Genomic DNA, 72,089 nt, shown 5'->3' on the forward strand with positions numbered 1-72,089 from the left:
CTCTCTTAAATACCAACCCTAAAAATCCAGCCGTTGCTGCGTTTTCAGCCCCGCGGCGGTACAACCGGTCCTTGTCCTGGTACAACCGGGACTCACGGTGTAGTTGCAGAACCCTACCAGGTGGTACAACCGGGCCACTAGGCGGTGGTACCGGTTAAGAGAATGACCGGACCAACCGCCCAGCCACCGCACAACTACCGCCTCGAAATAGAGACGAGACCGGTACTTGAGCGGTGCAAGACCGGAACAACCGCATGGCCTTGAGCTCTTGGACGGCGAAGTTCTGAGCGGAAGAACCGCTCAAACCACCGGTGGTACCAGTCATCGAGGATCGACCGGATCAACCGGGCCACCACCGCCCGAGAACTGCATCAAAACAGAGCCTTGAGCGGTACTTGAGCGGTGCACGGCCGGAACCACCGCCCTAGCCTTTGTTGAGCAAGGTGGCGGTACCACCGCCCGGAGGCAGCGGTACAACCGCTCGGTCAAAGCTGGAGAGCGTCAAGGTCCAGCGGTACAACCGCTCCAGGGAGCGGTACAACCGCTGGGAAGAGCAGAAACACGAAGGAAAGACAGGGGGAACACTCTCTCTCACAACTGAGGAAGACAAAGGAGGGGTGAGGAAAGTGTACGTGAACTGATTCCCCCAGAGCTTCCTAATGAGGATTCCCTCTTGATAGTACAGGTACTCTACGACCAAAGATAGTAAAAGCGTAGAGGACACGTCTTCGATCTTTTCCTACGAGAGGCAATAGCAATCCGATGTAAGCCTAAGCATCGAGAACCTGAAACATATAGCACACGATTAGACCACAAAGGGTTGTCATCATCATCCAAAACATAAAGTAGGGAAATTCCCTTTCATATGGTTTATAAACTATTTTACTAGCCATAGATTCATCAAAATAAGCAAACAACACATAGAAAACAGAACCTGTCAAAAACAGAACAGTCTGTAGTAATATGGATCAAACGTATACTTATGGAACTCATAAAATTCTCAAATAAATTTCTGGACCTGAGAAATTTATCTATTAATCATCTGCAAAAAGAATTAACTAAATATCACTCTCCAAATAAAAATGGCATCAATTCTCATGAGCGCTAAAGTTTCTGTTTTTTTACAGCATGATCATAAAGACTTCACCCAAGTCTTCCCAAAGGTTCTACTTGGCACAAACACTAATTAAAAGCATAAAACCACATCTAAACAGAGTCTATATGAATTATTTATTACTAAAAAGGAACAAAAATCAAGGAACAAAAATAAAGTTGGGTTGCCTCCCAACAAGCGCTATCGTTTAACGCCCCTAGCTAGGCATGATGATTTCAACGATGCTCACATAAATGATAAGAGTTGTAACATAAAGAGAGCATCATGAAGAATATGACTAGCACATTTAAGTCTAACCCACTTCCTCTGCGTAGGGATTTTGTGAGCAAACAACTTGTGGGAACAACAATCAACTAGCATAAGAAGGTAAAACAAGCATAACTTCAAAATTTTAAGCACATAGAGAGGAAACTTGATATTATTGCAATTCCTACAAGCATATATTCCTCCCTCATAATAATTTTCAGTAGCATCATGAATGAATTCAACAATATAACCAGCACCTAAAGCATTATTTTCATGATCTATAAGCATAGAAATTTTATTACTCTCCACATAAGCAAAATTCTTCTCAATCGGAATAGTGGGAGTATCATAAGAGACTCGAATACTATAAATTGTTTCCACATTAAAAGAGTAATGTACAGAGAAGGGGTAATCATAATCATGACAAGTTTTATAAATATAATCACTACTTTTTATAGCATAAGTATCATCACAATAATCATCATAGGTAGGAGGCATGCTATCATCATTATAAATTTGCATATCAAAACTTGGGAGACTAAAAATATCATCTTCATTAAACGTAGCATCCCCAAGCTTGGGACAGACATTAATTGCAGCAAATTTATTCTCAAAAACATCATCTTCATCAAACATAGCATCCCCAAGCTTGGCCCTTTTCATATCATAAGCATAATCACTCTCATAATTAATAGTATGGATAGCACCAATAGTATAGCAATTATCATATTCTTCCAAGCAAGTGCCAAAAAGATTTTCAAGATCATAAGAGGTGTCGTTATCTTCCACCATTATATTTTCATGAGGCACAATAGTAATAGGAGCAGCACTATTTGGGAGAGAGATATTTTTTCCTCTCTTCCTTTTTCTTTTCTTCTTCTTCACCACATCATGTGTGGGTTCAATCCTCTTTTTGGAGCTCCTTATTAATAAGATTGGTTGAATAGGAGGCTCCTCCTCATTACCTGATTCATCATAAGAAATAATAGGAGGATATTGGGAAGTCTCTTCCCTTTAATTAGTATTCTCTTCATTTTCTGTTTGTTTTCTTTTCTTTATGTAGTTGGCAATATGAGGATTTTCAATGCAATTCACCGCACAATACATATAAATTTCTTGTAGATCAAAATCAAGAAGTTTATAACGGTCAAATTCTGGAAGATGCTTAGTTATACGTTTCATTTCTTAGTAACCCATAAGCAAACTAAGTTCATTATGATGTGCAAGGGAAATCAAGTCATCACAATTTTTGGACACGATACGATCATGAAACAATTTGCATTGGGTATTGAAATGATCGTGTTCATTACAAAGCTCACAAGTATGGCCAATATAATTTAAATTTTCAGCACACTCATCTAGCCTGTCTTGCAACAATTTAGTTTCTAAGTACTTATGCCTCTTGCAATATCTATCTTCCATATTTGTTGTGTTCGTACAAACCCAATGTACTCCACAAAAATTAACATGTTTATAGGAGACATTTTCATCATAACTAGTACAATCATCATTATTATCATGGACATTCAAAGAATTTGTACTAACAACATTGCAATCATGCTCATCATTCGCATATTTAGTGCCAAACATTTTATAGATTTCTTCTTCTAGAACTTGAGCACAATTTTCCTTTCCATCATACTTATGAAAGATATTAAAAAGGTGAAGCGTATGAGACAAACTCAATTCCATTTTTTATAGTTTTCTTTTATAAACTAAACTAGTGATAAAACAAGAAACTAAAAGACTCGATTGCAAGATCTAAAGATATACCTTCAAGCGCTAACCTCCCCGGTAACGGCGCCAAAAAAGAGCTTGATGTCTACTACACAACCTTCTTCTTGTAGACGTTGTTGGGCCTCCAAGTGCAGAGGTTTGTAGGACAGTAGCAAATTTCCCTCAAGTGGATGACCTAAGGTTTATCAATCTGTAGGAGGCGTAGGATGAAGATGGTCTCTCTCAAACAACCCTGCAACCAAATAACAAAGAGTCTCTTAACAAAGTAGAAGAGGTACCTCCCCACCATGCCACCCACCCACCCTCCCCATCCACGGCCTAGGTTTTCTGGCGATCTACACTTCTAGCCTGTGAATTGTGGATTTTCTCCGCTCATCTTCTCCGGCGTGTTTGGATCTATACGTCTATACCCATCTTCCATGGGTGGTTCAACGTTGGATTTGGATTTCTCGGTGGGCTCCATCTTTGCTGATAAGGTTTTCTTTTCTTGTGGGAGATCTGTTCATCCCTCGAATGACACAAGCCATTTCATTATGGTTGTGTCCTTTAGCCGACATGATTTTCGTCTTAATGAGGATTCTGTGGCGGCTGCATTGGAATCAGTGATTGCAGGATCGGCCATTTATTTGTCGGTTCAGCTCATTAAGGGCAAGGTATTTTCTTTCATTGTCTCCTGCAAGCAAGTTGGTCTTTACATTCTCAGTTGAGATCATATGCATGCACGCATTTCAAATGTCATTTTCATCTTTGGGGGAATGGTGGTCCAAATTGGAAACTTGAGTTAGAGATCTGGAGAAAGGAATGTGACGCTGAGTTGATTCTGGTTAGTCCCTCCAAAAAGCGTGCTACTTTGGGTTTGATTGCTATGCATCAACCACCATTAAAATCTTCTCTTAGATCGGGTTCTTTGACAAGGAAGAAAATCTCTTTCGCCACGTTCCAGCAATATCCTGCTTGTAAGGGATATAGATATCCAGCTACTCAGCTATGTGTTGACACAATTACCGAGGCAGGCTATGAACTTCAGCCTACTGAGAAGGTGATCTTGCCATCACCGCCGGCGAGCAATCTCCAGTGGACGGTGGCGACGCCACCCATCTCTTTCGGAACGATCAACGTCCCTGCCAAGAATACTGCTGTCATTTCCGGAACTGCAACGACCTCTTTAGGAAATGAGTTGTAGTTGACGCACGATGTCGTGTCACCCGGTTGCGTTGCACCGGAACCTCTGGCCCAACATGGCTCATCGGCCCAACATGGATCACCGGCCCCACATGATTCTCTGGCCCACAGTGAGGCTTCTAAGGCCCAGTCAACGCCCCAACCATCAGTGTCTATATTGGATAATGAGGTTTCTCCTGCGGTTTCTGCTACGGTTAATGACATTATTGATGATATTGTTTTTCACATTTGGAAGTGTCAGAATTGTTTATCAATGTTCCACCATACCGGCTCGTGCACCAAACAGGTCTGTTGTCGTCGATGCTTTCAATTGGGACACAGAGCAAAGGGATGGTACAACTCTGCACCTTCCCCGACTTACAAGTGGGTCCCACGAGCCACTTCTCCGGAACGGTCAGAGGAGATATATTCGCCCGACGCCTCGATTTTCCCTCTGGGGTCTCTACCCAGTCTTATCAAGTTTGCCACCCCATCGCTTCCGCCATTGCCTGCAGAGCCACCGCCCATCACACCGCCACCACCTACCTCGCCGCCATCGCCCAACACGCCGCCACCAGCCACCTCGCCATCACTGCCTATCTCATCTGCGGCTCCCTCTACACCAACAGCGCTAGCACTGCATCCAACAATGGCCACCTTCCCTCTCGACCCCATGCCATTCGTCCCGCAGGGGTTTGAGATCATCGATGGTGGCGCGCGGCGGCTCCCGCGCACCTTCTACTCTCCGGCTGTGGCTCCTAGTCGCCAGCATGAAGACTACGCCATTGCCATCGTTCAGCCGGCTCCTTTGCCTGAAGAAGTGCTCATCTTCAGAAATATGGTCAGTAATTTTGTCGTTCACAATTGTCGGCGTTCTGGGAACGGGGGTCCCCAGACTTGCCTCCCTGCGGCCTGCGGCGTGGCTCAAAGGGGGCCCAACACGGCCCATCTTCATCAACACAGACCCAAGACCCTCGCGAGGGGCCAAGCCTCGCGGGGCGGACGACACGGAGCTTCCTCAGGCACGGCCTCACCAGGCTGGCTCGCGAGGAGGCGGAGAGATCAAGGCGGGGTACCTCACGAGGTGCCCGTGACGCAAGCCATGACGACCAAGGGCGCCAGGCGGGCGCCAGCCCGCGCAGTGTCCTCCTTTCCCCTTTGGTGCAAAGGGGGCAAGCACAGCCGCGGAGTACCAAGGCATCAGGCAAAGGTTGCCATTTCGGTGCAACAAGACCAAGACCAGGAGGACTACAAGATGGAGGTCATCATGGAGCCCAAGACGGCATCACCACCAGAGCTTTGTGCAGGCGAGGACCAACTTTAGTCAGGATAAGTGTACCAGATGTTCCCCTTCAAAATGGCCAATTGTTGGCGCCCTTCTCGCTCAATATTTGGGAAGAGGCCCAGGGCCTTTGCCCATAAATAGGACTAGCCACCCCCAGGGTAGGGGGGATCCAGAATCGGCCAACCCGGAAACTAGCTGGGGTCGCAATCGAGAAGAGAGAGAGAGAGAAGGGTGACTGAACTCCTCCTAGCAGTTCATCCCCACAGCCAAGAACAGACTCTCGCGAGGCTGTTCTTCCTTGTATTGGTCGTCATCATCAGCCCAAGAGACAATCCACCACACCACACACTGGAGTAGGGTATTACACCACAACGGTGGCCCGAACCAGTATAAATCCTGTGTTTCTTGTGCTGTTCTTTCCTTAGCTTAGATCTTAGTGAGGCGGAGGGGTGCGGGTAGGTAGGAGGCGAAATATCCGCGCGCACCCCAATGTTCGAACCTCAAGGGTCTGCCGGAACCCGAAATCCGACATTTGGCGCGCCAGGTAGGGGTGCGCCGGAATCCACCTTCTACCACTTCGTGCCCCGCCGCGTCGTCATCACCATGTCCGGCGACCAGGCGGGCAACCCAGATCCATGGGCGGCGTGGCCCGCCCGTGCAGAGCCGCTCACCTCAGGCGACCCCGTGCCCCAGGCAGCTCGTGGTCCGCAGGGCGCTGCGGGTCGCGGGCGACGCGGACAGGCTTCGACAGCTCTCACACTGTGGCAAGCGCGGTCGGCAGCAAGGGCCTCCAATCACGCCGCGACCACGACACCGTACACCCGCCGGGAACAGGCGAACTCGAGGGCCGCGCTCACGGTGGCCCGAGAGCTGCTGCAGTGCAGGCTGCTGAAGGGCGGCCGCGACGTGCTGCTGGAGCGGGTGGCAGAGCTCCTGGGCTTCGCCGCCTCGGGGGCTCACCCCTTCTGCACCCAGCTCCCACCTCAAGCCCAGGGCGGCCCACGTGGGGGCTCCGTGCGCGCCCGCGGGCTCCAAGGCTACTCCAACGCCAGCGAAGCTGTCGGCACCGGACCGGTGGCGGCGCTGCCCCCGCTCCCGGTCCGCGAAGAAGAAGGACTCGACGCGACCCACGGCCCCAGTGGACGGCCGCGCTACCACCCCACGGTGAGCGCGTCAAGCAGAGCTGCGTGGCACGCGGAGCACTACGGCATGGCCCTCGGGATGATGGCGCCGGAAGAATATGTGCCCCTCATGATGGACCAAGGACACCCTCACCAGGGCGAACAAGGCTCGCTCCTCAGCCCGAGCTGGGGGGATGAGGCGCCAGCAGCTGAGCCCTCCCAGGAGCCCCGGGACGGTCCCACTGGTCACGCTGGAGGCAACGATTATCGGGTACCGCTAATTCCTCAAGAGCAAGCATACGCTAATCATCGATCGCAGGAGGTGCAGGTCGCCACAGCGAGCAGCACCCCCGCTCCCACAGTCTCCTACCCCTCGGGAGGAGGGCGCAGGGGGCTGTAGGAGAGGGGCCGAGATCCGACATCACCACCGCGGCGTTCGGAGCAAGGTGTTCTCAGGAGGTAGGCCCTCTGCTGGGGAGGTGCCTCAGGGCCTGCCCCTGGCGGAGGACCCATGGTCGTCGGGGGAACCGCTGGCGACCGCTCTACCCCATCGGCGGCGTCCTGGTTTCCGGTCGTCGTTGATGGCACTAGAGTGTGGCGCAAGGCGGGGCCCTCGTCTGGCGATATGAAGCAAGGCCGGTTCCTGTGAAGAAGGCCCGGTGTCTGTGAAGCTCGCCGCCCCGTGACACTCTCACGTAATAATGAGTGGGGCTGTACACGCCCCGGAGTCTCAGGGGTGCCGGCCTCAGGCCCTGGGGCTCCCTCCCACGCCTAGTGGCAGCACTTAGCTCCGCGCTGGTGAGAAGACGTCCAAGACTAGATTAGGTGCCGGACGCGTCCTTTTGTCTGCTTTTCCCTTTGGTTGTCGCTTTCCCCCGCTGGATTTAAGTTGGATTCGAATTTGAGATTTGCGTGTGTTCGGGGAAGGGGTGCTTAGTCTCGTTCGAGCAATTTCTCGCGTTTTGGTTACCACTTCGCCTCAGCTGCCTCCCCTCGTGAGCCCCTCACGAGCCGGGTCAGGCCTAGCTTGCGCGCAGCCCAGACTGCCGCCGCCGCGTCCTCTCAGGAGGATTTTTTACTGCAGATCCTACGGATTCGATCAGGGAGTACTCCGGACACCACAGCCTCCCACAGGCTACCTCAGGGCCCGCACGGGACAAAGGTAAACTAGCCGACCAGCGCGTCGCTTAAGCCAACCACTTGGCGCGGGCGCATGGGCAATGTAACGTCTACTAATACGATGAACACAAGTTTTACATGAGGGGCTCCCCCTCCAAAATGCTCTCACAGCCATCAGGCCAAAACCTGAGTTCTATTCATGCAGGGTAAGGCAACAGGAACGATGCATGATCAGTCGGATAAATCCCCCAATGCGTCCTCAGGAGCACCACCCGAACCGTTGCTGGCGTCGCTGAACTCGCCATCACTGTCTGCGTCGCCGCCAGCGGCGCCAGGGCCGTTCACCACACTGCCCTGAAGTGAAGGTCCTGACAAGAGCATCCACATTGCCTTCCACCCAGTGCGCCAGGTCGTCTCGGATGGCCTGAGGGACTGGGGCGATGGCGGCGTCGAAGTCGAAGTGGGGATCCATGTTCTGGAGATGGCTGAAGATGCGAGAAAAGGCGCGCCCGAGCAGGGCACGGTTCCTCTCCTCCACCAACCTGTCGGCCCTGAACGACCGCGCCTCCAGCTGCGTCACCACGTCGGTGAAGAACTGAAGGTTGCCGGCGTAGTTGACTGCGTGCGGCTCGCCAACAGCCACCTCGCAGAGGTTGCCCAAGGCTGTGTTGGCTCTCTCCCGGAGCGTGGTGAGCATGGGGCCGTGCTCATGCTCCAGGATCCGCCGCTGACGTGTCTCGTCCGCATTCTGGAGCGCGACGACCTCGGCCTCCTCCACCCGCTGGCAAAGAAGGAGCACATCGGCCTGGGAGGTGGTTGACTCCCCTTGCGCTACCTCAAGGGCGGCCCGAAAAGCATCGGCCCGCCGCGTCGCTTCCTCCAGCTTGGCCCTCAAGGCAGCAGTCCTACCTTCAGCCTTGGCCCGGATCAACTCCAGCCTCTCCTCGAACTCGTGCTCGAGGCTCAAGCGCGCCATCGCCACCCGACGTCCGACCTCCTCCGGGACACAGGCTTCTCGTGCAGCGACATCATCCTCCGCCTGCGTCACCAAGCGCTCCCTCGTCTCCAGGCGCTCGTACTCGCGGATACGTTCGGCGGCTTCCAGCGTCAGCGCCTCGTCGCGCTTCTGGAGCTCTGCTGGGTCGTCAGAGGCCACCTTCATCGACGCGAGGGCTGCCTCTTGCAGCTCCACTTGCTCCTCCAGTGAGTGGCACCAGGCTAGGAGCTCCCGAGCCCGCTCCTCCGCCGCCTCTCGCCACCGGTCGGCTTCCCGGGCCTCCTCAGCGGCCCGAGATCGGGCCTCCCGAGAGGCCACCAGCGACGCCTTGGCCTCTGCGTCGTCAAGATCACGCTGACGGCGCGCAAGGGCGATGGCGCCCTCCAGCTCGCGCCTCTCTGCAGCCAGGAGCAGGCCCTCGGCCTCAAGGCGCGCGTCTTCATTAGCAAGCTCCTCACCAAGCAGGCTCACCGCGTCAGCCGCCCTTCGAAGGAATCCTTGGCGAAGAGCGCGACGCTCCCGGACGCGCTCGAGCACGTCTTCCACACCACCATCTGCCCCGAGCAAGCGCCGGGGGCCATGAATCAGCACTCCCCCTCCGGGCAGGGGGCTGGGGGCTGGCACCCTTGTGACGGCCGGGCACGTCATGCCAGAAGCCCGGCCTGGAGCCAGCCCGTCCCCAGATGAAGAGCGCAGGAAGCGCCTCAGCCAATCGCAGTCCACGATTAGGCGAGAAGCCCACGGCAGGCTGGCTATGCCATGAGAAGGCCCGCGAAGGAGGGTCGCGAGGTGCGCAGGGCCACAATGCGCCTCGGGACGCTTCGCCTCTCCGATCGCCCTCACCACAAGGGCTCTGCTGCTCGGAGCGCTTGAGGACGATGGAGGGGGCGGAGCCAAGGGGGACGGCACCTCAGCCATCTCCGCGAGCTCGGCTGGAAGGGGCCTGCGGAGCAAGGATCAGTAAAAGCAACAGAAGGATCGGGAGCTAGGAAAGGAGAAGGCTTACTCATTAGTGGCGAAGTACTTCCTACGCTTTAGCAGGCGACAAGGGTAATCGTCACCCAGGGCCTCCCTTCTCTTCCGGAGGGCCTCAAAGTCCACGCGGAAGCGGCCCAAGAGTTGAGCGCAGGGATCAACCTGCGACGAAGACGGAGCGTTGAGGCGATCCGCGTCAGGGGCGCATGCCTGATGCGCGCAACCGATCGCCTCGCCAAGAGAAGTGGCTGGAGCCTCAGGGGCCTCTGTCACAGGCGCTGAGGGCAGCTGCTTGCCACCCTCAGCCTCAGCGGCACGGGCCCCAAGAGCTGCTCCCTCATGAGCATCGCCCGGCGCTGTCACCCCGCCGGGAGCCCCCTCGGCCTCTGACGCCTCATGCCTCCCTGCTCCGCCACTTGAGGAAGAGCCTCCTTGGCCGACTGGAAGGGCAGTCACCATCACTGGGTTCTCGCGAGGCCCCTGGAGGCCGGTGGGGCGCGGCCCCCACTCATCAAAGATAGGCATCTGGTTCACAAAATCGCCCCTGTTCTAGCAGAGGTACAACAAGGCCCCTCCCTGCTGGATGCTGCCGGGGTTGGGGTCTCCAGTCAGGATCAAGAGCATTGTCCTCAGCACTTCAGGCGTCAGGTCCTCTTCCTGGAGCCTCATACGATCATCACGCCCGCTGAAGGCCCACATCCGGCGGGAGTGGCATTGGAGAGGAGCAATGCGGCGAAGCAGGAACTCCTTCACCACCTTGGGCGCTGTCACGCCAAGCGACCTCAAGAACGCGAAGCGATGCCCGACGAAGACGAGCCGGGGGCTCTCAAGCGTCTCCTGGCCCCAGCCCGAATTGGGGACAGCAGGCGAAGTTGGCTCCGATAGAAGAGGGCTGGGTACCCCTGCATCCACATACAGCCACCGCTCGCGGAACCCAGCCGCGGGCGGAGGGAGCCTGAAGTCAATCCCTGAGGCCGCTGTCTCAGACGCGGCAACGAAGCTCACACACGCCCAGCATTGGGTAGGGTCGACAAGGCACAGAGAGAAGAAGTGGCGCAGCAAGGCAACCGAAGGAAGGATGCCCATCATTGCCTCGCAAACAAAGGCGAAGACCGAAAGGAGGGTGATGGATTCAGGACCCAGATGCACCATGTGGATCTGATAGTGGGAAAGCACGACATTGAAGAAATCAGAAAAGGGGGAACCAGACCCGCCCACAGGGCGTCGGCAAAATACGGGACCTCGGTGGCTATCCTGTCGATGGAGAAGTGGGACGCGGGCCAGGCCGTTGTCCTCCCGCATTCATTGAAGATAGTAGCCAGAGCCAAGCTGACCTTGCCCAAGCCCTCGGCGGGGGCCGCCAACGGCGGCGAGCAAGGCAGAGGCACGGGTTTCTTCCCTCTTCCCTTCTTCGTCGGAGCCATGGCGATAGGAAGGGGGGGAAGGTTCGAGATTGGGTTGAAGACGGAAGCTAGAGTTCGAGCAGAGGAAGGACAGAGGGCGCTTGAGAAACAGAAAGGGGAGCGGCTGTGTACGACTACGAGTCCGTCTAGCAAGGCGCCAAATAAGGGGGCGTGGGGGAACAGTGCCGCCCACGCCCAATCAACCGCCACGCGGCGCCCAAGGCCGTAGGCTGTTAGGGCCCGTGGCGCTTCACCCTTGTCCTTTCGCCTCCCTGCACGGCCAAGTCCGGGCGCGCCTTGGGCCCGGGGGCTACTGTCGGCGTTCGGGGAACGGGGGTCCCCAGACTTGCCTGCCTGCGGCCTGCGGCGTGGCTCAAAGGGGGCCCAGCACGGCCCATCTTCATCAACACAGACCCAAGACCCTCGCGAGGGGCCAAGCCTCGCGGGGCGGACGACACGGAGCTTCCTCAGGCACGGCCTCACCAGGCTGGCTCGCAAGGAGGCGGAGAGATCAAGGCGGGGGACCTCACGAGGTGCCCGTGACGCAAGCCATGACGACCAAGGGCGCCAGGCGGGCGCCAGCCCGCGCAGTGTCCTCCTTTCCCCTTTGGTGCAAAGGGGGCAAGCGCAGCCACAGAGTACCGAGGCATTAGGCAAAGGTTGCCATTTCGGTGCAACAAGACCAAGACCAGGAGGACTACAAGACGGAGGTCATCGTGGAGTCCAAGACGGCGTCACCACCAGAGCTTTGTGCAGGCGAGGACCAACTTTAGTCAAGATAAGTGTACCAGATGTTCCCCTTCAAAATGGCCAATTGTTGGCGCCCTTCCCGCTCAATATTTGGGAAGAGGCCCAGGGCCTTGGCCTATAAATAGGACTAGCCACCCCCAGGGTAGGCGGGATCCAGAATCGGCCAACCCGGAAACTAGCTGGGGTCGCAATCGAGAAGAGAGAGAGAGAAGGGTGACTGAACTCCTCCTAGCAGTTCATCCCCACAGCCAAGAACAGACCCTCGCGAGGCTGTTCTTCCTTGTATTGTTCGTCATCATCAGCCCAAGAGGCAATCCACCACACCACACACTGGAGTAGGGTATTACACCACAACGGTGGCCCGAACCAGTATAAATCCTGTGTTTCTTGTGCTGTTCTTTCCTTAGCTTAGATCTTAGCGAGGCGGAGGGGTGCAGGTAGGTAGGAGGCGAAATCTCCACGCGCACCCCAGTGTTCGAACCTCAAGGGTCTGCCAGAACCCGAAATCCGACAACAATCTTGTCCGCGCTGTTCTTGATGCTCAACCTTGGATTCAAGGAGTTGGCCTCTTTCGTTTCAATAGCCCGTTTGCTCGGCAAGCTCACGTAGATCATCCTCCGTTTGATCTTGGCAATGATAGATTTGTTCGGTTTGTGCCACACGATGAGGGTATTAACTACAGAGCTAGCCAAGGATTTCGTTGGGGCTGGGTTATGATTGTTGGAATACCCCTAGATTATAGGCGCACGCAGTATATTGCAAATGCAATCAACACTTTTGGTTGTTTTCATCATTGGCATCAGGATGATCCTCTGCTCGTTCATACTCTAGCATATGTTTCTTTTCCAGCGACTACCTTAGTGCCATGAGATGTAGCATATCGGGAGTTTGCTGACTTTGGTGGTACTCGCATATCTTGGACTGCTCCAATATACATCTTCTCTGCAGACTTTGCTGATATTTTGCCAGCTGATGAAGATCCTATGCCTTTCGATGGCAACCCACATCCACTCCCTGGGCATCTGCAATTTAATAACCACAACTGGGTTATGCCTGAATTTCCTGAGATTGGTTGGGATGAGCTAACACCACCGGAACACAATCAGGCACCTCCTCAGGATGATCCACATAATGATGTGCAACAGGAACTTGTGGATGAGAATCAAGTTGTTGCAGAGCAGTCGTAGGAGTCGATTGTCATGCAAGTTTCGGATGACTCTGTTAATGATCACCCAGTGAATGATATGGTGGTTTTTCAGCAACCCTCGGTGCCCATGCAGCCTCCTCTTCATATTGGGTGAGTACTCACTGTGTTTGGCCCTGTTCTGCCACCTGCTATGCAATGGCAGCGCACCTTTCAGAAGTGCTTACCAGTTTTTTCCTCTGCTGAAATCCCAAAGTTTGTGTTTAAGGCTGAATTTGGGTCCATACTGCTGCCTAAGTGCTCCTGGGACATTAGTTGCAATGGTGCAGACATCAGTTTCCCTCTGCAGCCGCAGCCAGCTCCTTCCTACAGCTTTCCATGCCATACTTCTCCAGTTAGGAGACCTGTTGCCAGAGCTCTCTGTTTTGATGACCATCAAGACCTCTCTGCACCCATCACCGAGTCGTTCGAGTTCTCTGTTGTCCCTGAGGTGACCACCAAGTGTGGTCGCAAGCCAAGGTCTTCTAAAATCTTGGTGGATACGGAGGTTCGCCGCAGTGCATGTTTAAGTGCGTTACGGGATGGCTTTCATAGAGCTCCAAGCAGTGGCTCTCAGCAGAGCAAGGCACAGAAGACATTCAAGAAGAGGAAAACCAGCTCTTCACAGTCTGAGGAGAATCCGTCAGTGCCTCCTCCAACGTCTATTGCCGATCTTCAGCGTATCGGGGCTCGCCCACGCATTGCTTCTGGGAAGATTTCCAAGGATAAGCTTGAGGCTGATCCTGCTACCTCCTCCAACAGCAAGAGTTCTGATGAATAGTTACATCGGGCAGTTTCATGGTCCATGGCGTGCCAATACAAACACCATCTATCTTTATTTATGTTTTCATATTTGGTACTCTATATCATTGCTATGCTTAGCTGGACAGTGTAGGTCATTGTGTGGCCTACTTTTGCTGCTTTATATTTTGGTTTGTAATGAATCAGTCCGGGTTTAAAGACTGGAAGGTATTATGTTGGAACGTGTGTGGTCTTAATTCAGAAGCGCTTCAGTTAGAGGTTAAACAAAAGATTGATGAAAGTGGGTGCTCAGTGGTCTGTCTCCAAGAAACGAAGTGTATGCACATCGATCAAAGGCTTATTAGGAGGTTTTGTCTGAGAAGATTCGATAATTTCTCGTACGTGCCTTCGGTGGGTGCCTCGGCTGGGATGGTTATCATTTGGAACTCCTCTTTCTTTGAGGGTAAATTAATTGAGGCAAGGCCTTATGGTATTATTTTGGAGTTTCGCTCTAAACATACGTCTGAAGTTTGGACCCTAGTGTCAGTTTATGGCCCTTGCCAGGGTCCGGCCCATAATGACTTCGTGCAATGGTTATACAATCTTGACATTAACGCTGATGATAATTGGCTGCTTTTGGGTGATTTCAATTTTATGCGGTCTTTGGAAAATCATAACCTACCCGGGGGCAATGTCAATGATATCTTTTTATTTAATGAAGTGATCGGACACTTAGGGCTTGTTGAGATACCAATTAAAGGACGGCAATTCACTTGGTCAAATATGCAAACTGAGCCCCTTCTTGAGCAGATCGACTGGTTTTTTACTTCAGTTGCATGGACCTCAAATCATCCCAACACGATAGTCTTGCCGCTTGCACGTACGGCCTCCGATCATGTTCCGTGTGTGGTCTCAATCGCCATGACTATTCCCAAGGCTAAAGTTTTTCGCTTTGAAAATTATTGGGTTGAATTACCTGGTTTTAATGAGTGTGTTGCTCAAGTGTGGAACAGGCCAGTTATCAGATCTTCTGCTGCCTCAACTATCTCCTCCAAATTCAAGGCCCTTCGATATGCCCTAAAGAAATGGCATCTTAATCTGTCCAAAGTTAAGGCGCTCATTTCAGACTGCAACAAAGTGATTTTATATTTTGATGCAATGGAGGAAATTAGGCCTTTGACTAGGCCAGAGTTTAATTTCAGTAGAATTTTCAAATTGCACCTGGAGGATATCTTGCATTGGCAATTTGTTTATTGGAAGCAGCACTGTACGATACAAAGCATTAAAGTTGGTGAGGAGAACTCCAAAAAATTTCATGCCATGGCAACTGAAAGGTTTCGGAGAAACACAATTTCTTCCATTAAAAATTCAGCAGGTGATGTGGTCTCAGATCACCAGCAACTAGCCGGCATGTTTTGGTCTGATCTTAATCAGCGTATGGGCAATGCAAAAGGCATCCGCATGGGATTTGATTTGGACACTTTAATTGCGCGTGTTGATGGCCTGGAAGATTTATCCCAGCCCTTTACAGACTCAGAGGTTGATTCTATCATTAAGAACATGCCAACGAATCGGGCTCCTGGTCCCTATGGCTTCACTGGGCTGTTCTTAAAGAAGTGTTGGCCAATCCTAAAGGAGGATTTCATGCAACTAGTTAAGGAATTCTATGAGGGGAGATGTAATCTGGAATGTCTTAACACTTCGTTAATTACTCTAATCCCCAAAAAGCTGAGCCCTGAAGTTGTAGGTGACTTTTGCCCCATCTCTTTGACTAACACGTGTTTGAAGTTTTTGACTAAGCTGCTGGCTAACCGTCTTCGGAAAGTGATCCTCAAATGCATTCACCGCAATCAATATGGCTTTCTTCGGTGTTGTTCTATTCAAGATTGTCTGGCCTGGTGTTTTGAGTATATACACCAATGCAAAGCCTCGAAGCGCCCCATCGTCCTACTTAAGCTGGATTTCATGAAGGCCGTCGATACAGTTGAGCATGAGGTTATCCTCAGAATGTTTCAATGCAAGGGTTTTGACTCCCGATGGACTGGATGGATTAATAGCATATTATCTACAGGATCTTCTTCTGTGCTTCTCAATGGTGTGCCGGGTAAGCATTTTGTTTGCAAAAACGGAGTGCGTCAAGGTGATCCCCTTTCACCATTGTTGTTTGTAATCGCGGTTGATTTATTACAATCTGTCGTCAATGAGATGTGCTCCAGAAACATCCTTTCACTGCCAATCCCAACCAGCTCCAGTGATTACCCGATAGTACAGTATGCCGATGATACCTTAATTCTCCTGCCTGTGATCGATGACCAGCTTATTGCCTTCAAAGAGATGCTTGACACTTTTGCGGCGTCCACAGGATTACGTGTCAACTTCAGTAAATCCTCACTCATCCCAATCAATATGAGTGATGAGGAAGGTGTTAGGGTGGCTTCCTTGCTTGGATGCGACGTTGGGACCATGCCATTCACGTATCTAGGTTTGCCCATGGGAACTTCTAGACCTACAATCTATGATCTACTGCCCCTGGTCGATCGCGTCGAGCGACGTTTATATGCCTCCTCATGCTTACTAAATCAAGGAAGCCGATTGCAACTTTTACAATCGGTGTTGTGCTCTATGCCAATATATATTTTTGTACATTATCTCTTCCCAAGGGCATTTTGCAGCAATTGGAGCGAATCATGAGACAATGTCTTTGGAGAGGCAACACGGATAATCCACGCCAATCATTGGCCGCTTGGGATTTGGTCTGTGGCCCTAAGAAATACGGGGGATTGGGTGTCCTTAATTTGGGAATTCAAAATGAGGCTCTTCTATTAAAGCATCTCTTCAAGTTCTTTTAATAAGGCTGACGTGCCTTGGGTCACTTTAATTTGGGATACTTATTACGCTTCTTCACCACCCCAAAGCACCCAGACCTGTGGCTCCTTTTGGTGGCGTGATGTCATGCGCTTGTATCCCAATTTCTCCAAGCTCGCAGTTCCACAAGTTCATAGTGGAGACACAGTGCTATTTTGGCTTGATCATTGGCAGCTGGGAAATCGTGTTGTCCTGTTACATGACTACTTCCCAAGGCTTCATTCATTTGTAATTGATGATGTAATCACTGTCAAGGAGTTTTCTGAACTACCTGATGCCTTGGACCATTTCCATTTGCCTCTGTCACAGGAGGCTTATGATGAACTCTCACAGCTCCTGGCCCTGCTGCCTTCCATCAACCTGGACGAGGAGAGAAATGACATCTGGATAGGGACTTCGAAGTCTGGTACCTTTATGTCAAAGATATACTATGACTCATGCTTCTCTCACCTAGTTGTCGATCCTATCTTCAAATGGATTTGGAAGAGTGCATGCACGCTCAAGTTCAAGGTGTTTGGCTGGCTTCTTTTAATGGATCGTTTGAACACTCGGGATATGATGCAACGCCGACATTGGAACATCCAGGATGCAACATGTGTGCTATGCAACTGTACACAACATGAGGATCGAGCTCACCTCTTCTTTGCTTGCAACTTTAGTCAAAGGGTTTGGAATTACCTTGGGATCTCTTGGTCTGTTCAACCGAACCAAACCACATATGAGATGGCTCAATCAGTCAGGAGGGATTTTAGCCATGCTTTCTTCACTGAGGTTGTCTTCACTGCTTCTTGGAATATTTTGACACAAAGGAATGGGAAGATTTTCAGGAATGAGCAACCTTCTTTTAGAGCTTGGAGCAGAAACTTCATTCATGATATTTCTCTTCTCTCTCATTGAATTAGATGTAGATATAAAGATAGCTTATTGTCTTGGATAGCTAACCTTTCATAATTTTTTGTAAGTTCCCCTTCTCTTTCCTTGTACACTTGTAAATTTGTAAACTTATAATTTCCTTTTCTTTTAATAAAGGACTATGAGGTTGTTGCCTTGCAGTATATAGTCAAAAAAAACAAAGAGTCTCTTGTGTCCCCAACACACCCAATACAATGGTAAATTGTATAGGTGCACTAGTTCGGCGAAGAGATGGTGATACAAGTGCAATATGGATAGTAGATAAAGGTATTTGTAATCTGAAATTATAAAAACAGCAAGGTAACTAATGATAAAAGTGAGCGTAAACGGAATTGCAATGTGTTGAAACAAGGCCTAGGGTTCATACTTTCGCTAGTGCAAGTTCCCTCAACAATAATAACATAATTGGATCATATAACTATCCCTCAACATGCAACAAAGAGTCACTCCAAAGTCACTAATAGCGGAGAACAAACGAAGAGATTATGGTAGGGTACGAAACCACCTCAAAGTTATTCTTTCCAATCAACCCGTTGGGATATTCCTATAAGTGTCACAAACAGCCCTAGAGTTCATACTAGAATAACACCTTAAGACACAAATCAACCAAAACCCTAATGTCACCTAGATACTCCAATGTCACCTCAAGTATCCGTGGGTATGATTACACAATATGCATCACACAATCTCAGATTCATCTTACTCAACCAACACAAAGGACCTCAAAGAGTGCCCCAAAGTTCTACCGGAGAATCACAACGAAAACATGTGCCAACCCCTATGCATAGGTTCATGGGTGGAACCCGCAAGTTGATCACCAAAACATACATCAAGTGAATCACGTGGTATCCCATTGTCACCACAGATACGCACGGCAAGACATACATCAAGTGTTCTCAAATCTTTAAAGACTCAATCCGATAAGATTACTTCAAGGGGAAAACTCAATCCATTACAAGAGAGTAGAGGGGGAGGAGAAACATAAGATCCAACTATAATAGCAAAGCTCGCGATACATCAAGATCGTGCCAAATCAAGAACACGAAAGAGAGAGAGAGAGAGAGAGAGAGAGAGAGAGAGATCAAACACATAGCTACTGGTACATACCCTCAGCCCCGAGGGAGAACTACTCCCTCCTCGTCATGGAGAGCACCGGGATGATGAAGATGGCCACCGGAGAGGGATTCCCCCTCCGGCAGGGTGCCGGAACGGGTCTAGATTGGCTTTCGGTGGCTACGGAGGCTTCTGGCGGCGGAACTCCCGATCTATTGTGCTCTCTGGAAGTTTTAGGGTATATGAAGATATATAGGCGGAAGAAGTTCGTCAGGGGGGGCACGAGGGGCCCACGAGGGTGGAGGGCGCGCCCTAGGGGGGTGGGCGCGCCCCCCTACCTCGTGGCCTCCTCGAAGCTTCCCTTACGTGCACTTCAAGTCTTCTGGGCTTCTTTCCTTCCAAAAATGAGTTCCGTGAAGTTTCAGGTCAATTGGACTCCGTTTGATTTTCCTTTTCTTCAAAACCCTAAAACAAGGTAAAAACAGAAACTGGCACTGGGCTCTAGGTTAATAGGTTAATCCCAAAAATGATATAAAAGTGTATAACAAAGCCCATAAACATCCAAAACAGTAGATAATATAGCATGGAGCAATCAAAAAATATAGATACGTTGGAGACGTATCAAGGGATTGACAACCCCTTTATTGCATTGGTTGCGAGGATTTTATTTGTTTGTGTAGGTGCGAGGGACTCGTGTGTGGCCTCCTACTGGATTGATACCTTGGTTCTCAAAAAATGAGGGAAATACTTACGCTACTTTGCTGCATCACCCTTTCCTCTTCAAGGGAAAACCAACGCAATGCTCAAGAGGTAGCACCCCCCGGGAAGTATATGGGCCTTATTGGGCCATAGTGGGAGAGGGGAGAAGGGAGCCTAGGAGGTCCCCCCCTTTCCTTCCACCTCTCTCCCCCTTCATTCCTCTCCTAATCCAACTAGGGAAGGGGGGAATCCTACTCCCGATAGGAGTAGGACTCCCCTTGGGCGCGCCATAGAGGGGTCGGCCCTCCCCCTCCTCCACTCCTTTATATACGGGGGAGGAGGGCACCCCATAGACACACAAGTTGATTGTTTAGCCATGTGCGGTGCCCCCCTCCACAGTTTTCCACCTCGGTCATATCGTTGCAGTGCTTAGGCGAAGCCCTGCGTCGGTAGCTTCATCATCACTGTCATCACACCGTCGTGCTGACGAAACTCTCTCTCGACACTCAGCTGGATCTAGAGTTTGCGGGACGTCACCGAGCCGAACGTGTGCAGATCGCGGAGGTGCCGTATCTTCGGTGCTAGGATCGGTCGGATTGTGAAGACGTACGGCTACATCAACCATGTTATCATAATGCTTCCGCTTACGGTCTACGAGGGTACGTATACAACACTCTTCCCCTCTCGTTGCTATGCATCACCTAGATGGATCTTGCGTGTGCGTAGGAATTTTTTTGAAATTACCATGTTCCCCAACAGATTAAGGGGTCCCCGGGCCGCCGGCCCATTGCTTATGGGCCCGACTAATGGGCTACTGTGGAGCCAAGCTAGAGCGCGGATCCGTGGCCGGATAGAAGATCCTCGGAACCGTGGTGTGTCCTCCAAGTCAAGATTAGGCATGATCTTTCCTTTATTGTAACCGATCGTATGTAACCCTAACCCTACTGGTGTCTATATAAACCGAAGGGTTTTAGTCTTTAGGGCCAGAGCAACATCAACACCCCATCAACCTAGAGTTTATCTCGCCTAATCTCGAGGAAGATCGACTGTGTAATCATACCATACACATCAAATACAATCAAGCGGGACGCAGGGTTTTACCTCTTAGAGAGTGCCGAACCTGGGAAACACCGTGTTCTTCGTCCCTTGTTCCACATTGATCGTAGATCCACAGCTCGGGACCCCCTACCTGAGATCCTCCGGTTTTGACACCGATAGGTGGGTCTTCTCGGGAACACGAGCAACCCCTAGGAGGAAACGGGCATCGCTTAATAAACCAGACCTAGGGTTTCGCCAAACGGACACATTTCAACTAATAACTATGTCCAAAATTAGAAATAAAATGTGCTTTGAAAAGCCAACTCAGGGTGGGTCGAGGCATCAAAACAACAACAAAAATGATGAACATATACTAAAAATGAAGCAAGTTTTTATAGAAAAACAGAACACGTCACACAATTTCCAATCACACGTTAAAAATCTAATTATGTCCAATCTAACATTTATTTAGTTGTACATAGTGTTACGAAATTTAGACAGGGAATCCTTTTTGATCTTTTTCTAAATGCAGATGTTCACATGCACACACATGCACTCACTCCTATAAGATACGCATACATACCTTACCACTATGAGACCTTCGGGAGTCTAAGTCGTCAAACCTTGAGATTGACCAAGTCAACACAAGCCTCATATTTGACACAAACATCGTCTCTCACTAAGCCAACGTCATAAAATCTTATTCTTCATGTGTAGAATACATCACAAAGAGGTGTATTGATTTCATAGAAGAAGAGCCACATGGTTGATACAACCCTAATCCAGAGGGTTGGCAATCGCACCCACCACAACTGTATCCAACTACAAGCCATGAATGACGAAGAGGTGGGACACAAAGTATCAAAGTTATGTCATGACCGATGCCAAACACTTCGGAAGCACGACCATGACTTTAGATGAGTCTAGCTTAACGCACCCTCCACCTTTGCGCCTACGAAGAACTGTCTAGTGGGTAACATGACTCAATGTGGACCCTAGGAAGACAATGTCGAAGAGGCGACAGCGTACAAGCTCCATTAAGGCTCATGCCCATGGCAGCAACCAACACTATAGCAATAGCAATACACCGCCCTAAGCCTTGCTGCTGAGAACATCGATGGCACCGACTCCAACTTCCACTCTGGTGGGTCTCCAGGGGAACACGAGCAGCCCCTAGAAGGAAACGGCCATCGCTCGGTGAACCAGACCTAGGGTTTCGCCAAACGAACACATTTTAACTAACAACTATGTCCAAAAATAGAAATAAACATGTGCTTTCAAAAGCCAACTCAGGGTGGGTTGAGGCGTCAAAACAACAATAAAAATGATAAACATATACTAAGAATAAAGCAAGTTTTTATAGAAATACATAACACATCACACCATCTCCAATCACATGTTAAAATCTAATTTTGTCCAATCTAACCTTTAGTTAGTTGTACATAGTGTTATGAAATTTATATAGAGAATCATTTCCGATATTTTTCTGAATGCACACACATGCACTCACTCCTATGAAGATACTCATACATACCTTACCACTATGAGACCTCCTCCAATGCAAAGGTGCTTAGATGAGGTGCTAAATGCATTAAATACCTTAGCAACTCAACTCCCCAAAGCATAGGTGCTTAACTTGTTGTTGCTAAGCACAATTTATTTAATGAGTTAGCACCTAAAGTCTTTCATCCATTGGTCAAGTTGTTTCATTTAAGTGGTTTGCCTAGGTTCACGCGCTTGGCATTGGTTCTTCCTGGGGTCACCAAAGTGCTCTCTCTCCTCCTTAATTGTTGTGCCATGTTATTTTTTCGCTTATGTGGCATGCTTAGCACCTGTCCACCGTGGAGTACTGGGAAGGGCCTGAGACATTTGGGAGTCTGAGTCGTCAAACCTTGGGATTAACAAAGTCAACACAAGCTCATATTCAACGCGAACGTCGTCTCCCACTAAGTAAACATCAAAAAATCTTATTCTTCATGTCTAGAATACATCACGAAGAGGTGTATCAATTTCATAGAAGAAGAGCCAGATGGTTGATACAACCCTAATCCAGAGGGTTAGTGATCGCACCCACCACAATCGTATCCAACTACAAGCCATGAATGACGAAGAGGTGGGACACAGAGTACCAAAGTTATGTCATGACCAATACCAAACACTTCGGAAGCACGACCATGACTTTAGGTGAGTCTAGGTTAACGCACCCTCCATCCTTTGTGCCTACGAAGAATCGTCTAGTGGGTAACATGACTCGGTGTGGACCCTAGGTAGACGATGTCGAAGAGGCAGTAGCAGCACGTACAAGCACCTCAAAGGCTCATCCCCATGGCAGAAACCAACACCATATCAATAGCAATATACCGCCCTAAGCCTTGTTGCTGAGACCGGCCAATGGCACCGACTCCAACTTCCACTCTGGTGGGTCTCCACGGGAACACGAGCAGACCCTAGAAGGAAACGACCATCACTCGGTGAACCATACCTAGGGTTTCGCCAAACGAACGCATTTCAAATAACAACTATGTCCAAAATTAAAATAAACATGTGCTTTCAAAAGCCAACTCAGGGTGGGTCGAGGCATTAAAACAACATCAAAAATGATAAACATGTACTAAGAATGATGCAAGTTTTTATAGAAAAACATAACACATTACACCATTTACGATCACACGTTAAAATCTAATTTTGTCCAATCTAACCTTTATTTAGTTGTACATAGGGCCCGTTCGAAGGCTCTCCACGAGCGAGCTTCACCGTCTCCCGCGTGAAGCCAGCTCGAGCGCGCCAGCATCTGGAAGCCTGCTTCGCGGAGCCTGTCCCCTCGCAGTGTAATTTCCTGGAGCAGACGAAGCATAGCTCCTAAAAAATGGAAGGTGGAGTTGCTGCAATTTACATGAGAATGCCACCGCCAAGTCAATCCTTGCATACCGATTTGCCCGACGCGCTTTCCTGTCGCCCAACTTCTCTTCACCCCTCGTCCCCTTTCTACCCCATCTGTAACCCTAGGAGGGCGCCCCCACACTGCCGCCGGCCCGCCGCCACCCATTCGATGCGGCGCCGATGCTCCGCCTCGTCCCCGCAGGCTTCCCATCCCATCGCTCGTCGCCGGCACCCAGTCGACCTGCTCTGTCGAGCTTGCCGTCGGATCCACACCAGAGAGCTCACTTCTCCTAGCTCCCTTCCCCACGCTGGCTTCCTGTTCCTGGGCTATTTCGAGTTTGTACATTGTCTGGAGCTGCTCTATGCTGCCAAACGAATCTCTGCTCCCATCAGAAGCTGGCTGCAGGTGGCTCCGCGAGAAGCAGGCTATTTCGAGAAGCTAGAGAGGATCTGAATGGGCCCATAGTGTTATGAAATTTAGGTAGAGAATCCTTTTCGATCTTTTTCTAAATGCAGACGTTTACATGCACACACGTGCACTCACCCCTATGAAGATACGCATACATACCTTACCACGATGAGACCTTCGGGAATCTAAGTCGTCAAACCTTGAGATTGACAAAGTCAACACAAGCCTCATATTCGACGCGAATGTCGTCTCTCACTAAGCAAACATCAGAAAATCTTATTCTTCCTGTCTAGAATACATCACGAAGAGGTGTATCGATTTCATAGAAGAAGAGCCAGACGGTTGATGCAACCTTAATCCAGCAGGTTAGCAATCGCACCAACCACAATTGTATTCAACTACAAGCCATGAATGACAAAGAGGTGGGAGACGGAGTACCAAAGTCTGATGTCAAACACTTCGGAAGCACAACCATGACTTTCGGTGAGTCTAGGTTAATGCACCATCCATCCTTTGCTCCTACGAAGAATCGTCTAGTGGGTAGCATGACTCGGTGTGGACCATAGGAAGACGATGTCGAAGAGGCGGCAGCAACACGTATAAGCGCCTCAAAGGCTCATGCCCATGGCAGCAACCAACACTATAGCAATAGCAATACACCGCCCTAAGCCTTGTTGCTGAGAACGGCCGATGGCACCGACTCCAACTTCCACTCTGGTGGGTCTCCACGGGAACACAAGCAGCCCCTAGAAGGAAACGACCATCGCTCGGTGAACCAGACCCAGGGTTTCGCCAAACGAACACATTTCAACTAACAACTATGTCCAAAATTAGAAATAAACATGTGCTTTGAAAAGCCAACCCAGGGTGGGTCGAGGCGTCAAAACAACAACAAAAATGATAAACATATATTAAGAATGAAGCAAGTTTCTATAGAAAAAACAGAATACATCACACCATTCCAATCACATGTTAAAATCTAATTTTGTCCAACCTTACCTTTTATTTAGTTGTACATGGTGTATGAATTTTAGACAGAGAATCATTTTTTATCTTTTTCTAAATGCGGACGTTTACATGCACGCACGTGCACTCACTTCTATGAAGATACACATACATACCCTACCGCTATGAGACCTCCGGGGGTATGAGTCGTCAATCCTTGAGATTGACGAAGTCAGCACAAGCCTCATATTCGACGTGAATGTCGTCTCCCATTAAGAAAACGTCAGAAAATCTTATTTTTCCTGTTTAGAATACAACACGAAGAGGCGTATCGATTTCATAGAAGAAGAGCCAGACGATTGATACAACCCTAATTCAGGGGGTTAGCGATCACACCCACCATAATTGTATCCAACTGCAAGCCATGAATGACGAAGAGGTGGGACACAGAGTACCAAAGTTGTGTCATGACCGATGCCAAACACTTCGGAAGCACGACCATGACTTTAGGTGAGTCTAGGCTAACGCACTCTCCACCCTTTATGCCTAAGAATATTCGTCTAGTGAGTAACATGACTCGGTGTGGACCCTAGGAAGACGATGTCCAAGAGGCGGCAGCGAGAGCATACAAGCGCCTCAAAGGCCCATGTCCATGGAAGCAACCAACACCATAGCAATAGCAAATACACCGCCCTACGCCTTGCTGCCGAGGCCTGTCGATGGCACCGACTCCAACTTCCACTCTGGCAGGTCACCACATGAACCCAAGCATCGCCTTCAGAGGAAAATGGCTTCACGCCGTCATCATCGCTCGATGAACCGGACCTAGGGTTTTGCCAAATGGATACTACATTTCAACCAACAACCACGTCCAAAAATAGAAATAATCAGGTGCTTCAAAGAGCCAACTTATGATGAGTCGAGACACCAAAACAACAGATAAACGATAAACAAATACCAAAAATGGCACAAGCTTTTATAGAAAAATAGAACACACCACACCTTTTCCGCCAAAACATTGCAAAACATAGGAGGCAACTCAAACTCCGTGCAAAAAAAGGAAGCAACTCAAATGCAAAACAGGCCTTAAATCACCCCAAAAAATATATTAAAACCAGCTGTAAACACCAACAAACAGCCCCAGGCCTCACCCAATTCAAGAGTCAAACTATGGAAACACATCACAAACAAAACTAAATTAACACGAGTAGATATGATATGGTGACGATAGATTCCATAAAGGCAAAAGATATGATGGCCAGTGGCCAGAGAGCCACTTTGTTGTTGCTGCAAGTGCAAGCCCAAAAGGCACCGCCGGGGCTCAAATCCTCCCGGAAACGAACGCAATTCTCTCCTTCCCAAATAAAAACCTCACCACTCCTGCGGACTGCGAGCCTGCGGCCCTGTCTCTCTCTCTGTGTCCTCCACCTCCTCGTGCTCTCGCCTCCCTCCAACACCCTTCTCGCCGCCGCCGCCGCCCCCTCGCCGGAACCCTAAATGGACGCCGGCACCGGCGCCGGCGCTGGCGCGCCCTACGCCTCCCGCACGGCGGAGGAGGTCTTCCGCGACTTCCGCGGCCGCCGCGCCGGCATGATCAAGGCCCTCACCCAAGGTATCCGCGCCCCTCCCTCGCCCCTCTCCATCCGCTCCTGCTCGCTGCCGGATTTGCCCGCCGGCCCGCTCCCGTGTCGCTGACGTGCCCTTTTTTGTTTGCTTGGTTGGTGGCTTTTTTGCAGAAGTGGACAAGTTCTACCAGCTCTGCGACCCCGGTGAGTCCGCTCGATCTCTCCCGGTGTAGGGTTTGGCGGCGCCCAAGCTACCGCCGCCGCTAGGTATTGGTCGCTTGGTTGCCCCGCTGGGAATTCCGGAGCTAACCTTGTTGAATTATGCGCGTACGGAGCTCTGCGGCGGTGGTGGCTCCGCAGCTTTCGTCAATGCGGTGATGAACTGGGGCGTCGCGTGGGATTGGAAGTGTAGACCGGAGGGTGATATGGTTTATTGGTTTCTTATATGGTGCTTGGAACCTTCGAATTTGTGATACTTCGTGTTTTTTTTTGCTTGGTCGTTAGCTCTCGAGAATTTGACGGTAGCCAGAGTTGCAGGGCGGAGGAATTTGAAAAGAGAAGAAAAATGGTGCCGCGAAGTTCTGAATTAGTGATGTATATGTGGTGTATTATCTCTTTGTCAGATTGCTCGTTTCGCGCCTTTTTCCTCCATAAATGCAGTCTAGGTTCATGGGTTCATAGCCTGTATCAAATATGGTTTATTAACTTCCTATGTTGCTTGGAATGTGATACTTTGTGCTTTTTGCTTGGTTGATAGCTCTTTGAGAATTTGATGGTAGCCATCATTGCAGGGTGGAGGAATTTGAAAAAAAAAATGGTGCTGGGAATTTCTGAAATTAGTGATGCCTCTGTGGTGTATTGCCTCGTTGTCGGTTTGCGCGTTTTGTGGCTTGTTTCCTCCATAAATGCAGTCCAGGTTCATTGGTTATTAGCCTGTATAAATATGGTTTATTAAGTTCTTATGTTGCTTGGAACCTTCGAATTTGTGATACTTTTTTTTTTGCTTGGTTGTTGTTAGCTCTTTGAGAAATTTGATGGTAGCCATCATTGCAGGGCGGAAGAATTTGAATAAAAAAGTACTGGGAATTTCTGAAATTAGTGATGCCTGTGTGGTGTATTGCCTCGTTGTCGGTTTGCTTGTTTCGTGGCTTGTTTCCTCCACAAATGCAGTCCAGGTTCATTGATTAATAGCCTGTATCAAATATGGTTTATTAAGTTCTTATGTTGCTTGGAATCTTTGAATTTGTGATACTTTTTTATTTTGGCTTGGTTGTTGTTAGCTCTTTGAGAAATTTGATGGTAGCCATCATTGCAGGCGGAGGAATTTGAATAAAGAAGTGCTGTGATTTCTGAAATTAGTGATGCCTGTGTACTGTATTGCCTCGTTGTCGGTTTGCTCGTTTTGTGGCTTGTTTCCTCCATAAATGCAGGACAGGTTCATTGGTTAATAGCTGTATCAAATATGGTTTATTAAGTTCTTATGCTGCTTGGAATCTTCGAATTTGTGATAGTACTTTTTTGTTTTCGCTTGGCTGTTGTTAGCTCTTCAAGAAATTTGATAGTAGCCATCATTGCAGGGCAGAGGAATTTGAATAGAAAAGTGCTGGGAATTTCTGAATTAGTGATGTCTGTGGTGTACTGTCTCTTCGTCGGTTTGCTTGTTTCACGGCTTTTCCTCCGTAAATAAATACAGTAAAGGTTCATGGGTTCATAGTCTGTATGCTATCATTAGCTCATATGTTTTGGTGAAATTGGAAGTTTTTAGGGGCCATTGCACCTTGGGGGTGGGGTTAGAAGTGCAAGGCTGCTTCATTTGTGTTCTCTAATAGTTCGTTCTTCCCTTTCTTGCTTGCATAACAAAATTCTTGTGTATTTTCTAATTATGTTTATCCGTACAGAAAAGGAGAACTTGTGCCTTTATGGGTACCCTAATGAAACATGGGAAGTGACGTTGCCAGCTGAGGAAGTCCCCCCAGAGATTCCTGAACCAGCACTTGGAATCAACTTTGCTAGGGATGGCATGAACGAGAAGGATTGGTTGGCACTAGTTGCTGTTCACAGTGATTCCTGGTTGTTGGCTGTTTCATTCTACTTCGCGGCACGGTTTGGATTTGACAAAGAGGCAAGGTAATGATTCCATCAAACTTTCTGTTTCCTTAAACAAGCATATATGCATCCTTAGCTCATGTCCTCCATTTTCCATTTGCCAAATATTTTTAACGGATTCATCTACAGTTTGGTTAGTTCAACGTCTCCCTGATCAAGGGGTACGCAACAGTCACTAAACAAATCCCTCATTGCTAGCTTTTGATTTTTCATCTTAAGCTATTGTGATTCTTCTTTATTAAATTTTCTTCTTACTTTGTTTAGATGCCCTCTCTTGAATATCTCTCTCCACACTTTTTTTTTTTGATTTGAGATCTTGGTTTAATCGTTTCTTCCATGTGCTCGTTTTTCAAGTCTGAAAAAAGGAATTGATTGCATGCCCAGATGCTCATAATGGTCCCAAATAGAATGTGTCCTTCAGAATTATTAACATTACACCACATTGGGGAACACTGGAACTATTTACAAGTTAAAGTTAGCATGTAGTCTGACTTATGGTCATCCTTAAGTTCTTGTGTAGGACTACAATTTTATCCCATCGTTTTGAGGTTATTACCAGTAGTTCTGTTTTGAAATAGCCTGAAGAACAAGTATTAAAAATGTCAACATACAAGCACCCTGGAGACTGCCATTTCTAGAATATCATACATTATAAACGGAGAAAGTAATTTACTATATCTTCTTTTGTCCTTTACATTATAAACGGAGTAAGGGCGTGTTCGGTAGCTCTCCACAGCCTCAAAATCCTCAACAACATAGCCCAAAACCAGCAGCCAGCTTCGCAGTTAAAATCCCGGAGTTACAAATCGTTCGGTAGGGTAGCTCCTCGTTCTGGTTGTTGAAACAGGCCGCCAGCCACCTAGCTATGAGAAATAGCAGCTCGGGAGGGCCCAACTAGGTGTGACAGCCCATCTAGGCGTGGGAAGCCTGCTCTGGCAAACGAACGAACCGGTAACTGCCTTGGCGGTGGCACATACTTGTAATATTTGCTACAAACGAATGAACCGGTAACTCACTTGGCGGTGGCACTCACATGTAATTCTTGGCAACTCCTGCTTCGCTGTTTTGGAGGAGCTCGAGTTTGCCAGCTCCGCGACTCCGCGAAAATTGCACTGCAAGTTTCGCCAGCTTCTCTCGCTCATAACCAGGATTTGGATCGTTCGGCTGCACTCCTCACGTGGAGTTGAGAAGCGGGAGGGCTTCCGAACACGCCCTAAGTAGTCATGCAAGGCAGTTATTGTATCCTCCCAAGAGTCCCAACCCTTGCTTAATATACGCGCCAGCATGAGCAAAACACTAGAAGTTGCATTCACATTCAGTCCCAGGAGATTTTGTATTGCACATTCTAAATCACATTCACCACTAAAATTTAGAGGAAACAAGTTTGGCAAAAGTTTATTTCATCTGTATGGTTTCTATTCGTGGCTTAGCAATTAGTAACACTTCCTAAATGACTTGAGAACTACTGGCATGCAAATTGCTACCTGCTGGTGAAGTTCAAAACAAAATTAAGTTAAAGTCACTGAATTATAGCACAAATTGTATACAGAGGGCAGACTGACCCTGTTTAGACTAGATCAAATGAAATTAGTCCTCGGCGCAAGTATTTATCCAGTAGCACAAATTGTGCTCTATATTATCACCCTGAAGCATCTTTTCCTGGGCCTGTAGCTTGATGCTTTAAAACAACTTGGAGGCTTCTGACTCATCCTAGTTGCTCGAAACCTTCTTTAGTGCGATAACTTATTATTTTTAGGTGGGTTAACTTTGTTCCAGGTCGTGCAAGATTAAGTAATAATTAGACTAACATGCTAATTGACAGCCATCTCAAAATTATTGAACTTGAACATCCTGATGGATCTTGGACTGGTTTTTGTTTGATAGTGAAAACAACTCGATAGAGTTTGAACTTTTCCCACCATCTTCATGAAGAATTATGATTGTTTGATCCTATCTTCAGATGGCAATTGATAAGTGAGCGAAGAAGCCTCGACGGTATTGAAATTTCTGCACATAACACTTAGGGATGACTTAGTATTTATCTGAAAATCATCACAATTTCGAAGTTTCAGGGACAACCTAGTGGACTTACGTATTTGTAGTGGTAATAACTTGGTAGATAAATGAGTGCTCTAACAGGGAGTACTATGTTGGATCTAAACATTAATAGAAGTTAGAAAAGCACCATGCAAGCTGGTACTTAGCTTATGTATTGCGGTATTCATATTGGAGCTAGGATTTTCTAGTTAAGTATTCAAGATGAGTGATATAATCATATAATTTCAAATTGAATCATGTAGTTAAGACTAGGTGCTACAGTTATTTCGTGGATGTGTAGCATCAGTTGTAAATGCTCAGAATGACTTGATGATATAGTAGCTGAATACATTTGTCAACATGATTTTGGAACTTAGGAAATTTATAGTTGGGAAAATGTTTTGAGTTCGAAAAATAGAACCAAAGGTTCAGAACAAACACATGTTGTTAGCAAATAAGATTTGAGATGCAAGCAGCAAATGCTACAATCAATTCAAATATCTCAAGAAAATTTAGATCATGAAGTTGACTCCTTCGTCAGGTTATCCTGCATAGCTGATGAGTGTTTAGTGCAATGGACCTTTAACATCACGACATCTATAGAAAAGCCTCTTGATTTTGCTTCGAGATACTAGGGAAGTTATCAGATTAACACCAGAAATTACTGCATAATACGGATAATACGTGCACTTAATGGCTGGGCGGCTGCAGATATTATGGGGAAGCTTCAGATGTATGCCAAGCATAACTGCAAATTTTAGATGGTATGAAAGAATGCATCTAAGGCCTAGAGCCCTGGATAAGTTCCCAAGCCGGCTTCAAGGCGTAATGTACTGTGGTGAATTTGGACTGCTAGAGTAGTCGAGAGCCCTCATTCATGAGTGTGTTCATTGTTCTTCTCCTTTGTAGTTTGCGATGGCTTAGCATATGATAAAATTAGCCGGGTGCAAATTTGAGTATCTTCATTATTTGTTGAAGTTCAAGAGTTCTGTGTCAAAAGGCAAAGGTGGTAATCAAATCCAACTATCCAAGGCTGATTGAACTGCATTTCAGCAGCCGAAGTAGGAGCAAATTTTGATGCCAGTAGTATAAATTTTCTAACTAATACTCTTGGGTGGCTTCTGTTTGATTTTGGTGTGTTCCACCTCATGGGCAAAGCTATGTGAGGCCAGCACAGGCCTTAGCCCCACAACCCAGAAGAAACAACTAGTTAACAGCTAATATGTAGGCCAATTTGTCACAGAATTACTTACCCTGCTTTTTCTGATGTCCATGAATTGCCATTTGATGTCTTCCCTACCCATCGAAAGAAGCCAAAAAAACCGTGTGCAATAGCTTGAATCCATAGTGCGTCCTACTTTCGATAGGACCGATTGACAATTGAGCAAATTTTCCCATTATTTAACTATGCAGTTCACCTGTCCAATGTGCAACAGTCTAAACTTGACCGGGTTTATTTTTCTTACTATTATTTAACTATGCAGTTTCATTTAGCATTTCGATAGGACCGATTGACAATTGAGCAAATTTTCCCATTATTTAACTATGCAGTTTCATTTAGCATTTCGATAGTTTGAATTTTCATTTGGCCTCTCATCTCAAAGCTCAGCCACTGTTCCACCTGATAACTTGTTCACCTGTTTTTGCATGAGATAGCAATCATTTTTTATGGGTGGATGTTAGGAGGTTACAAGAGCTAGTGTGTGGGTGTTTTTCTTACTACAGACGCTATGACTTAATGGTAGTTTGATTTAGCATTTCGATAGTTTGAATTTTCATTTGGCCTCTCATCTCAAAGCTTAGCTGCTGTTCCACCCGATATCTTGTTCGCCTGTTTTTGCAATGGATAACAATCATTTTTTTGGGGGGGGGGGGGGGGGGGGGGGGGATGTTAGGAGGTTACAAGAGCTAGTGCGTGGTATTTTTGTGCAATTCATGGAGTTTAAATTGAATTCTTAATCAGAGATACATGAAGCTTTGCTGCAACTTACCTTTGGCATAATGTTCCATGGTCATACTGAAATATGGTCAGTTGAGTAAAACCCAGTTTTCTGCTGCCATGTGTGTTTAACAACCTATGCTGTGTTTTGTGTCTCACACAGGAGGCGACTCTTCAACATGATAAATAACCTGCCTACAATATTTGAAGTCGTGACCGGGGCTGCAAAGAAGCAGATCAAGGAGAAGGCCCCCAACAGTACGCACAAGAGCAATAATAAGCCAAGCATGAAAACTGTAAGTGAAGATACTATTTATGCCGCCTTGCAGTATAAGATGTCACCAATAACTTATCCTCCGTTTTATAGTATTCAAAGCCTGAGTCCCAGTCAAAGGCCCCAAAGATAGCGGCACCCCCAAAGGATGAAGACGAGAGCGGCGAGGACTATGGAGAAGAAGAGGAGGAAGAGCGCGACAACACCTTGTGTGGTACCTGTGGAACAAACGACGGCAAGGACGAGTTCTGGATCTGCTGCGACAACTGCGAGCGGTGGTACCATGGGAAATGCGTCAAGATCACGCCTGCTCGAGCCGAGCACATCAAGCACTACAAGTGCCCAGACTGCAGCAACAAGAGGGCGAGGGCGTAACAGCGACAAACAGCACCAGCAGGGCGGCAGGACTCGGAATGGAACCAGCGCCGGCACCAAATCGCCATCGTCGATGCCTGCTGCAGCCTGCAGATATGGCCTAGCTCTCTAGCTCATCATAGACTCGCTTTTCGTTTCAGTCGAACACTGTTGATTCACCCTTGACCCTGCAGTTCGTTCATGTTGGTCCGACTCTTGACTTGTGTGTGTTTTAAACCGTTGGTTGGTCGGTGTAGTAGTGTTGTACCAGCTTCGATCTCTTCAGCGGACATGTCAAAGGCGTTCTTCAACTGAAAGGACCCGAAAGCTGACACCATTGTTTCTGGCCTTGTTAGCCTCGTCTCGTTCCTGGGCATATATATATGTTGCTGGTCTTGTTTCCCTTGCTTTGGTTATTGTTGGCATAACTGATGCCGGCCCTTAAGGAGCTTCTGTGCATAGCTCCAAGCGTACATTTTGACGTAATAGTAGGCTAAGTGTATGTTTAGGCCTTCTTTCAGTAGTTAATGTGTTTCCCACAAGGTATTAGGTTGCCTTGATTTTCTTAGTTACTTTATACTGTATGTTCTCAGTATCCTTGCGGTACGAATTTTGTAGTCTCCTTAAATCATAGTTTCAGGAGAATAATCCAGGCTAAATTTGTTTTGCCTTGTGTTCATTTTAGTGAGGTATTTTTAACTTCAGTTTTGAGAGCTGCCACCAGTGTGCCCTGCAGCCCCTGCTTAGTTGGTGGACCATCAGTTACTGTGTACAAGATGGAGAGGTTTGGAGAAGTGACTCTCCTGGATTAGTCCAGCTGCGGGTGGTTAGATCGATCACGCGATGATGGCTGATGGCATTCATAAACTTTGATGCTCCGAGTACGCTTCTCTCACAGATCTTGGACGTGTTCGTCATGTGATGTCTTTCTAGTGGCAGGTGGCAGGATAAACCAAAATCAAATAAAGCGCTAGGTCCAAAACGTTAATTCTTCGAGGGCTTATCTGCAATAGCGAAGAACAGAAGACACCCAAGTTCGAGATGGACCATTGAGGATCTCATCGAACAGAGACGAAAACTCCGAGGACCTGTTTGTAAAAGAGCAACACATACGAGGGGCTCAAAAGAAGGGCGCAGGGACCGGCGCGAGAAATCCCAAACAAATTTGGACCATTTCTCGATTTGTGCGTGTCATCCTTGCGCAGGGGCCATGCTAATCTTCTCTGTATCGTTCCAATTTTATCGGACGTCCCCGAAGGGACAAGTTTGTGTGCAGCGCGCGGCTTATAAACTGGTGTTTCTCTCCCCAGCTGGGCGATGTGGGACTAAACGAACGCGCCTTCTGCCCCCCGCGTTGTCTGTCCAGCCGGGAGCGCCATCGGGACGTGCGGTGGGCCTCGAGTAGGCGTGGTCTCTTGGTCTGGCCCAAAATAATGGAAGGCCGTAATGGGCCTTCATGCTTGTGCGGAACTGCTAGTCGCCCGATGTGGTGGGGTTTTTTTTCAACGTGTGGAAGAAAGCTAGTTCTGTTGCTTGTTGTTTAAAGAAAAGGAGAACGCCAGTTATATATTTGACCAACACATTTGTTGTTTCTCTCGATGTGTAAAACAACCGACCAACACAGGAGGCAGCTGTATCCTCTCTTCATAGTCCATTCTCCGGTTTCTACTCGCCATTCGGCCATTGTACATTCTCCTTGCATTTTAATACTATAAACGTGCACGTCATGGCGTGTGTTTTCTGAAGAGAAAGTGAGTAACAGGCCAACACGTCTGTGGAAAAAGCAGGAGCCTACTGCATCTGACAGTAGACCCAACAAGTTAAATCACGGGAAGCACCTAGTGTAAACCCTGGGGCTCACAGTTACACATGTTGGCTCGCTAAACGACTTCTTTTGCGATTACTAAGTTACTTTTTGGGTCTGTCTAGGACACATCTGAACGTGACAGTTCACTATGTTTGTGGTCTATTTTTTTTGTCTCAGCTTTTTTTTTCTTGCTGTTGCGTTATTTGTAAGAGCTTAGATGTGACATCCTTAGAAAACATCTAGATGTGAATTGAACAAACTGTTACTTTTTCATACCAGGTACATATGGCTGAAAGTGCTTGAGCGCCTTTTGTGTCTTTGGGGCTCGGGGCTCGGACATCCATGTACTTGGGCTACCTAATCTGAGGGAGACGATAGCAACTACTGCCTAATCTGAGGGGTGATCGAAGGTAGAAAGCACTACCAGCGGGCTCTGCTAAAATTCATGTGGATGCTGGTGTATCGATGCCATCCAGAGGTGGACTGCAATGGCGGTCTGTCGAGATGATCAAGGGATTTTTTTGGGGAGCTCAGCTCTGGTTATCCACGGTATACACGATCCAGCAACACTTGAGGCAATCATGTGCAGAGAAGCACTGTCGTTGACAGAAGACCTTTTGTTACATAATTTTGTGGTGGCTTCAGACTCCAAGCAAGTCGTCGGAGACATCCACAATGGCTATCAAGGGAAATATGGTACTATCATATGTGAGATTCATCAGAGAGCTACTATGTTTAATTGTGTTTTTTCGTTCAAACCTCGAGAGTCTAATGGAGAAGCTCATAGTCTAGCCAAGTTTTCGCATTCTCTACGTCAAGGGCGCCATGTGTGATGTGTGGCTAGGCCAACCTCACGATCCGAGATGTATTCCACTGTCTGTGGTTTTTGATCAATAAAACTTGGTTTACCCCTAAAAAATACTATTGCCTGGTATTTGGGTTCGAACGGAGGAAACCAACACATGATGAGAAAACACAAACTGCAGCCAAGTTTAAATGGCAGTATGGGGACTAGCAGGGAACTTTGTCATCGCGTGTAAGCCCAAAGCTAAGAGGAGAGCGATGGCTTGGTCTAAGCCCCGGTCGGGATACATGAAACTTAATGTAGACGTTGGGTTTAGTCATGACAATCTGAATGGTACGTTTGGTACAATTCTCCAAGATGATAATGGCAAAATCATAGTTGCAGCAAATGAAAGACTGAACTTTTGCTATGACTCATTTTCTGCTGAAGCAAATGCTGTAACATTTGGGTTAAACTTAGCACAAACAGTGGGATGTAGCAAAATTGAGGTTGTCTCCGATAATGAGTTGTTAATGCTCTGAAGGAAGGCTTCTCCGACAATCACGTTTTGTTTGATTCATGAATTGGCCAAGTTCTCTCCTAGTATCTAGATGGATTCGCCTCCGGATGAGATAATACCTTTTCTTGTAAATGATGCAATTGTGATTGAATAAAGAAGATGATTTGTCAAAAACAAGGTGTATATGGCCGAAGGTGCTTGTCAATTGAATAAAGAAGAAGATGAGTATTTTCGGTCTTTGATAGTTCTAGTGCATGATTAGAGGGTGTGCTCTGTTGTGTTCTGCGTGCAGTCAGTAGTGTGCGCACGTAAAATGGTTTAAAATTAGTCTTTCGGACACATAATTTCTACAGACCAGGTTAGCAAATTTTAGATTCTGTTCTAATAGAAACAGAAAACACCTGCTGTTCGAGGTCCAATCACAAGCGATGAAAACACACACCCTTAAACAGCATATAAGACTCAAGATCCAAGCACAACAGAGATGTTGAAATCAAACAGAGCTCTTCTTTAGGTGAAACTGGCATTTACAACAACCGGAGTCACGGAAACAAAGAGAAACCACAGCACCGCAAAGTTACCGGGGGAAAAAAGTTGCAGTCAGACTCGATACAAGAACTCAGCCGACAGAGACCTAGACCGGCTACAAATAGGTCGGATGTCAGTTTCCATTATACATTACCAGACGCATATACAAGAGCCTGTTAGTCAGTTCTTTTCAGTTAGTTGCAGGACCCTTCGCCATGAGCCAGCCAGCAAACCGCTCTATAGAGTTGAGATGGTACCAAGCTGCAGCCTACTATCCCTACTAGTCTCACCAGAGTTTGGTGCATGCCGAGTACTTGAACTGAATGAAGTTGGTCTGTGCTAATAACGCGCTGGCTCACATAGGCTCGGATCCAATGTATGAAAGAAATATCTTATCCTGTTGGACAAATGATAATGCTTATATCACTGGTGCTACTCCACACAGCCGGGCACGGCCAGGGTTCAGTAGCGAGTCAGACATTATCCATCCCTGTGAGAAGAAATGAGAGTTGTTAGTTTGCATGTCAGTGCAGCAATGTGGTGGATTTGGTCAGGCCATTTGCACATTAGTAGAATAACCAGAGTGAGAGGAATTATGTTGATGATTCAAGGCAGTTAAGTCACCTGTTCTCTTGCTTTCCTCTTGAATACTCCATACGACGATGTAACAATCTTGCAAGATTCTTCAATGTGTGCTAGAAAGTCCATGTTCAATGGGTTTGGGTTCACATAGTGGTATGACCCCTGATCAGAGTTCATGCGCTTCCGTGCTTTCAGATTAGCATGTGACGCATTAATAAAATGCAGCAACACATGTGCCTGTAAAACAGAACACGGACAAAGGAGGGTAAATACTAAATAGTTGCAACCAACCCAAACCAGTGCAATATATTATGAAAGTAATTAACAATCAACGCTTACATGGAAGGCAGCTTTGAGAATGTCATCTTGCTTTGCTTGGTCCTTGAGCAAAGCATAAACCTTGTCCTTTGCAGGGTTATACGTAACAATGTACCTCTCATCCTGTAATCATATGCACATCAGAACTTTCCATACTAATCTTTGATAGGACTAAAATAAGGGACGGTGATACCATGGAGGACAAGACTCAACGGAGTGAACAAGATAGTACCTCAAACAAAGGCCTTGTAGCAACAAATGAAGCAGGTTCCTGAAATGCCTCTCCAAATCTTGATCCTATGAAATTAAAACTGGTCATCAAAAGGTTCTACAGTCAAAATTCATCAACAAATAAATATGATCATAGTTGCAAACCTATGGCCACAGGTTGATGCCTCCAAGGCGGATTAAATATTGTCTCCTCTAAGTTCCCTTCCTTCAATGAAGGAACATGCCCTGCATCGAGAAAATCAGAGACACAAATATAAGACTGGATACTCCCTAACATACATGGATCTTAAAACTAACTTCATACTATATTATTCAAGAAGTTTTACATTAAAGTTTCTACCCGGTAGAACTCAAGCAGTTTGTGTATTAATGAAATGTCTTCAAATATATTTGGCATTTCTCAAATGTATACACTGTATCCAAAACATGCTGATACCTAATAACCCAAACATGCTATTACGAAACAATGATTTTACGTGATGCGTGCACTATATTTGAGGGAAACTGCCATATGTCCTTTCTTCGACAAACCATGAGAAGATCTGACCAGGAGGAAAGGTTTCTAACAAACAATGCTCACGTACCAGTCTTTATGAAGGAATCCACTGCCACAGTGAATCTTGCCGTATTTAGCGTGTTCAGCACAACAGATCTCACCTGGTAATATAAATAATATTTGTCTGGTTAGGGGATTAGTTTATCATAGATAATTGATTATAATAGCAGCAAACAAAAATCAGAAGCAAACCTCCTGATATGAACTAAGCAGATATCCACAAGACAAGACTGCAAATGAAGCCACCAATGATGGATTCCTCTTGGACATTAGAATGCTCATACCAGTGCCCAACTTCATAAAAGAGGTAATAAATAAATGTTAGATAGGTAATATATGCACATTTACATATTAGATCAGTAATATTCATAATAATGCAGAAGCCCACAATAAAAAACAGGAGCACTAAATGTAAAATATAAATGGTTACCAGATCAGCGATGTTCCCAACACTTTCTCCTTTAGCAGTAACATCTCCAATATTTTCTCCTTTTGCATATGCCTTGTAAATCGGTGTGCGGGTTGAGGTCGATGTAACAGCAGCAACATTCTGAATAGGGGAAAAAATTGTAAGCCCTTTTGCAAGTAATGAAATAATATGTCGTATTGATGCCATAACATGTCACAGTAAGGCACGAGGTCAAACCTTGACAACGTTTGCCATGCAAGCCAACGGTAGGAAAAGTTGAGGGAACGCAGCAGTAGCTAACTCTATCCCAGCTCCTAGTTCCATCATGAGATCCCCAGAAAAGCGGAGCTGTAGTGGATTTTGATTTGAGTGAGTCTACTGAAACCGAAATAAATAAATTCAAGAGCGCTGCAAACCACTGGTTTCAAATATTACACCTGCTTTAGGTCATAATCGAATTTCTTCCCTTGACGCGCAAAAAGCATTTTTCCGACACGCCCAGCACCATCCTGTAGTAACGGAAAGCAATATAACTGTTAGACAATAACCAAATAAATAACGACCACACCAATGATTGGAAGAAACACTTCACCTTGAGTATCCAGTTAATAGCCACAGCACCAGACGTAGCCCTGCTTTGTGAGACTCCTACGGAGTTTAACAAGGCTCTTGTTGTAAATACACTCATTGCGCCGCCAAAGAAATGCTGAAAAGTCAAAAGCAGGATTAAACAAGATATTCAAATCTAGTAAATGATGGAACTGAGCATAAATCTGATCAATATACCTTCAGTGCCCTCCATGTCATGTATGGAACATATGAAGGAGTCACGCTGTCTGGAAAACCTTCAGGCACAACATATGACCTTATGAAGGACATAATTTCCTGCAATAGCACAGTTACATAGCATCATCATTGTAGTTCATCAAGCCCCCATGATCAATGAACAAGACCTTAAAAAACCATGATGTGCCTAGCAACAGTAATTAAAAAATCTCAAGGTGTCTCCGCACCAACTAGGAAGCAACTCTAGTTTCCTCATTTTGTCTGTATATTGCAACTTTGCTCCTGAGCAAAGGCCCTAGACTAGATAACCTCAAATCAAATGTGCAGTGACACAAAACAACAACACTAGCATTTCCATGAAAGCACAAGTTAACCAAATGGAGATAGAAGTGATCACTAAATGATGAAACTTAAAATTATAATTGCAGGTCAATTAGGGCGAATCACAAATGAACAAGTAGTGAACCAGTCTAACATTTCTAATTCAACTAATTGAATCAGCAGCCAGCGAGAGACAAAAAACAACCAACGAAGAGACTACTACTCCGTTATTCCTCGAGCAAACACATACAGCCTACAATTCTGGATCCGCACGCGCAAAATCGAAAAATATCCCCACAACAACCCACGTACAAGTACAATTAACAACGCCTTACCCTAAAAAAAACAATCACGCCTTGACACATCCTAAACAGAACTCGCATCGCACCAAATCCAGCAATCCCGCTAAATTAGGATCTAGGCATGCGGCGACAGCCACACGCGTGGGCACAGCAATCGCCAATCAAATAGCGCCGGTGGTGGAAATTACCTCGGCGGGCGGCAGCGGGGACTGGAGCGGCACGGCCCTGAAGGTGGCCCCCACCGGCGCAGCGGAGCCGCCCCTGGCCCTGGCGCTGACCCTCCCCGTCTTCCCGGCGGAGGACGCGGCGCCCTCGACGACGTAGCTCCACCGCCTGCCTTCCACCTCCTCGAAGCACAGGACCCCGTCCACGGCGGCCGCGGGGGCCGGCGCCGGCGTCGCGGGGGCCGGCGCCGGCGTCGCCGGCGCCCTCGGGGGCAGCTCGGCGTCCCTGAGGGCGCCGCGCACCGCGTCCCTCACGGCGACCCCCTGCGGGGGCAGCGTGATGGTCTGCGTGGCCGTCGCCGCCGCCGCCGCCGGCCGCTTGAGCCCCATCGCCGGAGCCATCGCGGTGGTGCGGGGGTGGGTGGCTGGGGGGTGAGATTTAGATGGGTTTGCGAGTGGTGAGCGATACAGCGAGGCAGTCTCGCCGAGGAGAGAGAGGAACCACTTTATACCCCCGAGGCCGGGGGGAAATACTGGGGAGACTCCGCAGCCCGGCACGCCCGCGGACGCTACGTCGCAGCGCGGTCCGCCGTGCCGCTGAGACGTGGGGCCGGGCGTGTCCTGCGCCCACACTGTCATCGGGGTAGGAGGAAGCCGGGTGGCGCGTGGACGGGTGGTCGGCTGCTGGTGCCAGCTTGCGCGGGCTGCTACGCGTACCGCTGTGATGCCCCGTCATGGGCGGCACTGTGGGACCGGATGGTGTGTGGGGCCCTTGGTTCAGTGGGTAACGGATGCTTGTGGGGCCACGAGGGGTGGGGGGCGGCTGCTGGGCAGTTGGCTGGTGCACCGTTGGAATAGAGGGGGGGAGGAAATGGTGGGGCTTAAATTTGGCTTGTGATATTTGTGCTTCGTTTCGATTATTTTTTCGTGGCGTCGGGGCGATATGGTCTGTGAGACGCTGCTCTCAGCAATGGGACACGCCATGTGTGGTTGTTTCGGAGAGACAGAACATGTGCGTCGTTCGGAATTTGTCTTGCTCTTCGGGATTTTTCATAAACGGCGTGTTATTACTACTAAAGCATGAACGTGACGAATAAACATGGGGAACTGGGTGTGCCTCGACCGTCCGAACAGCAAACGCCGTGCAACAACCTCCTACCACTCACGTGCGCTTTTGTAACGTGGGTTGTGTTGCAACACAGTCTAGCTTGAGATGGATTGTGTTACAGACCTACGAGGTCGAGGGACGGTCGAGAAGTGTTTGCAACACCAGCGCAAGCAAAAACGGTCAGCTGCAAACGCCGAGCGCTACATGGGTCATGTTGCAAACCCCCGAGCGCAACATGCGTCATGCTGCAAATGGTGGGTCATAGTTGAATGACCGGCGCAGACAACTCTCTCGCGCGGGATCCAACGTCTCTGGAGATGGCTGATTTGATCCCTGCGTTAGTCAGCCGACGTGTAGCGCGTGCCATAAAACATCTTCTTTTTGCAGTAACATAATTTTCATGGAAACACTGAGGATGAGATAGTAGAAACAGACAAGACATGATGGTCGATCGTGAGGTGACGAACATTACCTATTCGTCATGCACCTGTCCGAAACCGAAAATAGAAAGCATTTGCATGTTTCGCAATCTTCAACTTTAACATCATGTTTTCTAAACACCTCCCCGATATTAAGATAGCTCCTCCCAAGTAACGTCTCAACAAGGGTATGACACGCATACCATTGAAGGATTTGCGTCCCAAGTTGCCAAGTTGCCATATCCGACCACCGAAGGCCAAATCAAGGATTTGCATCTAAAAAGAAAATTCGAAGAACTCCAGGTTTTCAACAAGGAGACAATGCACATCTACCGTCATTGCCAGATCCAATCAATAAATGTCGGCCTCGGGTTATCATCCAAAGCTCGAGAACCAATAATCGAAGAGCACTACCCAACAGAAGTCTTGGAAGTTGATATCGTACCATAGCAAAACAGGGTCGTGGTAGGCATCCAACACACTCAACAGAACATAGCGCATTATTCCTTGGTGGTCACTATTGCTTTGAATCACATAAAAGTCCAAATATCCATGCTATAAAGGAAGAATATGATATGATATGTTAGGCAGCATTCCACATCAAAAATTCTGTTTTTATCACTTCCCTGCTCGAGGATGAGTAGGAGTTAAGTTTGGGGATGTTGATACGTCTCTAATGTAACTATAATTTTTGATTGTTCCATATTGTTATATTATCAATCTTGGGTTTTATAATTATTTTATAACATTTTTTGGGTACTAACCTATTGACATAGTGCCAAGTGCCAGTTGTTGTTTTCTGCATGTTTTTTACATCGCAGGAAATCAATATCAAACGAAGTCCAAACGTAACGAAATTTTACGGAGATTGTTTTTGGACCAGAAGAAACATAATGGGCCCTCGTTGCGCCTGGGGGGTGCTCCGAGGAGAGCACAACCCACCAGGGCGCGCCAGGAGGCCCAGGCGTGCCCTGGTGGGCTGTGCCCACCTCGGGTAGCCCCCGGACCGCCTCTTTGCTCTATAAATACCCCAATATTCCCAAAACCCTAGGGGAGTCGACGAAATATTGATCCAGACGCCACAAAGTCCAGAACCACGAGATCTAATCTAGACACCATCTCGGATGGGGTTCACCACCTCCATTGGTGCCTCTCCGATGATGCGTGAGTAGTTCTTTGTTGACCTTCGGGTCCGTAGTTAGTAGCTAGATGGCTTCCTCTCTCTCTATTGATTCTCAATACGATGGTCTCTTGGAGATCCATATAATGTAACTCTTTTGCGGTGTGTTTGTTGGGATTGATGAACTTTGAGTTTATGATCAGATCAATCTTTTTATATCCATGAAAGTTATTTGAGTTTCTTTGATCTCTTATATGCATGATTGCTTATAGCTTCGTATTTCTTCTCCGACATTTGGGTTTTGTTTGGCCAACTTGATCTATTTATCTTGCAATGGGAAGAGGTGCTTTGTAGTGGGTTCGATTTTACGGTGCTTGATCCCAGTGACAGAAGGGAACCGACACGTATGTATCGTTACTACTAAGGATAAAACGATGGGTTCTATCTCTACATAGATAGATCTTGTCTACATCATGTCATCGTCCTTATTGCATTACTCTATTTCTCCATGAACTTAATACACTAGATGCATGCTGGATAGCGGTCGATGTGTGGAGTAATAGTAGTAGATGCATGCAAGAGTCGGTCTACTAATCTTGGATGTGATGCTGAAAGTGCGTTATATCGACTAGAGGGGGGTGAATAGGCGAGTTTTATGAAAGTCTTCAAAATGTGGAAGTTATGAAGACAAACGACAGAAATAAACCTATTACCCTGCAGCGGAAGGTAGACTACACTAGGCAAGCCATAGTAAAGTATTCAATAGAGTGAAAGCATAATGACTAATAGTAGCAATGTAGTAAGGATCAGGTAGGAAGATATTATGAAGCCAAACAGAACACGCAGTCACTCAGTGAAGATAAAAGATAGTGCAATCATACAATGACTTCACAAGGAGTAACAGTACGTAAAGAGAAGGGAAGGATGAAACCAGTGACTCGTTGAAGACAATGATGTGATTGGACCAGTTCCAATTGCTGTGACAACTGTACGTCTGGTTAGGGTGGCTAGGTATTTAAACCTGAGAACACACAGTCCCGGACAGCCAGTCCTGAACACGCAGCTCAGGACACCCAGTCCTCACCGTATTCCCCTTGAGCTAAGGTCACACAGACCTCGTCCAATCACTCTGGTAAGTCTTCAAGGTAGACTCCCAAACCTTCACAGACTTCGTTCACCGGCAATCCACAATGTCTCTTGGATGCTTAGAACGTGACGCCTAACCGGCTGGAGGATTCACAGTCGTCAAGTGTAATAAGTCTTCAGATCACACAGACAAGAAGACTTAAGTGATGCCTAATTCTCTTTGGCTCTGGGTGGTTAGGGCTTTATCCTCGCAAGGAATTCTCTCTCAAAGGCTTCGAGGTGGGTTGCTCTCAAACGACAAAAGCTGTATACTAACTCTAAGCAGCCAACCGTTTTTGGTTGTAGGGGGTGGGCTATTTATAGCCACTAGGCAACCCGCCCTGATTTGTCCGAAATGACCCTGGGTCACTAAGGAACTGACACGTGTTCCAACGGTCAGATTTCAAACTCACACGGTAACTTTACTTGGGCTACAAGCAAAGCTGACTTGTCCGACTCTGGACAAGATTCGCTCTCACAGTCTTCACTCGAAGACATAGGTTTTGTTTAAGCATCACTTTAGTCATTCTGACTGGTTCTCTTGGACCCCACTTAACAGTACGGTGGTTCCTATGAGTCAACAAAGAAGAAGAAAAAGAACTACGAATGATCTAAGTCTTTGAGCTCCATAGGCTTCATGCGATGTCTTCTCTTGTCATAGTCTTCAATGTGAATATCTTCATATACCACCTTTGACTTCAATGTCTTCATACATTTTTAGGGGTCATCTCTGGTAGGAAAACCGAATCAATGAGGGACTTCTACCTGTGTTATCCTGCAATTCTCACAAACACATTAGTCCCTCAACTAGGTTTGTCGTCAATACTCCAAAACCAACTAGGGGTGGCACTAGATGCACTTACAATCTCCCTCTTTTTGGTGATTGATGACAAAGTAGTTGAAGTTTTCAACGGGGAATATAATATGTGAAATTGTAAAGGATAAGGAATTGTCTTCATAAGTTGCAAGGGCTCCCCCTGAAGATGTGCATATAAGTAGTTTGCTTTTGGAATGCAAATGCACATGGCAGGTTGTGCTTGTGGAGATCCTCTTCAACTTATGATGACAATCCACTATGCATATGAAGGTATGTGAAGATAATGACATGCATAATGGAAAATGGACGTCTGCAAAATGATCTAAGTGCAGAATTTATCGTCGCACATGCGGAATTTATCATCGCATCAGAAAATGGCAAATAGGTAGCAGACGACCATCGAGTTTAAGTGTTACAACTCAAAGAAACAAATGTATCAAAACGAGAGTTGTAAACACGAAGCAAAATATAAAGCACCTGCCCATATGGAACCGCTTGAAGACTATCAAACTCATAATGCTTCTCCCCCTTTTGTCAGTAAGGACCAAAAAGGTTTGAAGACATAGAGCATCTACTTGTTTCCATGAAGAGTAGGTGAAACAGCAGGGTCGTCGGTGGTGTTCGGCGGTGCAGAAGAGTTTGGAGCAGTGTCGAAGCGTGCTGAAGGAGGTGGCGGTGAAGTGGCATCGTCTTCATCCTCGATCACTCTGGCATTTACAGTTGCAGCAGAGGAAGAGAACTCAGAGTCTTCAAGAGATGGAGTTCGTCGCAGCACTGCCCTTCGAGGAGGTGTGGAGTCAAACTTGAAGCGCTTAGAGAAGCCATCCTCTTGAAGATCATCTTCAGAACACATCAGCGTCAGCCATTTCCATGTGTGGTGAGAGGTTTCATGGGCAACAAAGGCATTCTTGGTGGCAAGATTGTGAATGCGATTAACATCCACCAAGAGGCTTTGCATTTGACGCTTCAGCCAGTCATGATGCCTATCCTGTTTCTGATGAAGAGCCACAAGAAGCTCTCGGTCATTGAGAACACGAGTGCGCTTCTTGGGTCGTGGGGCAGTTGTACTATCAGTGGCTTCAGTGAGAGCAGGATGCGGTGCACGTGTAGTGCCAGCCAAAGGATACACACGAGCGACTGCTTCAACTCCTTCAATGTTCTGAGAAAAACTCTGATGCTCTACATTCTGAAGACTTAGAGGTTCCTTGGCAGGCTCAGGATAGATGGCTTCAATAGACATATCCACATCAGGCAGAAAAATCCGATGATTGCGAGCAGATGGCTGATATGAGATAGCGGAGTGAAGTTTGATCAGCCACATTACCCATGGGGCGTAGAACTTCAAGCCAAACAGATCAGAGCCTGATGCAGCAAGTTGGCGAATGAAGAAGTCCTGTGCATTGAAGCTTTTGCCATGAAGAATATAGAAGACCAAAGTCTTCATTGCACCTTCCAGCTTGGCATGTGGAGAGTGCCCTTTGATGGGCCAGAGAGTTCGCCTTATGATGTGATAAATAGTCTTTGGCAGATACTCTAGGTCTTCAACGAAGAACTCTTTGGGATATGCAGCATCTTGGGGCAATGGCTGTTGGAAATATGCCCTAGAGGCAATAATAAAAGTATTATTATTATATTTCTTTGATCATGATAATTGTCTTTATTCATGCTATAACTGTATTATCCGGAAATCGTAATACACATGTGAATACATAGACCATAATATGTCCCTAGTAAGCCTCTAGTTGACTAGCTCGTTGATCAACAGATAGTCATGGTTTCCTGGCTATGGACATTGGATGTCATTGATAACGGGATCACATCATTAGGAGAATGATGTGATGGACAAGACCTAATCCTAAGCATAGCACAAGATCGTGTAGTTCGTTTGCTAGAGCTTTTCCAATGTCAAGTATCTTTTCCTTTGACCATGAGATCGTGTAACTCCCGGATACCGTAAGAGTGCTTTGGGTGTATCAAACGTCACAACGTAACTGGGTGACTATAAAGGTGCATTACAGGTATTTCCGAAAGTGTCTGTTGGGTTGACACGGATCAAGACTGGGATTTGTCACTCCATATAACAGAGAGGTATCACTGGGCCCACTCGGTAATGCATCATCATTATGAGCTCAAGGTGACCAAGTGGTTGATCACGGGATCATGCATTACGGTACGAGTAAAGTGACTTGCCGGTAACGAGATTGAACAAGGTATTGGGATACCAACGATCGAGTCTCGGGCAAGTAACATACCGATTGACAAAGGGAATTGTATACGGGGTTGATTAAATCCTCGACATCGTGGTTCATCCGATGAGATCATCGTGGAGCATGTGGGAGCCAACATGGGTATCCAGATCCCGCTGTTGGTTATTGACCGGAGAGTCGTCTCAGTCATGTCTTCTTGTCTCCCGAACCCGTAGGGTCTACACACTTAAGGTTCGGTGACGCTAGGGTTATGAAGATATGTGTATGCAGTAACCCGAATATTGTTCGGAGTCCCGGATGAGATCCCGGACGTCACGAGGAGTTCCGGAATGGTCCGGAGGTAAAGAATTATATATAGGAAGTGCTGCTTCGGCCATCGGGACAAGTTTCGGGGTTATCGGTATTGTACCGGGACCACCGGGTGGGGCCACCTGTCCCGGGGGGCCACATGGGCTGTAGGGGGTGCGCCTTGGCCTATATGGGCCAAGGGCACCAGCCCCTATAGGCCCATGCGCCTAGGGTTTCCATGGGGGAGGAGTCCCACTAGTGGAAGGCACCCCTAAGTGCCTTGGGGGGGAGGGAAACCTCCCTTGGCCGCCGCACCTAGGAGATTGGATATCCTAGGCTGCGCACCACCCCCCTTGGCCCTCCTATATATAGTTGAAGAGAGGAGGGATTTAATACCTCAGCCTTTGGTGCTTCCCTCTCTCTCCGTTACGTCTCTCCCTCGTAGTATAGGCGAAGCCCTGCTACTGTGACGCCCTGCATCCACCACCACGCCGTCGTGCTGCTGGATCTTCATCAACCTCTCCTCCCCCCTTGCTGGATCAATAAAGGAGGAGACGTCATCCGTTCCGTACGTGTGTTGAACGCGGAGGCACCGTCCGTTCGGTGCTTGATCATCGGTGATTTGAATCACGTCGTGTTCGACTACATCATTCCCGTTCTTTGAACGCTTCCGCTCGCCATCTACAAGGTACGTAGATTCATCTAGTCACTCGTTGCTAGATGAACTCCTAGATGGATCTTGGTGAAACCGTAGGAAAATTTTTGTTTTCTGCTACGTTCCCCAACAGTGGCATCATGAGCTAGGTCTATGCGTAGTTCTCTTGCACGAGTAGAACACAAAGTAGTTGTGGGCGTTGATTTTGTTCAATATGCTTGCCGTTACTAGTCTTATCTTGATTCGGCGGCATCATGGGATGAAGCGGCCCGGACCGACCTTACACGTACTCTTACGTGAGACAGGTTCCACCGACTGACATGCACTAGTTGCATAAGGTGGCTAGCGGGTGTCTGTCTCTCCTACTTTAGTCGGATTGGATTCGATGAAAAGGGTCCTTATGAAGGGTAAATATCAATTGGCATATCACGTTGTGGTCTTTGCGTAGGTAAGAAACGTTCTTGCTAGAAACCCATAGCAGCCACGTAAAACATGCAAACAACAATTAGAGGACGTCTAACTTGTTTTTGCAGGATATGCTATGTGATGTGATATGGCCAAAAGGATGTGATGAATGATATATGTGATGTATGAGATTGATCATGTTCTTGTAATAGGAATCACGACTTACATGTCGATGAGTATGACGATCTACAAGGATGATCATGGAGCCCCAAGATGGAGATCAAAGGAGCTATGTGATATTGGCCATATCATGTCACTATTATTATTTGATTACATGTGATGTTTATCATGTTTTGCATCTTGTTTACTTAGAACGATGGTAGTGAATAAGATGATCCCTTACAACAATTTCAAGAAGTGTTCTCCCCTAATTGTGCACCGTTGCTACAGTTCATCGTTTCGAAGCATCACGTGTTAATCGGGTGTGATAGATCCTTACGTTCACATACAACGGGTGTAAGACAGTTTTACACATGCAAAAACACTTAGGGTTAACTTGACGAGCCTAGCATGTACAGACATGGCCTCGGAACACAGAGACCGAAAGGTCGAACACGAGTCGTATGGAAGATACGATCAACATGAAGATGTTCACCGACGATGACTAGTCCGTCTCACGTGTTAATCGGACACGGCTTAGTCGACTTGGATCGTGTAACACTTAGATGACTAGAGGGATGTCTAATCTGAGTGGGAGTTCATTAATAATTTGATTAGATGAACTTAATTATCATGAACTTAGTCTAAAATCTTTACAATATGTCCTGTAGATCAAATGGCCAACGTTGTATTCAATTTCAACGCGTTCCTAGAGAAAACCAAGCTGAAAGACGATGGCAGCAACTATACGGACTGGGTCCGGAACCTGAGGATCATCCTCATAGCTGCCAAGAAAGATTATGTCCTACAAGCACCGCTAGGTGATCCACCCGTCCCACAGAACCAAGACGCTTTGAACGCTTGGCAGACACGTACTGATGACTACTCCCTCGTTCAGTGCGGCATGCTTTACAGCTTAGAGCCGGGGCTCCAAAAGCGTTTTGAGAGACATGGAGCATATGAGATGTTCGAAGAGCTAAAAATGGTTTTTCAAGCTCATGCCCGGATCGAGAGATATGAAGTCTCCGATAAGTTCTTCAGCTGTAAGATGGAGGAAAATAGTTCTGTCAGTGAGCACATACTCACTATGTATGGGTTACATAACCGCTTGACTCAGCTGGGAGTTAATCTCCCGGATGACGCGGTCATTGACAGAATCCTCCAGTCGCTTCCACCAAGCTACAAGAGCTTTGTGATGAACTTCAATATGCAGGGAATGGTAAAGACCATTCCTGAAGTATTTGCTATGCTGAAATCAGCAGAGGTAGAAGTCAAGAAGGAACATCAAGTGTTGATGATGAATAAAACCACTAAGTTCAAGAAGGGCAAGGGTAAAAAGAACTTCAAGAAAGACGGCAAGGAAGTTGCTGCGCCCGGCAAGCAAGCTGTCGGGAAGAAGTCGAAAAATGGACCCAAGCCTGAGACAGAGTGCTTTTATTGCAAAGGGAAGGGTCACTGGAAGCGGAACTGCCCCAAATACTTAGCGGATAAGAAGGCCGGCAACACCAAAGGTATATTTGATATACATGTAATTGATGTGTACCTTACCAGTACTCGTAGTAACTCCTGGGTATTTGATATCGGTGCCATTGCTCATATTTTTAACTCACCGCAGGAGCTGCGGAATAAACGGAAACTGGCGAAGGACGAGGTGACGATGCGCGTCGGGAATGGTTCCAAGGTCGATGTGATCGCCGTCGGCACGCTACCTCTACATTTACCTACGGGATTAGTTATAAACCTCAATAATTGTTATTTAGTGCCATGTTTGAGCATGAACATTGTATCAGGATCTCGTTTAATACGAGATGGCTACTCATTTAAATCCGAGAATAATGGTTGTTCTATTTATATGAGAGATATGTTTTATGGTCATGCTCCGATAGTCAATGGTTTATTCTTAATGAATCTCGAGCGTATTACTACACATGTTCATAGTGTGAGTACCAAAAGATGTAAGGTTGATAATGATAGTCCCACATACTTGTGGCACTGCCGCCTTGGTCACATAGGTGTCAAACGCATGAAGAAGCTCCATGCAGATGGACTTTTAGAGTCTCTTGATTATGAATCATTTGACATGTGCGAACCATGCCTCATGGGAAAAATGACCAAGACTCCGTTCTCAGGAACAATGGAACGAGCAACCAACTTATTGGAAATCATACATACTGATGTGTGCGGTCCAATGAGTGTTGAGGCTCGCGGTGGCTATCGTTATGTCCTCACCCTCACTGATGACTTGAGTAGATATGGGTATGTCTACTTAATGAAACACAAGTCTGGAACCTTTGAAAAGTTCAAGGAATTTCAGAGTGAAGTTGAGAATCAACGTGACAGGAAAATCAAGTTTTTACGATCAGATCGTGGAGGAGAATACTTGAGTCACGAATTTGGCACACACTTAAGAAAATGTGGAATAGTTTCACAACTCACGCCGCCTAGAACACCTCAGCGTAACGGTGTGTCCGAACGTCGTAATCGCACTCTTATTAGATATGGTGCGATCTATGATGTCTCTTACCGATTTACCGTTATCTTTTTGGGGCTATGCTTTAGAGACTGCCGCATTCACTTTAAATAGGGCTCCGTCGAAATCCGTTGAGACGACACCGTATGAATTATGGTTTGGGAAGAAACCTAAGCTGTCGTTTCTAAAAGTTTGGGGATGCGATGCTTATGTCAAGAAACTTCAACCTGAAAAGCTCGAACCCAAGTCGGAAAAATGCGTCTTCATAGGATACCCTAAAGAAACTTATGGGTATACCTTCTACCTCAGATCCGAAGGCAAGATCTTTGTTGCCAGGAATGGATCCTTTCTAGAGAAAGAGTTTCTCTCGAAAGAAGTAAGTGGGAGGAAAGTGGAACTTGATGAAGTATTGCCTCTTGAACCGGTAAATGGCGCAACTCAAGAAAATGTTCCTGAGGTGCCTGCACCGACTAGAGAGGAAGTTATTCATGATGATCAAGATACTTCTGATCAAGCTCCTACTGAAATTCGAAGGTCCACAAGGACACGTTCCGCACCAGAGTGGTACGGTAACCCTGTCTTGGAAATCATGTTGTTAGACAACGGTGAACCTTCGAACTATGAAGAAGCGATGGCGGGCCCGGATTCCAACAAATGGCTAGAAGCCATGAAATCCGAGATAGGATCCATGTATGAAAACGAAGTATGGACTTTGACTGACTTGCCCGTTGAACGGCGAGCCATAGAAAATAAATGGATCTTTAAGAAGAAGATAGACGCGGATGGTAATGTGACCATCTATAAAGCTCGGCTTGTCGCTAAGGGTTATCGACAAGTTCAAGGGGTTGACTACGATGATACTTTCTCACCGGAAGCGAAGCTGAAGTCCGTCCGAATCATGTTAGCGATTGCCGCATTCTATGATTATGAAATATGGCAAATGGACGTCAAAACGACATTCCTTAATGGTTTCCTTAAGGAAGAATTGTATATGATGCAGCCGGAAGGTTTTGTCGATCCTAAGAATGCTAACAAGGTGTGCAAGCTCCAACGCTCGATTTATGGGCTGGTGCAAGCATCTCGGAGTTGGAACATTCGCTTTGATGAGATGATCAAAGCGTTTGGGTTTACGCAGACTTATGGAGAAGCCTGCGTTTACAAGAAAGTGAGTGGGAGCTCTGTAGCATTTCTCATACTATATGTAGATGACATACTTTTGATGGGAAATGATATAGAACTCTTGGACAGCATCAAGGCCTACTTGAATAAAAGTTTTTCAATGAAGGACCTTGGAGAAGCTGCTTATATATTAGGCATCAAGATCTACAAAGATAGATCAAGACGCCTCATAGGTCTTTCACAAAGCACATACCTTGATAAGATTTTGAAGAAGTTCAAAATGGATCAGTCCAAGAAAGGGTTCTTGCCTGTTTTGCAAGGTGTGAGATTGAGCTCGGCTCAATGCCCGACCACGGCAGAAGAGATAGAAGAGATGAGTGTCATCCCCTATGCCTCAGCCATAGGTTCTATTATGTATGCCATGCTGTGTACCAGACCTGATGTAAACCTTGCCGTAAGTTTGGTAGGAAGGTACCAAAGTAATCCCGGCAAGGAACACTGGACAACGGTCAAGAATATCCTGAAGTACCTGAAAAGGACTAAGGAAATGTTTCTCGTTTATGGAGGTGACGAAGAGCTCGTCGTAAAGGGTTACATCGACGCTAGCTTCGACACAGATCTGGATGACTCTAAGTCACAAACCGGATAGGTGTATATGTTGAATGGTGGAGCAGTGAGCTGGTGCAGCTGCAAACAGAGCGACGTGGCGGGATCTACATGTGAAGCGGAGTACATGGCAGCCTCGGAGGCAGCACATGAAGCAATATGGGTGAAGGAGTTCATCACCGACCTAGGAGTCATACCCAATGCGTCGGGGCCAATCAAACTCTTTTGTGACAACACTGGAGCTATTGCACTTGCCAAGGAGCCCAGGTTTCACAAGAAGACAAGGCACATCAAGCGTCGCTTCAACTCCATTCGTGAAAATGTTCAAGATGGAGACATAGAGATTTGTAAAGTACATACGGACCTGAATATAGCAGATCCGTTGACTAAACCTCTCCCTAGGGCAAAACATGATCAACACCAGAATTCCATGGGTGTTCGATTCATCACAATGTAACTAGATTATTGACTCTAGTGCAAGCGGGAGACTGTTGGAAATATGCCCTAGAGGCAATAATAAAAGTATTATTATTATATTTCTTTGATCATGATAATTGTCTTTATTCATGCTATAACTGTATTATCCGGAAATCATAATACACGTGTGAATACATAGACCATAATATGTCCCTAGTAAGCCTCTAGTTGACTAGCTCGTTGATCAACAGATAGTCATGGTTTCCTGGCTATGGACATTGGATGTCATTGATAACGGGATCACATCATTAGGAGAATGATGTGATGGACAAGACCTAATCCTAAGCATAGCACAAGATCGTGTAGTTCGTTTGCTAGAGCTTTTCCAATGTCAAGTATCTTTTCCTTTGACCATGAGATCGTGTAACTCCCGGATACGTAAGAGTGCTTTGGGTGTATCAAACGTCACAACGTAACTGGGTGACTATAAAGGTGCATTACAGGTATTTCCGAAAGTGTCTGTTGGGTTGACATGGATCAAGACTGGGATTTGTCACTCCATACGGAGAGGTATCACTGGGCCCACTCGGTAATGCATCATCATTATGAGCTCAAGGTGACCAAGTGGTTGATCACGGGATCATGCATTACGGTACGAGTAAAGTGACTTGCCGGTAACGAGATTGAACAAGGTATTGGGATACCAACGATCGAGTCTCGGGCAAGTAACATACCGATTGACAAAGGGAATTGTATACGGGGTTGATTAAATCCTCGACATCGTGGTTCATCCGATGAGATCATCGTGGAGCATGTGGGAGACAACATGGGTATCCAGATCCCGCTGTTGGTTATTGACCGGAGAGTCGTCTCGGTCATGTCTGCTTGTCTCCCGAACCCGTAGGGTCTACACACTTAAGGTTCGGTGACGCTAGGGTTATGAAGATATGTGTATGCAGTAAACCGAATATTGTTCGGAGTCCCGGATGAGATCCCGGACGTCACGAGGAGTTCCGGAATGGTCCGGAGGTAAAGAATTATATATAGGAAGTGCTGTTTCGGCCATCGGGACAAGTTTCGGGGTTATCGGTATTGTACCGGGACCACCGGAGGGGTCCCGGGGGCCCACCGGGTGGGGCCACCTGTCCCGGGGGGCCACATGGGCTGTAGGGGGTGCGCCTTGGCCTATATGGGCCAAGGGCACCAGCCCCTATAGGCCCATGCGCCTAGGGTTTCCATGGGGGAGGAGTCCCACTAGTGGAAGGCACCCCTAAGTGCCTTGGGGGGGAGGGAAACCTCCCTTGGCCGCCGCACCTAGGAGATTGAATCTCCTAGGCTGCGCACCACCCCCCCTTGGCCCTCCTATATATAGTTGAAGAGAGGAGGGATTTAATACCTCAGCCTTTGGTGCTTCCCTCTCTCTCCATTACGTCTCTCCCTCGTAGTATAGGCGAAGCCCTGCTACTGTGACGCCCTGCATCCACCACCACGCCGTCGTGCTGCTGGATCTTCATCAACCTCTCCTCCCCCCTTGCTGGATCAAGAAAGGAGAAGACGTCATCCGTTCCGTACGTGTGTTGAGCGCGGAGGCACCGTCCGTTCGGTGCTTGATCATCGGTGATTTGAATCACGTCGTGTTCGACTACATCATTCCCGTTCTTTGAACGCTTCAGCTCGCCATCTACAAGGTATGTAGATGCATCTAGTCACTCGTTGCTAGATGAACTCCTAGATGGATCTTGGTGAAACCGTAGGAAATTTTTTGTTTTCTGCTACGTTCCCCAACAATGGCTTCATCATACTGAGCATCTGACTCATGTTAGGTTCAGGCTTCTGAAAGATGCTCTCCACAGCTTCACTGTGAAGTTGACAGCCAGATTCGTAGAGATCGCCGGGAGTGGGTAGACCGGTGAGCTCAATGATGTCAAAGGCTTTGGCTTCGTGATGAACGTTTCCTGTCATCTACTCCAGGACCCAAGTCTTCGGATCTCTGTTATACCCGTGGATGTGAAGTGTGGCATAGAATTGGAGCAGCAACTCCTCATTCCAATGCTCTTGGTCAGTGACGAATGGCAGCAATCCAACCTCCTTGAAGCAATCCAGAGCTTCTTCCAGACAGGGCAGACCAGCTATTGCTTCAATGTCAAGACGCTTGTGTGGGAAGATGCGACCTTGATTGTAGAAAATGCAAGAGTAATAGCTTCGCTGCGGATAGCTCCAGAACCGATCAGAAGATATTCTTTCCCTTGAGTAGGGGTTCCTGGAGCTATTGAAGAATGTGTTGTCTGCTCTGAAGCCATTGATATTGAAGGATCTAGGTGCTGATGCAGGACCTGGGAACCTGAGCAATCTTGGGATTGGCTTCTGTACCTGAGGCCTGTGCTCAACATGATAGTCGAACTGAGGACCGGCAGCAGGCGAAGGAACAGAAGCAGTGGGATCAGTGGCTTCGCTGACTTCTGGTGCTTTTGTTGGGGAGGGCTCCACATTAGCTTCAGCCATGACAGCGTCAGTGGCTTCATTGGTGTTGGTGGTGGCAGCATCAAGATTTTCAACCTCCACTTGACGAGCTGGAGGGTCGGTCACAACCACGTTCTCCTCGAGAACCGCTTCTTGGTGGGACAGGGGAGTAGCAGCTGGTGGGACTTCTTATTCATCGGCTGATGCAGCCGGAATGTCTTCAGCAGTTTCAGCTTCAGACGCAGAGACTGGAGGCCTTGGTCCTTTGCGAAGCCTGCGCAACGCAGGCGACGCCTGTGTAGTTGGAGTTGGCTGGGCCTCAAAGTCTTCTTCCTCTTGTGGGCGATCAGTCCATGAAGTATCCTGAGCAATTGGCGTCAGAGGACGACCAATGCTGATGAGTTCGCTGTGCTCGAGTTGAGGAAGGACTGCACCATCTTCTACATGGTCATGGTGACCAATGTCTTCAGCAGCGATGGGATCAGCTGCTGGAAAGTCTTCACCTTCATGAGCCTCTGTGAAAGCAGGCTCATGGTGTTGGGGAACGTAGCATAAATTCAAATTTTTCCTACGTGTCACCAAGATCAATCTATGGAGTCATCTAGCAACGAGGGAGGAGTGGATCTACATACCCTTGTAGATCGCGCACGGAAGCATTCAAGAGAACAGGGTTGATGGAGTCGTACTCGTCGTGATCCAAATCACCGATGATCCTAGCGCCGAACGGACGGCACCTCCGCGTTCAACACACGTACGGAGCAGCGACGTCTCCTCCTTCTTGATCCAGCAAAGGGGGGAGGAGAGGTTGATGGAGATCCAGCAGCACGACGGCGTGGTGGTGGAAGTAGCGGGATTCCAACAGGGCTTCGCTAAGCGCTGCGGGAGGAGGGAGATGTGTCACGGGAGGGAGAGGGAGGCGCCAGGCCTTAGATTGGATTGCCCTCCCTTTCCCCCACTATATATAGGGCCAAGGGAGAGAGGGAGGGCGCAGCCTTGCCCCTTCCTCCAAGGAAGGGTGCGGCCAAGGGGGGGAGGAGTTCATCCTCCCCAAGGCACCTCGGAGGTGCCTTCCCCCTTTAGGACTCTCCCCTCCTCTTGTCCCTTTGGCGCATGGGCCTCTAGGGGCTGGTGCCCTTGGCCCATGTAGGCCAAGGTGCACCCCCTACAGCCCATGTGGCCCCCCGGGGCAGGTGGCCCCACCCGGTGGACCCCCGGGACCCTTCCGGTGGTCCCGGTACAATACCGGTGACCCCGAAACTTGTCCCGACGGCCGAAACAGCACTTCCTATATATAATTCTTTACCTCCGGACCATTTTGGAACTCCTCGTGACGTCCGGGATCTCATCCGGGACTCCGAACAACTTTCGGGTTACCGCATACTAATATCTCTATAACCCTAGCGTCACCGAACCTTAAGTGTGTAGACCCTACGGGTTCGGGAGACATGCAGACATGACCGAGATGACTCTCCGGTCAATAACCAACAGCGGGATCTGGATACCCATGTTGGCTCCCACATGTTCCACGATGATCTCATCGGATGAACCACGATGTCAAGGACTTAATCAATCCCGTATACAATTCCCTTTGTCTATCGGTACGACACTTGCCCGAGATTCGATCGTCGGTATCCCGATACCTTGTTCAATCTCGTTACTGGAAAGTCTCTTTTACTCGTTCCATAACACATCATCCCATGATCAACTCCTTGATCACATTGTGCACATTATGATGATGTCCTACCGAGTGGGCCCAGAGATACCTCTCCGTCACACGGAGTGACAAATCCCAGTCTCGATTCGTGCCAACCCAACAGACACTTTCGGAGATACCCGTAGTGTACCTTTATAGCCACCCAGTTACGTTGTGACGTTTGGCACACCCAAAGCACTCCTACGGTATCCGGGAGTTGCACAATCTCATGGTCTAAGGAAATGATACTTGACATTAGAAAAGCTTTAGCATACGAACTACACGATCTTGTGCTATGCTTAGGATTGGGTCTTGTCCATCACATCATTCTCCTAATGATGTGATCCCGTTATCAACGACATCCAATGTCCATGGTCAGGAAACCGTAACCATCTATTGATCAACGAGCTAGTCAACTAGAGGCTTACTAGGGACATGGTGTTGTCTATGTATCCACACATGTATCTGAGTTTCCTATCAATACAATTCTAGCATGGATAATAAACGATTATCATGAACAAGGAAATATAATAATAACTAATTTATTATTGCCTCTAGGGCATATTTCCAACAGTCTCCCACTTGCACTAGAGTCAATAATCCAGTTCACATCGATATGTGATTAACACTCAAGGTCACATCCCCATGTGACTAACACCCAAAGAGTTTACTAGAGTCAATAATCTAGTTCACATTACCATGTGATTAACACTCGATGAGTTCTGGGTTTGATCATGTTATGCTTGTGAGAGATGTTATAGTCAACGGGTCTGAATCTTTCAGATCCGTATGTACTTCGCAAATCTTGTAGATGCAGCTACTACGCTATATTTGGAGCCATTTCAAATAACTGTTCTACTTGGAGCTATTCTAAATTGTTGCTCCATTAAACGTATCCGGTATCTCTACTTAGAGCTATCCGGATAGGTGTTAAGCTTGCATCGACGTAACTCTTTACGTCGAACTCTTTATCACCTCCATAACCGAGAAACATATCCTTATTCCTCTAAGGATAATTTAGACCGCTATCTGGTGATCTACTCCTAGATTACCTTTGTACCCTCTTGCCAGATATGTGGCAAGGCACACATCAGGTGCGGTACTCAGCATGGCATACCGTATAGAGCCTATGACAAAAGCATAGGGGACGACATTCGTCCTTTCTCTTTCTTCTGCCGTGGTCGAGCTTTAAGTCTTAACTTCATACCTTACCACTCAGGCAAGAACTCCTTCTTTGACTGATCCATCTTGAACACCTTCAAGATCATGTCAAGGTATGTGCTCATTTGAAAGTACCATTAAGCGTTTTGATCTATCCTCATAGATCTTGATGCTCAATGTTCAAGTAGCTTAATCCAGGCCTTCCATTGAAAACACTTTCCAAATAACCCTATATGCTTTCTAGAAATTCTACGTCATTTCTGATCAACAATATGTCAACAACATATATTCATCAGAAATTCTATAGTGCTCCCACTCACTTCTTTGGAAATACAAGTTTCTCATAAACTTTGTATACACCAAAATCTTTGATCATCTCATCAAAGCATACATTCCAACTCCGAGATGCTTACTCCAGTCCTTAGAAGGATTGCTGGAGCTTTGCATACTTATTAGCATATTTTAGGATTGACAAAACCTTCCGGTTGTATTACATACAACCTTTCCTCAAGAAAAATCGTCGAGGAAACAATGTTTTGACATCCTATCTGCAAGATTTCATAAATAATGCAGTAATCGCTAATATAATTCCAACAGACTCTTAGCATCGCTACGAGTGAGAAAGTCTCATCGTAGTCAACTCCTTGAACTTGTCGGAAACTTCTTAACGACAAGTCGAGCTTTCTTAATGGTGACATTTACCATCATTGTCCGTCTTCCTTTTAAAATCCATATGTACCTAACAACCTTACGACCATCAAGTAGTTCTTCCAAAGTCTACACTTTGTTTTCATATATGGATCCTCTCTCGGATTATATGGCCTCGAGCCATTTTTGGAATCCAGGCCCACCACCGCTTCTCCATAGCTCGTAGGTTTATTGTTGTCTAGCAACATAACTTCCAAGACAGGATTACGTACCACTCTGAAGTAGCACGCATCCTTGTCATCCCACGAGGTTTGGTAGTGACTTGATCTGAAGTTTCATGATCACTATCATAAGCTTCCACTTCAATTGATGTAGGTGCCACAGGAACAACTTCCTGTGCCCTGCTACACACTAGTTGAAGAGACGGTTAAATAACCTCATCAAGTCTCCACCATCCTCCCACTCAATTCTTTCGAGAGAAACTTTTCCTCGAGAAAGGACCCGATTCTTGAAACAATCCCTTATTGCTTTCGGATCTGAGACATGAGGTATACCCAGCTGTTTTGGGTGTCCTATGAAGATGCATTTATCCACTTTGGGTTCGAGCTTATCAGCCTGAAACTTTTTCACATAAGCGTCGCAGCCCCAAACCTTTTAGGAAATGATAGCTTAGGTTTCTCTAAACCATAGTTCATACGGTGTCATCTCATCGGAATTACGCGGTGCCCCTTTTAAAGTGAATGTGGTTGTCTCTAATGCCTAACCCATAAACTATTGTGGTAATTCGATAAGAGACATCATGGTATGCATCATATCCAATAGGGTGCAGTTATGATGTTCGGACACACCATCACACTATGGTGTTCCAGGCTGTATTAGTTGTGAAACAATTTCCACAATGTCTTAATTCTGTGCCAAACTCGTAATTCAGATATTCATCTCTATGATCATATCATAGATATTTTATCCTCTTGTCATGACGATCTTTCAACTTCACCCTGAAATTACTTGAACCTTTCAATAATTCAGACTCGTGATTCATCAAGTAAATATACTCAACATCTACTCAAATCATCCGTGAAGTAAGAACATAACGATATCCACTACATGCCTCAGCACTCATTGGACTGCACACATCAAAATGTATTACTTCCAACAAGTTGCTTTCTAGTTCCATTTTACTGAAAACGAGGCTTTCAGTCATCTTGCCCATGTGGTATGATTTGCATGTCTCAAGTGATTCAAAATCAAGTGAGTCCAAACGCTCCATTTGCATGGAGTTTCTTCATGCATATACACCAATAGACATGGTTCGCATGTCTCAAACCTTTCAAAAATGAGTGAGCCCAACGATCCATCAACATGGAGCTTCTTCATGCGTTTTATACCGATATGACTTACGTGGCAGTGCCAAAAGTAGGTGGTACTATCATTACTATCTTTTGGCATGAACATGTGTATCACTACGATCGAGATTCAATGAACCATTCATTTTAGGTGCAAGACCATTGAAGGTATTATTCAAATAAACAGAGTAACCATTATTCTCCTTAAATGAATAACCGTATTGCGATAGACATAATCCAGTCATGTCTATGCTCAACGCAAACACCAAATAACAATTATTTAGGTTTTAATACCAATCTCGATGGTAGAGGGAGCGTACGATATTTGATCAACCTTGGAAATACTTTCAACACATATCGTCATCTCACCTTTAGCTAGTCTCCGTTTATTCCGTAGCTTTTATTTCGAGTTACTAACACTTAGCAACTGAACCGGTATCTAATACCCTGGTGCTACTAGGAGTACTAGTAAAGTACACATTAACACAATGTATATCCAATATACTTCTATCGACTTTGCCAGCCTTCTTATCTACCAAGTGTCTAGGGTAATTCTGCTCCAGTGGCTGTTCCCCTTATTACAGAAGCACTCAGTCTCGGGTTTGGGTTCAACCTTGGGTTTCTTCACTAGAGCAGCAGCTGAATTGCCGTTTCATGAAGTATCCCTTTGTTCCCTTGCCCTTCTTGAAACTAGTGGTTTCACCAACCATCAACAATTGATGCTCCTTCTTGATTTCTACTTTTGTGGTGTCAAACATCGCGAATATCTCAAGGATCATCATATATGTCCCTGATATATTATAGTTCATCACGAAGCTCTAGCAGCTTGGTGGTAATGACTTCGGAGAACCATCACTATTTCATCTGGAAGATCAACTCCCACTCGATTCAAGCGATTGTTGTACTCAGACAATCTGAGCACAAGTTCAACAATTGAGCTTTTCTCCCTTAGTTTGCAGGCTAAGAAAATCGTCGGAGGTCTTATACCTCTTGACGTAGGCACGAGCCTGAAATCCCAATTTCAGCCCTCGAAACATCTCATATGTTTCGCGATGTTTCAAAAACGTCTTTGGTGCCTCAATTCTAAACCATTTAGCATTACGCACTGAACTATCATGTAGTCATCAAAACGTGTATGTCAGATGTTCGCAACATCCACAGACGACGTTCGAGGTTCAGCACACTGAGCGGTGCATTAAGGACATAAGCCTTCTATGAAGCAATGAGGACAATCCTCACTTTACGGACCTAGTCCGCATAATTGCTACTATCAACTTTCAACTAAATTTTCTCTAGGAACATATCTAAACAGTAGAACTGAAGCGCGAGCTACGACATAATTTGCGAAGACCTTTGACTATGTTTAGGATAATTAAGTTCATCTTATGAACTCCCACTCAGATAGACATCCCTCTAGTCATATAAGTGATTACATGATCCGAGTCAACTAGGCCGTGTCCGATCATCACGTGAGACGGACTAGTCAACATCGGTGAACATCTTCATGTTGATCGTATCTACCATACGACTCATGCTCGACCTTTCGGTCTCTTGTGTTCCGAGTCCATGTCTATACACATGCTAGGCTCGTCAAGTCAACCTAAGTGTTTTGCGTGTGTAAATCTGTCTTACACCCGTTGTATGTGAACGTTAGAATCTATCACACCCGATCATCACGTGGTGCTTCGAAACAACGAACTGTCGCAACGGTGCACAGTTAGGGGGAACACTTTCTTGAAATTTTAATGAGGGATCATCTTATTTACTACCGTCGTTCTAAGTAAACAAGATGCAAAAACATGATAAACATCACATGCAATCAAATAGTGACATGATATGGCCAATATCATATAGCTCCTTTGATCTCCATCTTGGGGCTCCATGATCATCTTGTCACCGGCATGACACCATGATCTCCATCATCATGATCTCCATCATTGTGTCTTCATGAAGTTGTCTTGCCAACTATTACTTCTACTACGACAGCTAACGGTTAGCAATAAAGTAAAGTAATTACATGACGTTTATGTTGACACACAGGTCATAAATAAATTAAGACAACTCCTATGGCTCCTGCCGGTTGTCATACTCATCGACATGCAAGTCGTGATTCCTATTACAAGAACATGATCAATCTCATACATCACATATATCATTCATCACATCCTCTTGGCCATATCACATCACATAGCATACCCTGCAAAAACAAGTTAGACGTCCTCTAATTGTTGTTTGCATGTTTTACGTGGCTGCTATGGGTTTCTAGCAAGAACGTTTCTTACCTACGCAAAAACCACAACGTGATATGCCAATTGCTATTTACCCTTCATAAGGACCCTTTTCATCGAATCTGATCCGACTAAAGTGGGAGAGACAGACACCCGCTAGCCACCTTATGCAACTAGTGCATGTCAGTCGGTGGAACCAGTCTCACATAAGAGTACGTGTAAGGTCGGTCCGGGCCGCTTCATCCCACGATGCCGCCGAATCAAGATAAGACTAGTAACGGCAAGCATATTGAACAAAATCAACGCCCACAACTACTTTGTGTTCTACTCATGCATAGAAACTACGCATAGACCTAGCTCATGATGCCACTGTTGGGGAACGTAGCATAAATTCAAAATTTTCCTACGTGTCACCAAGATCAATCTATGGAGTCATCTAGCAACGAGGGAGGAGTGGATCTACATACCCTTGTAGATCGCGCGCGGAAGCATTCAAGAGAACGGGGTTGATGGAGTCGTACTCGTCGTGATCCAAATCACCGATGATCCTAGCGCCGAACGGACGGCACCTCCGCGTTCAACACACGTACGGAGCAGCGATGTCTCCTCCTTCTTGATCCAGCAAAGGGGGGAGGAGAGGTTGATGGAGATCCAGCAGCACGACGGCGTGGTGGTGGAAGTAGCGGGATTCCAACAGGGCTTCGCTAAGCGCTGCGGGAGGAGGGAGAGGGAGGCGCCAGGCCTTAGATTGGATTGCCCTCCCTTTCCCCCACTATATATAGGGCCAAGGGAGAGGGGGAGGGCGTAGCCTTGCCCCTTCCTCCAAGGAAGGGTGCGGCCAAGGGGGGGAGGAGTCCATCCTCCCCAAGGCACCTCGGAGGTGCCTTCCCCCTTTAGGACTCTCCCCTCCTCTTGTCCCTTTGGCGCATGGGCCTCTAGGGGCTGGTGCCCTTGGCCCATGTAGGCCAAGGCGCACCCCCTACAGCCCATGTGCCCCCCCGGGGCAGGTGGCCCCACCCGGTGGACCCCCGGGACCCTTCCGGTGGTTCCGGTACAATACCGGTGACCCCGAAACTTGTCCCGACGGCCGAAACAGCACTTCCTATATATAATTCTTTACCTCCGGACCATTCCGGAACTCCTCGTGACGTCCGGGATCTCATCCGGGACTCCGAACAACTTTCGGGTTACCGCATACTAATATCTCTATAACCCTAGCGTCACCGAACCTTAAGTGTGTAGACCCTACGGGTTCGGGAGACATGCAGACATGACCGAGATGACTCTCCGGTCAATAACCAACAGCGGGATCTGGATACCCATGTTGGCTCCCACATGTTCCACGATGATCTCATCGGATGAACCACGATGTCAAGGACTTAATCAATCCCGTATACAATTCCCTTTGTCTATCAGTACGACACTTGCCCGAGATTCGATCGTCGGTATCCCGATACCTTGTTCAATCTCATTACCGGCAAGTCTCTTTTACTCGTTCCGTAACACATCATCCCGTGATCAACTCCTTGATCACATTGTGCACATTATGATGATGTCCTACCGAGTGGGCCTAGAGATACCTCTCCGTCACACGGAGTGACAAATCCCAGTCTCGATTCGTGCCAACCCAACAGACACTTTCGGAGATACCCGTAGTGTACCTTTATAGCCACCCAGTTACGTTGTGACGTTTGGCACACCCAAAGCACTCCTACGGTTCCGGGAGTTGCACAATCTCATGGTCTAAGGAAATGATACTTGACATTAGAAAAGCTTTAGCATACGAACTACACGATCTTGTGCTATGCTTAGGATTGGGTCTTGTCCATCACATCATTCTCCTAATGATGTGATCCCGTTATCAACGACATCCAATGTCCATGGTCAGGAAACCGTAACCATCTATTGATCAACGAGCTAGTCAACTAGAGGCTTACTAGGGACATGGTGTTGTCTATGTATCCACACATGTATCTGAGTTTCCTATCAATACAATTCTAGCATGGATAATAAACGATTATCATGAACAAGGAAATATAATAATAACTAATTTATTATTGCCTCTAGGGCATATTTCCAACACATGGATTGTCAGTTGGCGTTCAGCGTCAGGACGAACCATGGAAATGGGTTCAACAATCAAGGGCTCTGTGGGAGCAGCCCGTTCTTTCTTGGTCTTCCTCTTCTTCTTGGAGGGGGCAGTAGGAGAGGCTTCAGGATGTTTCCTCTTCCTGGCTTCAGCCTCAGCAATCCTCATCTTCTTCAGCTCTAAAGCGGTTGACCAGCCTTTTGGCTTCGAGCCAGTCATTCTAGTTGGGAAGACAATGGGATCTGCTTCCTGCCTTGGTGCGTCGGGTTCAGCCGTAGCGGGCTTCTTCTTCTTCTTTGCGGCCATGTTGGGGTCGATGCCAGGACGCCCAAGGGCCTTGCGCTTCTCAGCCTCATTGTAGGCTTGTACACATCTGTCAGCCAGAACCTTCATGCGCTCACGAGAACCCTCAGCTTCTGCACGTTTCTTGAGAAAGGCTTCCTTGAGCTCGTGCAGCATAATCTTGAAGTTCTTCACCTCTTGTACGCTGAGCTTGGCCATATGCTTCTTGAACTGAGATTTCTCATAGTCAATCTTCTGCTTCAGTTCAACGATGCGCTGAGCGAGAGCTAGCTCTGAAGCAATGGCACCATGGAAGGCGACACTGAGGCCAATGGGTAGCTGCAGATCTTCGAAGCTGATGTTTGGCATGTCAAACCACTCATCAATGAAGTTGTGAATGATTGTTACATCAAAGAGAGGCAGATCATTGAAGATTTCTGCTTCTTCTTTGCTCTTGATGAGTCGCTCAAGAGCGTCATCTGCAAGATCTTCATCACTTGACAGATCAATGGCATCATTGCGCAGAATGGCAGCAGCTGTTAGCTCTTGGCCGGTGTGTGGCAGAGGCATCTTGACCTTCTGGGGCTTGGAGATGCGTGACAAATCTTCAGACTACACACTGTCTTCAGGAGGTGCAGTTGCCAGTGGCTTCGCCCGTGAGATTTTTGGTGCAGAGGCCGGCTTTGAAGCTTTTGGCTGCTTCAGCTTCTTTGGCTTCGGCACTGCAGGCGCTTCATCTGATTCGGCGTCGTCTGCAGGCTCATTCACGGCTGTCCCTTCAACCACGATGTGAGTGATGAGACCTTCAAGGTTGTAGAAGGGCCCAATAAGATTGGGTTCAGCTTCGCGAGTTCCATCGGCACGGGGAGCAGAGGGACCAGGGTTGAAATCTAAACCCAAAGTCTTCTTATTCTGCTTCGCTGAGTTCTGGGCAAACTGGAAGTTGCGCTTAAACAGATTGTCGTCACGACACCATAGCAGGGACGATGGGTCAGCATCCGCAGGCTGTGGTCCACGGACCATGCAGGGATAGAAGCCTTGTTCAATGGCTTCATCTCTGGTCCTGGGTTGAAGATTTTTGTAGAGGATGTCTCCCCAAGGTCGCTTAATGGCATTCTTTTCAGCATATTCCTTGGTCACAAATCTATATTTGAACCACTATTCTGCCCAATAGCGTCGAATCCATTGGATTCGCGTCTTGCGCTGATTGTAATCCTCTTCAGGATCTGTCTTGTACAGCTCTGAGAGGTCATTGGGCAGATATCTTGATGTTTCTCCTCGACGCTTTCTGCCACCCTTCCTTGTTGATTTTTCTGAAGCCATGAATTTTAATCTGAAAGGCTTCAATACGTTCAGAGGCTTCAAAGGTTTTCACTTGCTGGACAAACAGGAACTGGCTTCGGGAGAATTTATGTGATGCTGTAAGAATTCTGCAAATGAATGCAGACTATGAGAACCAAGGGATTCTCCCACGGACATGTACCTGTGACAGCATTAAGGTGCGAGGGAAGGGGAATAGGTCATATGCATTCTTAGAAGATTTTGAAGATAAATCAGTTTAGAAGACATTGACCTCATCGTGCGAAGACATTCACTCATAGATAAGGAGTTGGTTTCAGATTTGTACGAATCCACGGATCAGTACAAGTGAGGAATCTAACTACTTTGGGAAGCATAAGTGAATATACTAGGCATGTTATGAGATGCAGTATGAAAGAGATCTAACTTGTGTGAATGGAAACTGCTTGTGGTAGAAAGTGATAAAGCTATAGGATCAAAGAGGCCATAAAAAGGAGGTTTTATTTACCACACGAAGAACTACTAGACAGAGTGGAAGAGGAGGCCGAGCAGTTCGATCATCCGTGCCCTAACTTGGCGACGGAGGACACCTATGGCGACAGCGGAGAAGGCGATGTCCGCGGTCGGCGTGAAGACGGCGTCGGAGAGGTTGCGGCAGTGAAGCGCTTCGTCGCCGGCGTCATCGAGGGCTAGCGGTGGCGCTAGGGTTCGTGCGAGAGTGGAAGAAGAGATAATGACCGCTGTGAGGTGTGTATTTATAGGTACAGGGGCGACACTGCATTATTACACAGATGCCCCTGGCGATTCGCATCTTAGGAACACGTGGTCATCATGCAGCATATTGGGATTTGTTCCACGTCCCACGCACGCCTGGATTGTCGGGTGGTCGTTCCCACTTCTCCGGGTTTCAGGTGGAGGAATGAGCATTGAAAACGGACTTAATGGTTGTCTCTGTATCTTCTGCTGACAAGGACGCAGAGAAGACATTCGACAGTTTCAGTAGAATGCATATGATTTGGAGAGATAGAGTTTGAGATAGAAAGCATGGAGAGGTTAGGGTCCGATCACATTCACTTAGTTCAAAAGATTCAACAAGAAGACATAGCTATAAGTGAATGCTGTAGAGGACAGAACACTAGTATATATATATATAATCAACATAGTGAAGATAATCATGAAGACATGTTGAGATTGAAGACAAACCAAATGTGAAGACATAGCAAATGTAATGCCATGAGTGAAACACTTCAAACATAACATTTGGTGGTGGCGTTACCCACCGTATAGGAAGTATTAGACCCAGACACGGCGCACAATTATCGTGGCGCTCCGAAGTCAAATTCCTCATTAATGTATTCACACTTAGAATGTATGTCTTCATTGAGTGAAGATATACTTTACTTCGTGTGTTGCACATCTAAGTCATCAATATGCATAGGTGTTAGGATGTGTGCCTGATCACAGGACATTTGAGGATTCCAAGATATTTAGCTCACACCGTAACTTGCAAAATCTCTTCTCATCCAAGGGCTTGGTGAAGATATCTGCCAATTGCTCTTCAGTGTTGACGTGTATGATATCAATATCTTTCTTCACAACATGATCTCTGAGAAACTGATGACGAATTTCAATGTGCTTTGTCTTCGAGTGCTGAACTGGGTTGTTGGCAATCTTGATGGCGCTTTCATTGTCGCAGTAGAGTGGCACTTGCTTCAGATGAATGCCATAGTCCTTGAGTGTTTGCTTCATCCACAGAAGCTGAGCGCAGCAAGATCCAGCAGCAATGTATTCAGATTCAGCAGTGGAGAGAGATACACAGTTCTGCTTCTTTGAAGACCAACATACAAGTGATCGTCCCAGAAAATGACATGTGCCTGATGTAGACTTGCGATCCACTTTGTCACCAGCATAATCAGCATCCGAGAATCCAACCAGATCAAACTCTGAGCCCTTTGGATACCATAATCCTAGAGTTGGGGTGTGAGCCAAATATCGAAGAATTCGCTTCACAGCTAAGTGATGCGACTCCTTTGGTGCCGCTTGAAATCGAGCACACATGCAAACACTAAGCATAATATCTGGCCTAGATGCACATAGATAAAGCAAAGAACCAATCATGGAGCAGTATACCTTTTGATCGAACTCTTTACCATTGTCGTCAGGACCCAGATGATGCTTGGCTGGCATTGGCGTCGTGAAGCCTTTGTAGTCTTGCATACCGAACTTCTTCAGACAATCTTTGAGATACTTCTCTTGAGATATGAAGATGCCGTTGCGTTGCTGTCGTATTTGGAGACCGAGGAAGAACTTCAGCTCTCCCATCATGGACATCTGATATTGCTCTTGCATCATATATCCAAACTCTTCACTGTACTTCTGATTGATGCAGCTGAAGATAATGTCATCCACATATATTTGGCACACAAACAGTTCACCATCATATGTCTTCGTGAAGAGAGTGGGGTCTAGGGAACCAGGTATGAAGCCTTTGCTCTTCAGGAAGTATTTGAGTGTGTCATACCAGGCCCGAGGGGCTTGTTTGAGGCCATACAGTGCCTTGTTGAGCTTGTATACCATGTCAGGATGTTTTGGATCTTCAAAGCCAGGCGGTTGTGCAACATACACTTCTTCTTCAATCTTGCCATTGAGAAAGGCGCTCTTCACATCCATTTGATATAGAAGTATGTTGTGATGATTGGCATAGGCCAGCAGTATGCGTATGGCTTCAAGTCTAGCCACAGGAGCAAATGTTTCATCGAAGTCAATGCCTTCCACTTGAGTATATCCTTGAGCAACGAGACGAGCTTTGTTTCTGACAACTTGACCATGCTCATCTTGCTTGTTGCGGTATATCCATTTGGTGCCTATTATGTTGTGCTTCCGAGGATCAGGACGCTTAACCAGTTCCCATACATTATTCAGCTCAAACTGTTGAAGCTCTTCTTGCATAGCTTGAATCCATTCAGGTTCCATGAAGGCTTCTTCAACTTTCTTGGGTTCTGTTATTGAGACGAATGCGAAGTGCCCACAGAAATTTGCTAGCTGAGTTGCCCTTGAACGAGTGAGCGGACCAGGTGCATTGATGCTATCAATTATTCTCTCAATCTGCACTTCATTGGCAACACGAGGATGTACAGGGCGAAGGTTTTGCTCTTGCTGATCATTGTCATTGTTAGTGGGATTGTCTTCAGGCTGAGCATTGTCTTCAGGTTGATCAGGTGCGGAGATGATAAGTTCCTCTTCAGGTTGAGCTTCAGAGGGTATGATTTCTCCGGTTCCCATAAGCTTGATTGATTCGCTGGATGGAACTTCATCTAGCATATTTGGGAGGTGCTCTCTTTGTGAACCGTTAGTCTCATCAAACCGCACATCCACTGTTTCAACCACTTTATAATGAAAGAGATTGAAGACTCTGTAGGAGTGCGAATCCTTTCCATATCCAAGCATAAAACCCTCATGTGCTTTTGGTGCAAATTTTGAAGTGTGATGTGGATCCTTGATCCAGCACCTGGCACCAAATACTCTGAAGTAACTGACATTTGGCTTCTTGCCAGTAAGGAGCTCATAAGATGTCTTGTTCAGAAGCTTGTGAAGATAAACACGATTGATTGTATGCCATGCAGTATCAATGGCTTTAGGCCAGAATTTTCTTGGAGTCTTGTATTCATCAAGCATTGTTCAGGCCATCTCAATGAGTGTTCTGTTCTTGCGTTCGACGATGCCATTCTGCTGTGGCGTGTATGGGGTTGAGAATTCATGTGTGATGCCCAAGGTATCAAGATATGTATCAAGGCCAGTAATCTTGAATTCAGTGCCATTGTCACTTCTGATGTGCTTTATCTTGGCGCCATAGTTGTTGTTCATTGCTCGATTGGCGAAGCGTCTGAAGAGATCCTGCACTTCAGTCTTGTAGAGGATTATGTGCACCCAAGTATATCTAGAATAATCATCAACAATAACAAAGCCATAGAGGCAAGCAGTAGTAGTAAGAGTTGAGTAATGAGTGGGACCGAAAAGATCCATGTGGAGCAGTTCGAAGGGTCGAGTGGTTGTCATGATTGTCTTCAAGGGATGTTTGGCCCTCGTCATCTTCCCTGCTTCACAGGCACCGCATAAGTGATCTTTCTTGAACTTGACGCCCTCGATGCCTATGACATGCTTCTTCTTTGCAAGGGTGTGGAGGTTCCTCATGCCAGCATGCCCTAGCCTCCGATGCCAGAGCCAGCATTCTGAAGCCTTTGCTAGAAGACATACGGCAAGCTGTGGTCCTGCCGAAAAATCTACCATGTACAAATCATCTTTCCGATACCCTTCAAACACTAGAGACTTGTCAGATTCCATTAGTACAAGGCAGCGATATTTTCCAAATATTACGATCATGTTCAAATCGCAAAGCATTGAGACAGACATTAAGTTGAAGCCAAGGGATTCAACAAGCATGACTTTATCCATGTGTTGATCCTTTGAGATTGCAACTCTACCTAGACCCAATACCTTACTTTTACCAGTGTCAGCAAATGTGATGTGACTCTTGTCGGATGGACGTAAGGTTGAGTCCATAAGAAGGCTTTGTTTGCCAGTCATGTGGTTGGTACACCCACTATCAATAATCCATTCTGAAGACGCTGGTGTCGTACCCTACAGTGCAGTTAGGGGGATAGGCTTCACGGAAAGAATTGTGAAGCAAAAACATTTGACGAACCAGTGAGTTATGAAAGCTTAGATCCAGATTAGGACTGATAGGGAGAGTAGCAAGCGATTCAGGAACGAAGTACATAGTAAGACCATTCGGGCATTTGATCTTGCGCCCTACAAGATGTTTAAGGTCCCCAGCAATAGCGTCAGACGATTTTGGTTTTCTGCTGAAGACCTTTCCCTGCAAAAGAGAGTTAAGCTTTCTTAGCCACCCACATCTTCAAGGGTGGCTTAGAAGCAATAAGTCTAAGTGCAGCATCTGAGAACTTTGGCTTTGGAGCCCTAGCAAAAAGTTTTGCAGGCGGACAATAGTACTCATAAGAATAAGCAGAATAGTTCTTGGTCTTATGAACATGGCGGTTTGATGAACCGTGCTCATATTCATAGGTCTGAGTATGGTTTCCCTGCAAAACATTTGCGTTAGTGCGACTCAGGTGAGTCCTCTATCTGTATGAAGCCTTTGGACTGTATGAAGCCTGTGGCCTGAGGTTTGTCTTCTTCATGTGTGGTGTCATGATGACATTCACAGGAAGATTCTCCAGACACCTTTTCGGAACCCAGATCTTCTTCATAGGCGGTCCATTCCTGCAGTTAGTACCAATGTACCTGGCAAACACTTCACCATTCTGATTCTTAAATAGTTTATAGTTTGCATCAAAGGATTCATCAATGACAATGGGATTTGCACAGGAGAAGCCAGATAGATTGGATAGTTCTGCTGAAGATTCCTTTGCAGCAACCCATGTGGTTTTGGGGTACTGCTCAGGTTTCCAGTAAGAGCCATCAGCATTCATTTTCCTTATGAACCCAACACCCTCTTTCCTCGGGTTTTGGTTCAAGATCTGCTTTTTGAGGACATCACATAGTGTCCGATGACCTTTAAGACTTTTGTACATCCCTGTTTCAAGCAATGTCTTCAACCTAGCATTCTCATCAGCAATAGCAGTGGAATCCTCAGCAGAGGGGTTAGTTCCCACATCAACAGTTGAAGATATTGCAACAGTAGCAGCAGTAGAACATTCAGCAACAGTAGTAGCATTATCACGCTCTATGCACT

The 72,089-nt window shown here is 46.9% G+C and overlaps 2 protein-coding genes and 1 non-coding gene across 3 annotated transcripts; 1 reads left to right on the plus strand and 2 right to left on the minus strand.

Annotated features, from left to right (window-relative positions):
- Positions 1-25,962: 25,962 nt before the first annotated feature.
- On the plus strand, positions 25,963-33,311 carry LOC125518816 (PHD finger protein ALFIN-LIKE 5). Its single transcript, XM_048683687.2, has 5 exons — positions 25,963-26,245; positions 26,370-26,402; positions 28,097-28,325; positions 32,444-32,576; positions 32,648-33,311. The coding sequence occupies exons 1-5, from the start codon at positions 26,131-26,133 to the stop codon at positions 32,927-32,929; spliced, it is 792 nt and encodes a 263-aa protein (XP_048539644.1). The 5' UTR covers positions 25,963-26,130; the 3' UTR covers positions 32,930-33,311.
- Positions 33,312-34,067: 756 nt separating this feature from the next.
- Positions 34,068-34,170, minus strand: LOC125533434 (U6 spliceosomal RNA). Its single transcript, XR_015614799.1, has one exon. It is a non-coding gene; the product is annotated as a U6 spliceosomal RNA (small nuclear RNA).
- Positions 34,171-36,506: 2,336 nt separating this feature from the next.
- On the minus strand, positions 36,507-40,699 carry LOC125518824 (protein root UVB sensitive 6). Its single transcript, XM_048683694.2, has 13 exons — positions 40,241-40,699; positions 39,430-39,528; positions 39,236-39,349; positions 39,081-39,152; positions 38,881-38,991; positions 38,665-38,784; positions 38,427-38,528; positions 38,263-38,335; positions 37,823-37,903; positions 37,680-37,744; positions 37,469-37,570; positions 37,172-37,366; positions 36,507-37,037 (listed from the first exon to the last, which is right to left on the minus strand). Exons 1-13 carry the CDS (start codon positions 40,616-40,618, stop codon positions 36,966-36,968), a joined length of 1,584 nt encoding a protein of 527 aa, XP_048539651.2. The 5' UTR covers positions 40,619-40,699; the 3' UTR covers positions 36,507-36,965.
- Positions 40,700-72,089: the final 31,390 nt, after the last annotated feature.

This window comes from Triticum urartu, chromosome 1A, assembly GCF_056163025.1.
Source record: "Triticum urartu cultivar PI428250 chromosome 1A, HENAU_Tu73, whole genome shotgun sequence".
NCBI classification, from domain to species: Eukaryota; Viridiplantae; Streptophyta; class Magnoliopsida; order Poales; family Poaceae; genus Triticum; species Triticum urartu.

What these genes read in the sequence shown, in the direction of transcription:
- LOC125518824 (XM_048683694.2), bottom strand. Translation starts at nt 40,618, where the DNA reads ATGGCTCCGGCGATGGGGCTCAAGCGGCCGGCGGCGGCGGCGGCGACG. An exon ending in GCATGGCAAACGTTGTCAAG is followed by an intron (nt 38,785 to 38,880) that starts GTTTGACCTCGT and finishes TCCCCTATTCAG; the next exon opens with AATGTTGCTGCTGTTACATC. An exon ending in TGCTTAGTTCATATCAGGAG is followed by an intron (nt 38,336 to 38,426) that starts GTTTGCTTCTGA and finishes TTATATTACCAG; the next exon opens with GTGAGATCTGTTGTGCTGAA.
- LOC125518816 (XM_048683687.2), top strand. Translation starts at nt 26,131, where the DNA reads ATGGACGCCGGCACCGGCGCCGGCGCTGGCGCGCCCTACGCCTCCCGC. An exon ending in GGATTTGACAAAGAGGCAAG is followed by an intron (nt 28,326 to 32,443) that starts GTAATGATTCCA and finishes TGTCTCACACAG; the next exon opens with GAGGCGACTCTTCAACATGA. An exon ending in ATAAGCCAAGCATGAAAACT is followed by an intron (nt 32,577 to 32,647) that starts GTAAGTGAAGAT and finishes TCCGTTTTATAG; the next exon opens with TATTCAAAGCCTGAGTCCCA.